This window comes from Melitaea cinxia, chromosome 19 (genome assembly GCF_905220565.1).
Source record: "Melitaea cinxia chromosome 19, ilMelCinx1.1, whole genome shotgun sequence".
Taxonomy (NCBI): domain Eukaryota; kingdom Metazoa; phylum Arthropoda; class Insecta; order Lepidoptera; family Nymphalidae; genus Melitaea; species Melitaea cinxia.
In genome coordinates, this window is record NC_059412.1 from 10881342 (window position 1) to 10953430 (window position 72089).

The following is a 72089-nucleotide window of genomic DNA, read 5'->3' on the forward strand; positions in this document are numbered from 1 at the left end:
ATGCTACTGCGACGCTCCGATGGTTGGCCCGCCATGTGTGCATGCCGATACACCGATATATCGACATCGACAATGACACACCAACACCGACACAACTACACCGACATAATGGCACACCAACACAACTATACCGACATAATGACACAACGATACCGACACCGACACAACTAAATAATGACCCACGTCGATATGCCGACACCGACAACAACTACACCAACACCGACACAACTACACCGACATAATGACACACCGACACAAATACACCGACACTGACACACCGATACATCGACACCGACACAACTACACCGACACAACTACACCGACACTGACACACCGATACATCGACACCGACACAACTACACCGACATAATGACACACCGATATACCAACACCGACACAACGATACTGACACCGACACAACTACATTATAACACACACCGACACAACTACACCGACACAACTACACCGACATAATGACCCACCGACACAACTACACCGACATAATGACACACCGATATACCGACACCGACACAACTACACCGACATAATGGCACACCAAGATAACTACACCGATATAATGACACAACGATACCGACACCGACACAACTTAATAATGATACACACCGATATACCGACACCGACACAACTACACCGACATAATGACACACTGATATACTGACACCTACACTGACACACCAACACCGACACAACTACACTGACATAATGACACAGACCGATATACTGACACCGACAACAACTACACCAACAACTACACCGACACTGACACAATTACACCGATATAATGACACACGGACATAATGACACACCGACACAACTACACCGACATAATGAAACACCGATATACCGACACCGACACTGACACACCGCCACAACTATACCGATACCGACACAACTACACCGACATAATGACACACCGACACAACTACACCGACATAATGACACACCGTTATACCGACACTGACACAACTACACCGACATAATGACACACCGACACAACTACACCGACATAATGACACACCGTTATACCGACACTGACACAACGATACCGACACCGACACAACTACACCGACACAACGACACACCGATACATCGATACCGACACGACTATACCGACATAATGACACACCGACACAACGATACCGACACCGACACAACTACATAATGACACACACCGATATACCGACACCGACACTGACACACCGACACAGACACAACTACACCGACATAATGGCACACCAACACAACTACACCGACATAATGACACAACGATACCGACAACGACACAACTAAATAATGAAACACGCCGATATACCGGCACCGACAACAACTACACCGACATAATGACACACCGACACAACTACACCGACATAATGAAACACCGATATACCGACACCGACACTGACGCACCGACACAACTACACCGACACCGACACAACTACAACGACATAATGTCACACCGACACAACTACACCGACATAATGACACAACGACACAACTAAATAATGACACACACCGATATGCCGACACCGACAACAACTACACCGTCATAATGACATACCGACACAACTTTACTGACACTGATACACCGATACATCGACACCGACGCAACATAATACATACTGATACATACCGATATACCAACACCGACATAATGAAACACCGATATACCGACACCGACACTGACACACCGCCACAACTACACCGACACCGACACAGCTACACCGACATAATGACACACCGACATAACTACACCGACATAATGACACACCGATATACCGACACTGACACAACGATACCGACACCGACACAACTACACCGACACAATGACACACCGATACATCGATACCGACACAACTATACTGACATAATGACACACCGACACAACAACACCGACATAATGACACACCGATATACCGACACTGACACAACGATACCGACAACGACACAACTACATAATGACACACACCGATATACCGACACCGACACTGACACACCGACACCGACACAACTACACCGACATAATGGCACACCGACACAACTACACCGACATAATGAAACACCGATATACCGACACCGACACTGACGCACCGACACAACTACACCGACACCGACACAACTACACCGACATAATGACACACCGACACAACTACACCGACATAATGACACAACGATACCGACACTGACACAATGATACCGACACCGACGCAACTACATAATGACACACACCGATATACCGACACCGACACAACTACACCGACACAATGACACACCGATATACCGACACCGACACAACTACACCGACACAATGACACACCGATATACCGACACCGACACTGAAACGCCGACACAGACACAACTACACCGACATAATGGCACACCGATATACCGACACCGACACAACTACACCGACATAATGACACACCGACACAACTACACCGACATAACTACACCGACATAATGACACCGTGTCGGTGTAGTTGTTGTCGGTGCCGGTATATCGGCGTGTTTCATTATTTAGTTGTGTCGTTGTCGGTATCGTTGTGTCATTATGTCGGTGTAGTTGTGTTGGTGTGCCATTATGTCGGTGTAGTTGTGTCGGTGTCGGTGTGTCAGTGTCGGTGTCGGTATATCGGTGTGTGTCATTATGTAGTTGTGTCGGTGTCGGTATCGTTGTGTCAGTGTCGGTATATCGGTGTGTCATTATGTCGGTGTAGTTGTGTCGGTGTAGTTGTGTCGGTGTGTCATTATGTCGGTATAGTCGTGTCGGTATCGATGTATCGGTGTGTCGTTGTGTCGGTGTAGTTGTGTCGGTGTCGGTATAACGGTGTGTCATTATGTCGGTGTAGTTGTGTCGGTGTGTCATTATGTCGGTGTAGTTGTGTCAGTGTCGGTATAACGGTGTGTCATTATGTCGGTGTAGTTGTGTCGGTGTGTCATTATGTCGGTGTAGTTGTGTCGGTATCGGTGTAGTTGTGGCGGTGTTGCAGTGTCGGTGTCGGTATATCGGTGTTTCATTATGTCGGTGTAGTTGTGTCGGTGTGTCATTATGTCCGTGTGTCATTATATCGGTGTAATTGTGTCAGTGTCGGTGTAGTTGTTGGTGTAGTTGTTGTCGGTGTCAGTATATCGGTCTGTGTCATTATGTCGGTGTAGTTGTGTCGGTATCGGTGTAGTTGTGGCGGTGTTGCAGTGTCGGTGTCGGTATATCGGTGTTTCATTGTGTCGATGTAGTCGTGTCGGTATCGATGTATCGGTGTGTCGTTGTGTCGGTGTAGTTGCGTCGGTGTCGGTATCGTTGTGTCAGTGTCGGTATATCGGTGTGTCATTATGTCGGTGTAGTTTTGTCGGTGTGTCATTATGTCGGTGTAGTTGTGTCGGTGTCGGCATATCGGTGTGTCATTATGTAGTTGTGTCGGTGTCGGTGTCGTTGTGTCAGTGTCGGTATATCGGTGTGTCATTATGTCGGTGTAGTTGTGTCGGTGTCGATGTATCGGTGTGTCAGTGTCGGTGTAATTGTGTCGGTGTCGATGTATCGGTGTATCAGTGTCAGTGTAGTTGTGTCGGTATGTCATTATGTCGGTGTAGTTGTTGTCGGTGTCGGTGTGTCAGTGTCGGTGTCGGTATATCGGTGTGTCATTGTGTCGGTGTAGTTGTGTCGGTGTCGGTATATCGGTGTGTGTCATTATGTAGTTGTGTCGGTGTCGATATCGTTGTGTCAGTGTCGGTATATCGGTGTGTCATTGTGTCGGTGTATTTGTGTCGGTGTGTCATTATGTCGGTGTAGTTGTATCGGTGTCGGTATATCGGTGTGCCATTATGTCGGTGTAGTTGTGTCTGTGTCGGCGTTTCAGTGTCGGTGTCGGTATATCGGTGTGTCATTGTGTCGGTGTAGTTGTGTCTGTGTCGGCGTTTCAGTGTCGGTGTCGGTATATCGGTGTGTCATTATGTCGGGGTAGTTGTGTCGGTGTGTCATTATGTCGGTGTAGTTGTGTCGGTGTCGATGTATCGGTGTGTCAGTGTCGGAGTAGTTGTGTCGGTGTCGATGTATCGGTGTATCAGTGTCAGTGTAGTTGTGTCGGTATGTCATTATGTCGGTGTAGTTGTTGTCTGTGTCGGCGTTTCAGTGTCGGTGTCGGTATATCGGTGTGTCATTGTGTCGGTGTAGTTGTGTCTGTGTCGGCGTTTCAGTGTCGGTGTCGGTATATCGGTGTGTCATTATGTCGGGGTAGTTGTGTCGGTGTGTCATTATGTCGGTGTAGTTGTGTCGGTGTCGATGTATCGGTGTGTCAGTGTCGGCGTAGTTGTGTCGGTGTCGATGTATCGGTGTATCAGTGTCGGTGTAGTTGTGTCGGTGTAATTGTGTCGGTGTCGATGTATCGGTGTATCAGTGTCAGTGTAGTTGTGTCGGTATGTCATTATGTCGGTGTAGTTGTGTCGGTGTCGGTGTAGTTGTGTCATTATGTCGGTGTAGTTGTGTTGGTGTGTCATTATGTCGGTGTAGTTGTGTCGGTGTCGGTGTGTCAGTGTCGGTTTCGGTATATCGGTGTGTCATTATGTCGGTGTAGTTGTTTCGGTGTCGGTATATCGGTGTGTGTCATTATGTAGTTGTGTCGGTGTCGGTATCGTTGTGTCAGTGTCGGTATATCGGTGTGTCATTGTGTCGGTGTAGTTGTGTCGGTGTGTCAATATGTCGGTGTAGTTGTGTCGGTGTCGGTATATTGGTGTGCCATTATGTCGGTGTAGTTGTGTCTGTGTCGGCGTTTCAGTGTCGGTGTCGGTATATCGGTGTGTCATTGTGTCGGTGTAGTTGTGTCTGTGTCGGCGTTTCAGTGTCGGTGTCGGTATATCGGTGTGTGTCATTATGTAGTTGCGTCGGTGTCGGTATCGTTGTGTCCGTGTCGGTATATCGGTGTGTCATTATGTCGGTGTAGTTTTGTCGGTGTGTCATTATGTTGGTGTAGTTGTGTCGGTGTCGGTGTAGTTGTGGCGGTGTGTCAGTTTCGGTGTCGGTATATCGGTGTTTCATTATGTCGTTGTCGATGTATCGGTGTGTCAGTGTCGGTGTAGTTGTGTCGGTGTAGTTGTAACGGTGTATCATTATGTCGGGGTAGTTGTGTCGGTGTGTCATTATGTCGGTGTAGTTGTGTCGGTGTCGATGTATCGGTGTGTCAGTGTCGGTGTAGTTGTGTCGGTGTAGTTGTGTCGGTGTCGATGTATCGGTTTATCAGTGTCAGTGTAGTTGTGTCGGTATGTCATTATGTCGGTGTAGTTGTTGTCGGTGTCGGCATATCGGTGTGTGTCATTATTTAGTTGTGTCGGTGTCGGTATCGTTGTGTCATTATGTCGGTGTAGTTGTGTCAGTGTCATTATGTCGGTGTAGTTGTGTCGGTGTCGGTGTAGTTGTGTCGGTGTGTCAGTGTCGGTGTCGGTATATCGGTGTTTCATTATGTCGGTGTAGTTGTGTCGGTGTGTCATTATGTCGGTGTAGTTGTTGTCGGTGCCGGTATATCGGTGTGTTTCATTATTTAGTTGTGTCGTTGTCGGTATCGTTGTGTCATTATGTCGGTGTAGTTGTGTTGGTGTGCCATTATGTCGGTGTAGTTGTGTCGGTGTCGGTATATCGGTGTATCATTATGTCGGTGTAGTTGTGTCGGTGTCGGTATATCGGTGTGTGTCATTATGTAGTTGTGTCGGTGTCGGTATCGTTGTGTCAGTGTCGGTATATCGGTGTGTCATTGTGTCGGTGTAGTTGTGTCGGTGTCGATGTATCGGAGTGTCATTGTGTCGGTATGTCAGTGTCGGTGTAGTTGTGTCGCTATCGTTGTGTCGGTGTCGGTATATCGGTGTGTCATTATGTCGGTGTCGATGTATCGGTTTGTCATTTTTTTTATAAAAATGTATATCTACGGGCTTATAGTGCCCGTGCTTTTGTTTATCCATTTATTTATGTTTGTTACTAATCGATACATTGGTACTTACAGCTGCAACTTTACATTAAGACAATTAATTAATTGGCTTACTAAACTAAGCTTAGTATGTCTAAATCAGACGTGAGTCCACCGACCAAAAATTAAGAGTTACGCTAACTAAATTTACTTATATACACTATTAATTTACTTATATATTTACCTTATGATCAAGGGTAGAAACTGTATACATATCTTTAGATTTTGAACATACTGTGACTATTATTATCTAAGTTTATATTTACACTTATATGCTAGTTATCATATATGTACACTTATTTCATGAGTGATTCTAGAGAAAGGTATGTATAATAATATAGTAGAGAAAAACTGATAGTTTTAGAGGTTTCTAATGTGATGCCGTAAATAAACACATTTTTGCTGAATTTTTTATTGAAGTTGCGTCATCAGTGATTAACGTAGGTTATATTTTAAAGGGAGAAAATAAGTACACAGGCGAAGCCACGAGTAGAAAGCTAGTATACACTTATAGAGTATGTTTTACCGTTGATTATGGTTATAGATCATTTAAATACGTGCGCGTGCGCAATACTCTCCTAATTAATTCAGGACACCAGGTGGCGTGGCAGATGGACGCTCCTCAGATAATGTAAATGTTAACATACCACGATGACATGCGGTTAGGTATATTAGGGGCAGTTTTTAAATTTATATAGATTAAGGTGATTTACTTGAAATGTAAAAAAAAAGTTTTTGCAAATCGTAATGGACGTATATTTAATTTTGCACTTTTAACCAGATAGGAATTACATAAGGATTGTCTTTAACATATTTAATTTTTATATACCCGAATTATGTTATGTTCTGTTATGTAATTATTTTAATATTTAATACCCGACTATGGAGTGCTACAGGCTGAATCGTGAGGTAACAGCCAACTGATATAGCAACATATTTTTTATAGATATCTTACCTGTATAACCTATATGTACACATTGAATAGTATATCACTACACAGTATAAAACAAAGTCGCTTCCCGCTGTCTGTATGCTTAGATCTTTAAAACTACGCAACGGATTTTGATGCAATTTCCTTAGATAAATAGAGTGATTCCAGAGGAAGGTTTATATGTACAATACATCCATAATATAGTAGTGAAACACTGATAGTTTTAGAGGTTTCTAATGTGATGCCGTAAATAAACACATTTTTTTGCACGTACATTAAAATATTTATTTTATATTTAGCATCAGCATTGCACCCGTGCGAAACCGGGACGGGTAGTTAGTAATGTATAAATAAATAAGTATATTACAACCAGACTCGTGGTGCGAATCGAACCCACAATCCCCGGAATAGAAGGCAGGGTCACTGTAAACTACGTCAATGGGCTAGTCAAATAGATTTATCCAAGCTTACTTTTTAAAAAAAAAACTTATTTTCCGAGCATAATTCTGGCAGTAATATTACGGTTTATAAGTTTGGTTAATTGTGCAATAAATAAACAATAAAAGTTCTATCCACATATATACGTACAGGGTAATTAATAAAATGATCCGGTAAAACGTATCTACTACACTGTGCATAAAATTGACCATAATATCACCGTCTTAGATCTAAGACAATGGGGTCGCAACCCGCCCAGGTGCATGCTTTACTGGTAGTTAGGTTACTGGTACCATCTGGTAGATAACTATGAAGAATAAGAACTGACAAAAATGTTTATGAAAGAGTCAAAAAAAAAAAAAAATTGCATGGAACTTTTTATTTAAATAAATCAAAGTCCATTTTAATTAGTGTTTTCATTGTCACGAATATGACATATTTTAGAATTATTTGTCATGTACCTATGATGTAAGTACGTAACGTTAGCACTAATTAAAATTAATTATTTTAACGAATAATTTATAGTGCAAAGTTATAGGATATTCATACATACAGAAGTCATTTAATTTATATGTACCTAAATAACTAACAATTTCCAAAATATAGCACGATTTTTTATTAAAAAGGTAAATTTTTAATATCTTCTGTACGAATTTTTTCTGCTTTTTTTTTCGGATAAGTATCAATTTTATAAAGTTTTCCTTAATACAAACATTATCCTGAAAATAACAAATATAAAAAAAGAATTATTCAATCCGTGAAGTCGTTTGGAAGTTATTCTCGTATATACATTTCGACGGTTTTATTTTTATTAATAAAGAAAATTCAAATTTTCTTAACTCTATGGCAATATCTTTATGCGGAAGACGCAAGGGTTGTCTAAAATTACTTTTTATCCAATTACATATCCACCTGGATCGTGCCTTACCAAGGCGTTTGGGGTTAAAATTTATTGCCTAACGAACCTCCTCGCACCTTGAGGAATAAAGTTCGAAAAAAAAAAATCATTCAAGCATTATAATTATACTAATAACTAATTTTCCACGCAAAATAGGCGCACTGAGACGTCGAGTTGCAGAGAATAGCCCGTGAAAAATCAATCAATCAAACTAACTTCAAATAATAAATAATACTTGACTGTGCTTCACATTGATATCATTTCCAAACTCATTGAAAAATCGATAAAATTTTTATATGTACTAAGCATAAAGTCTGATTTGTTAATAAAACTGTTATTGGGGATGACATTTTTACCTGTAACAAAGCTTTTTAACCTAGCATAGGCTGCAGGGTTTCTTGACAGTAATATAAATTTTTTTATTTTACTGTATTTAAACTAGATAATCATTATCATTATAATAGTAAATTGGGCCTGTAATGCCTAGGCCTTTTTACCATGTTCCTACATGGAAGCGATTAACTTAATCCACCGCGCTGTTCCACTGCGGGTTAGCGGATTATATTTCCCAATATGGGTAATTGCTATCAGGTGTATTTATATGATAATAATCAGGACTGACTGCTTAAAATGTTAGACCCACAAGGACAAACATCCAAACCAAACAGAAATATTTGTACAAATCAAATATTAATCCCGAGCGAGAATCGAACTGACAAACCGCCTGTTGTTAGGCGCGTACATGAACATGGCACACGCGTCTCTACACCAGAGCGATTGTTGTTCTTATACTAGATATATAGCAAAATACGAAGAAGATTAATCAGTGCGCTCGAGATAACAACTTCGATAGAATTTTGAAGACCGAGTGAATAGTAACTTTTTTATAAAATTTAACCCTTGAATTAAAACAATGCCAAACAAGTTTTGCAAGCACCTTTATTATATCATTTTTTTTTATTACTAGCTTTGAAACAAATAAAGTCTACAATATTACTAACCAACTTTTATTTGATGCACAAATATTAACATACGATTTGAATAAAAACATATTTTAAAAATTTAAATGCATAAATGTCATCACTCGGCTAGCCATGCGAATAATTTATACGCGAGGCTGCAAATTAGTAGTTTTTTTTTTATTTAGTAAAAGATGCCCGGACATCCGTTTGTAATGAGGTGAAATAGTATCCTTTTATTGCTTAGATGTTGTAATTTGAAATATCTATGACTGTCTAATTGCATATGGTTGTTATGACGTTGTTAGAGCTAATTAATTAATTGTTTACTCCATTCATAGTCTGTTCTGTTTCTTTGTTCCTTAGAAATTATATATCCTTAGTTATTTTATACTTAAAGTTTAAGTAGTTTATCAATATTATAACTAGTAATAAGTAGTTTTATAAGTGAAAGGAAACTTTCATCCATTCATTCATTTAAATAAATCTATTTCTATATTATTAAAATAGCACAGATTATTACGCTAATGTCATGTAAGATGTAGATATGTCCCAAAGGAAATTGATCTGAGCAGTCGAGGTTGCAACCTCCATAGAGTTTTGAAGACAGAAGTTACTTAACCTAAGAATGAACTAAAAACATTTTAAATAATATAAATAAGAAAAAATAAAATTGCCAGTTGGTATGTAGGTACGTTTTTTTATGTCTATCATATACAAACTCCTTCAAACACTCTTTAAAATAACAGTAAACGTTTTTTTTTCTATATTGTTCGCAAATATTAGGCTTTTAAAATAAGATGCAGACCATGTACCAGATGGCAACAAGCTGCAACAGACAATAGCCAATCAAAGCGATCTGCCGCGCATTCGCTCATCACTCATGCATCGTACACCTAACCCCACATTTGATAATACTTAATTAAACGTTTTTGTGAAGATGAGAAGGCTAAATTTAATTTCCAGTTTAAAATACACATATTTTTTGACGCCGTTTTGCCTGTTTTATTTAGAGTTCGGTGAAATATATTTAAACAATACAAAATATTCTTATAAAATGTATTTTACATATGTCTTTAGACAGAAATTAATAAGTGCGTTAAACGTAGTTTTTGGTCGTTCATGAATTGTTCTAAATTTTAACGTACGTTACTTTTACAATTTTTCATATACAAAATTAAACAATCAAACATCTACGTATCACTAAAGCTATAGAGCGCTATAGTGAACTATGACATACTTATAGTTAGTAAAATTTGTAAACTTAAATTAAATAATTGTGTTTAGCTAGCAAACGAAAAAAACCGACTTCAATTACATCGACAAGTAATACAACGTAAGTAGACGAAAAAATTTACAAACGCACTAGTCGTCACTACGATTTTCGAGGATTCCCCTCGATTTCTCTGGGATCCCATCATCAGATCCTGGCTTCCTTATCATGGTACCACCCTTGGGATATCTACTTTCCAACAAAAAAATAATTATCAAAATCGGTACATAAACGACGAAATTATCCCCGTACATACAATAATTGTATTTACTCGCAAACGAAAAAAAAACCGACTTTAATTACATCGACAGTTAATACAACGTAGATCGACGAAAAAATAGTCAAGTAACTACGCGTTATCAAAGATTACTCAAAAAGTAGTAAGTTATTAGATCTCGATAAAATTTAAATGTAAATTACGACTAATATTTAGGTAGTATAGATTAAAACTATTATGCACGTATTGTATGTACTAGTTTGTGCTGTTCTATATCCATATTTTCGACACCTACAAACTTTTTGCTAAGGGTAATAATAAAAGAATACATATAAACAAATATTTTATTCCAAGAATATTTCCATAACAAACACAAAACACTCGAAACTTAAAAAAAAAAAAACTCCAGCATACGGGTTTGCGTAAATCACCAACAATAGAACCTTTGTGTGTCACGGTTCTTAAGTGTCAATTTTATACATTTTGCATATAAATGCGTAAAAAATAACTCCTAATTGGACAATTGTTCCTTTTTTTGCTAAACATGGCACGTGAACCTTTGTGGTTTAAAAACTTGATTTAACGTGCCTTTGTATACAGCAATATTTTATTGAAATTACTTTGAAAGGACTCGATTATTATTGTTATATTTATATTTATTAGGAGATTTTCGCATTTAATTTATTTTACTGCTTGTATACGTGCATCAAATAAGACAATTTTAAAAAGTATTTTAAAAACAAAATTTATTTTTTTATTATTATATCAATCGATAAAATTATAATGTATTTTAATAAATCACATTGTAAATAATATATACATATAATAAAATACTTTTAAAAACATAAAATACGCATAAGAAAACATGGCGGCCATTTTGAAAAAAACTTGATTATTATTTTTATAATTATATTTAAGTGGCTGTGTCCCGCGGTTTCATTCGCGTTAATTGGAAGGCAAAAGTACTGAAATATTACACCTTCACCAGCCTTCCTTGATAAATGGACTATCAAAACCAATAATAATAATAATAATAATAATAATTCGAACTATTAGATCCTGAGATTAGCACGAAAGAAACATATACTCATCATAGATTTTCCTAGTTTGATTTAAAATTTTATATACACATTAATGCATCTAAGAAGATAATTTTACAAATAATATAAAAACCCTCACACAAAATATGCATATGAAGACGTAACAGCCATTTTGTTTAGATACAACTCAAACTGACTGGGGTTGCAGTTAAAGTTCCAGATACAACTTACCTTTATGAGCATATCACTTGTTGCTATTCGAATATTGGTTCCAATGTTGGTCTAACTGTTGCTAATAGCTACGCCACCCACATAGTAATCAATAACGAACTCTCCCCTCCTCTGGAACCAAGTTATTTGTCCAAGTTATTTATCGTTTTTATTAACTTTTAAACTTGTAATTGAAATTTCGGTTACTAATGTTTCTTTTTTGATGCTTTTGTAACCGTAAAATAATTATATTTATGAGAAATTTTTGTAACAAAGCCTTAGGACTTTAAATTAGATATCAGATTATCTCAAATTTAAATGGGGCATGATAAGCGCCAGCTTTCGATTAATAAAGAAACATTAAAATCGTTACACCCAGCAAATAAGTTATGAGGTAACATTACGTAAATTACAACCACCATACATACATAATACCAACCTCTCAGGTGTAGTGGTGCGAGTGGTCGCCTAAAATACCAACAGTTTACGGGTTCGATTCCCGCTCGCGATGTATATTTGTATTTGTATAAATATATGTTTTCGGTTAGGATGTCCTGGGTTCTTCCCGTCGTGCCTCGGAAAGCACGTTACGCCGTCGGTCCCGGTTGTTTTCATAAACCTGATTAGCGATCGTTACTCATAGTAGGGAACATATCCGCCAACCCGCAGTGGAGCAGCTTAGAGGATTAAGCTCTAATCCTTCTCCTACGTGGAGAAAGAGGCCTTTGCATTCAGCCTGTAACATACCACTGGTGGTATGTTACAGGCTGAATGCGCATACATAAATAAAAAAATATACAGTCGAAATATGGACTTTATTTAAATCGATTTAAAAATAGTACTATATTATTGCTACATATTTTTAACATTAGACTACTGAAGAGATGTGTTTTGAATATTTTATTTTTGATGAAACTCGCATTGGAGCAGCTTAGTCGATTAAGCTCTGATCCTTCTCCTACATGGAGAGAGGCCTATGCCCAGCAGTGGGTTGTTACAGGCTGAATCGTATTTTTTTTCCTTTATACGTATGATTCACATTTTTCAAACAGTAACATTTTTATTTAGATACTAGCGACCCGCCCCGGCTTCGCACGGGTGCAATGCTGATAATAAATATACTACAGAATGTCTTTATTTATAGTGTAAAGCTAGCTTATAGCATGGTTATTACCATATAACAACAACATTCAAATATGCGTCGATAGATTACACGTTGTTACAGAATGCGTTGAAGAAATAAAGTTTCACTGCTCGTTCCCCGTAGGTGATAGCGTGATAATTTGTAGCCTATATGTTGACCCGACTTCTTAATAATATTCGTGTCAAATTTGAAGTAAATCCATGTAGTACTTTTTAAGTTTATCCCGGACATACATACAGAGAAACAGATAAAAATTCTAAAAACTATATTTTTGGCTTCGGTATTGATTGATGTAGATCACACCCCAAGTATTCTTTAATAAAAATATTCAATGTACAGTTTTGACTTTCCTACCATTTAATATATGTATAGATAAATAAAATTAAACTTTGGTCATTTGCTATCGAAGTAACTTTAACAAACTTTTGAAAACTTTTTTTCGCTCGCTCGACTTGGGGAGTATGCTGGTGTATGCGTGACGAGAGTGTTACGAAAAGTATGATCGGTCGAGGCGAGCGGAAGTTGAGAGGGAGATAAATTAGTCAGCTCCGGCTAACGAAGTTTTACTGCAGTCGTGTGGTCTAAAGGACACTCGTTTTTTTTCAATTACTAAGATTCAAAGCTATTTGTTTCGTTACCTAGTCGTGTCATACTAAAATATTTCTACTATTGACAGAGGCTGTCTGTAACAGTATTGAGTAAGTGTATTTTAGGCTTTCGGCATTATCACTATTAGTGACAAGCCTAAAATAATCATCTTAATCGGTACATCCAGTAAATGGGTAACACACGTAAAAAATTAATCTAATTGAGAACCACTTCATTTTTACAAGCTTTTATTTAACTTTCAATGTATGTATGTATGTATATGTATGTAAGTTCGAGTGAAATCTTGCAACTCAATTTTGAAGCAGATATCTTCAACCTATTGAGCTTAAATTTTGATTACAGGGTCAATTTGGATAACAAATCATGGTTAACTTTATGACGTCATCCAACATGGCGGATTCAAGATGGCGGACTTGTTATTTTTAATGCACTTCTACAATATGGTTATCAAATCAGAGGGCTTGCTAAGAGTAATTCGAATAAAATGACGTCAGTCTAAATCCAATATGGCGGACTAACTATTTCCTGCCTAACTATTTTGGTTTAGCTATAATAACAGTTTTTGTTTAAATAATAGACTGAGAAACTTTCCAGCGATAACTAAGGAAATACAAATACTCAAACCTCGCGACAAGCTTTTCTATCATATAAATTATGTAATGACTATAAGTAGATAGTAAAATTTTTAAAGTTTAGGTTAGGTTAGGTTTAAAATCAAGGTTATTTTTTCGTTTTAGCGCATTAAAATAATAGCTTGTTTTTTAAAAGGTTTTTTTATTTATTTATTTAAGTTGTTTAAAAATATATATGTTGTGGTGATGTCCGCATGTAACTGCAGTTCCTTGGTATTTAGGACGCAACGGGTACATGGAAACAGGAAAAGTCAAACAGTAACTTACACTCACTACGACCTAGTCATGATAGCGACAATTTAGATTAATTATTTCACTATTTTTATTTTTTATAGTTGAAGTGGCAGTGGGCTGGTCATCTGTGTCGTAAGACCGATGCCCGTTGGAGCAGACGTATCCTGGAGTGGAGACCGCATCGTGGCAAATGCAGTGTAGAACGTCCTTCGGCCCGTTGGACCGACGATCTACGTAAGATTGCCAGTGTAGGCTGGATGAGGATTGCGGAAAACCGGGATGTCTGGCGCGAACTTGGGGAGGCCTATGGCCAGAAGTAGACTTCCATAGGTTGAACTGCCTGACTGACTGACTATTTTTGTAACTAATTAACGATAATGTATTAATTAGGGTAGTGTAAGAAATATCTTGTAACTTAGAACAGTCCGACTAGGGAAATACCTCGACCTTACAGAAGATCACAGTTAAACAGCATTGTTTTCAGGATGTATTGTGTTCCTGTGGTAGCCGAAAATCCTAATCTTATGGAAGGTCGGGGATATGGTCAGCAACCCGCTGGAATTGGCCCTGGTGTAGCTGGCTCCTATAAGATAAGGGATCTGCTTACCAACAGGCAGGCTGTAAGCTTATTTACCACCTTTGTAAAAAAAATATAACCTTGATGATCTAATCAAACGTGATTATTCCTTGTCACAAATATAATAAAATAATTAGCTTTAAATTGTTTCAAATACAATTACTCATAGTCATATTAACAAAAATACAAAACTTTTAGGGTAAAATACATTTACCTTATTGAAACCAATCGTTTCACCATTTTGTTTGAATCGTAACCATGGTTACGGCTCCAGTTCCAGACCAGTGCAACAAACTTTGCTAAACAAGTCCAACGTTTGGTCCAATTTTGTCTGGATATATTGATTAATGCGCAGAAAAGTTGCGCCGTAGATGAACCTATAAAAAGGTGGCAGAGTTCTGCATTTTAGCCATTAAGTCTGGGAGAGTCGTGCTAGTAGGATTATATCCTTGGTGTAATTAATACGTCAAATTATCCTTAATAGAGTAATAATTAAATAAAATTCAGTGAAAATTTAAAGTAAGTAGTATTATTATTATAAATTTTTTATTATTTATTTACTATCATTCTTTATTATCGTGTTCACAGTTATGATTCAACTTTATTAGTGTCTTAAAGAATTATTTAATTTACTTTAAAAGTGTATTTGTTACCAACTTTTATTTATCTAATTTAAGAATATATGTACTTATTTGTATTTTTATTTGTTAAGTTGGTATAAATATCTTTTTTTTTTATCTTAGCATCAATGTGATTTATGAAAAACATTACGTACTATTAATATATATTTTTTAATAATGTCTTACCACTGTATTTTTAAATCAATCTTATACAAATTCAATTTTGTTTTAGGTATCTACTACACATTTTGAACTTGAAAATAACTATGCTGAAGAAGAGATTCTGTTTACGACTGATGTTTGAAGGAAGAGCGTAACGAAAATGAAGAAGATTTATTGTAAATCGAATTCTTTTATTCACTTTTATTTATTGAGATATTCAACGGTTTTGTTTTAAGTTCTGAAATAATAAAAGAGCCCAACGAACACTTAATAGTTGTTTTATTATAACCTTGGTAATTATAATAATTAATTAGCGAACTTTAAAAATAAATTAAAAGTTATTTAACATTTAATTCAGATTTTCTATTATTTTAAACATTATTCTTATAAAATTTACAGCAAATTATATTTAATTGTATTTATGATTTATATAACAGTAGTATATTGATATTTAAATTAAGATTTAATGGCCTCATTATACAAAATCGACTTACGTTTATTAACTTCGGTTAATGGTTTTTAAATAGTGCAAAAAGTATATAATATTTTCTTAATTACTCGCAAAACGCTCGAGACTCGTAAAACCTCCACCTTACCTTCCTTCTCAACCTCATCCGTCTAGGTAGAAGGTCTTTTAATGACAACCAATAGGTATTTTAATAATCTCAGTTATAAAGTAAACCTTTATGTAGGATTTGATATCTGTGCTATCAAATATGTAATGATATGACATAGTCTGTGCTTTCTCTTTTTCGGCATCAATATTTATATAAGCATCATTTATATCTTTTTTTAAATATATATTTATATACGAACAATATTTCATGTCCGTTACTGAAATGGTCAAAAAGATAAAAGAAATTATAATATATAATATTATGTTATATCGCAGTCACCAACCCGCCTACCCAGCCTGGTGACTATGGGCAAAACACACTAGTTCACGCCATTTTTGGTACGAACTTGTGGAGGCCTATGTCCAGCAGTGGACTGCAATAGGCTGAAGTGATGTGATGTTCTATAGAAGCTATGTACAAAGAAATTCAATAACAATTTGAGTTAAGTGTAACACTGCAATTTGACAAAAGCATATGTGACTGTACAAAACCTTAATTCAAATTTGATGGCAGGTTATTCGATTTGATCTGAAACCGTCTTTAAGTTACAATTAATTGCTCAGCTAAGCCTTTTAACATTTTATTATTTTTTATAGGAGAAGAATTGCAGTATAATTTGTACTTTACTGGAAGATGGCTTTTTAATCTCCGCTTGTTTGCGTCTAATTTTCACTAGATTAGAATAGACATACAAACAAGCATATTTAATAAAAGCCATTTATAAACATCTAACTAAATATCTTTCACGCTGCCAATGTGCAGTCTTGCTAGTTAAATGTTTGTTGAACGATGCTTTAAGAGTTCTTACAAGCGCCTCACAGTTTACTACAACTTAAAAATATAGTCTTTTCTTTGCTTTAGAAGAAGAGGTAGGCGTTTCTTTAAAATTTTTAAGGCGCTGCTCATTTCTTAACAATGCTGAATGCATTTCTTACTTTTCTGTATTTTTTAACGTTAAAAAAGATATTTAATTATATATTAGTAAATATTATAATACTTTTTATAATACACTGTTTCTTACTTTCAAAGAATTAGTTCTTAAGACGATATCCATAATTGCTAAGAATCATTGTATAGGCGTTTTAAGAAAATGTTAAAACTAAAGATGATCTTTTTTCCTTTCAAATTTCAGCTTTCTTTCAAAGAAATACTTCTTAAGGCGATGTTTATCATTGCTAAGAATCATTGTATAGGCGTTTTAAAAAAATGTAAAAACTAAAGATGATCTTTCTTCCTTTCAAATTTCAGCTTTCTTTCAAAGAAATAGTTTCTAAGACGATATCCATAATTGCTAAGAATTATCATATAGGCGTTTTAAGAAAATGTAAAAACTAAAGATAATTTTTCTCCCTTTCAAATTTCAGCTTTCTTTCAAAGAAATACTTCTTAAGGCGATGTTCATCATTGCTAAGAATCTTTGTGTAGGCGTTTCAAAAATGTAGAATCTATACAAATAAATAAAATTGGAAAGTCAGTTTGTAATATTAAAATAACCGCTTTTTATTAAATGTATACTAAGTACATATACCAAAATAACATTTTTTAGAATTTTTGTCTGTCTTTCTGTTTGTTCCGGCTAATCTCTGAAACGGTTGGACTGATTTTGACGGAATTTTCACTGGCAGATAGCTGATGTAATAAGGAGTAACTTGGGCTAAATTATATTTTAGTAATTTATTTATTTTATAGCCCCGCGAACTGAACAATAAATAACATTTTTTGTTAAATTCCACGCGAACGAAGTGACGGGCACAGCTAGTCCTAAATATTTTTAACTGATATTTGTAATAAAAATCACAACGTAAGAAATGTGATTTTTAAAGAAAATTTGGTAGGGGTCTGAGGTGAGGAGTCAGTACATTTTGGAAAAGAAATTCATTGCTAAAATAGAATAGTTTGAAATCCCTGCATTAGACCCTTGAGAAAAAAATATACAAGAGTATGGAGTCTATAATCCATTAATCTACTACAGACTCAGGTTTACTGATAATATCAAGGTATTACGATCTATTTATATTTTAAATTCTGTGATAATCCTGTTACAGCATCAGTAGTCACGTAGCAGCTCACAGAGAGATAACATCTCGAAAACTGTTTATCAGTGACCATGCGTTCGGCCCAAGTATAACAGATCATTACCTGACTTTGATAAAAGAATGAGGTTCTCACTTTTGCTGATTTTTTTTAAAATTTGTGTTAGGTTTCCTCAACCCGCAACGGGGCGTGGTGGATAAAGTACCAATCCTTCTCTTACATGCCCAGCAGTGAAATGTTACAGGCTGAAAATAATACAAATACACAATTATGCTGTAATTATGTTCCTACATCGATGAGTAATAATTATTAGTTAAGTAGACCCAAAACATAGTATATGTTTTTTTTTTATAATAAATAAATAAATATCTACACAATACACACACGGTCGTCTGTTCCTAAAGTAAGCAACTTAATGCTTGTGTTATAGGTAACAGCAGACTGGTATAGCTGCATTTTTTTTTCAATAAACATACTTATAAATAATACATATATAAATATATAAATAAATATTTATATTACACCCAGACTCGGGGTGGGAATCGAACCCACAACCCTCGGAGCAGAAAGCAGGGTCACTACAAACTGCGCCAACAGGCTAAATGTCTAAAAATGTATTGTACTTGTCATATCTCGATATCCATCCAAATGCTGGCTTTGAAATACATAGGCTGAAGACGGGCAGCAGCATCTTCGGTGCGACAAAAGCCAGCCCTACGGTCACTAACCCGCGTGCCCAGCGTGGCGACTATGGTCAACACGCATGAGTTCCCGCAATTTTTGGCGCGAGCTTGTGGAGGCCTATGTCCAGCAGTGGACTGCGATAGGCTGAAGTGATGATGATGATATCTCGATAAAATTGAACACACGACAACTTTTTGTCAAATTTACGAGTTATACATTAAATTTTAATAATCACCTATGTTTATAGTTTACTAGTTGTCCTGCTTAAATTCGCAGCACGATATTTCGTAAGAATTTTTTTTTAAATTTTCTTTCATACAAACCTTGTCTTGACAGTAACAGACCAAAAATATTTAATTTTGTACAGCCATTCGGAAGTTATGAGCATACATCGACGGTTCATTTTTATTTATATAGATTAGACTGTTTGAAGGAACTCCCGCCCTCATTCTTTTATGAGTCACTGGGAACGGAATCCCTCTTGACGCGACTCCGTGACTCATTCATTCCCTATACAAATTGTTTTCTTTTTTTAAATCTAATCTTTGATTAATAGCGAACGGTATTTTGATACGTATTTTAATGAAAACTTTTTAAGTCTTTATTATATGTTATTTCAATTTGAACGAGCTAATATGTTCTACAAAAGCCTTTTCTTCATCACCCTCATAATATTTTTTACTTTTTTTTAAACTAAACTTATCTTCTCATTTAATACTAGTCACGTGTCTTTGACTATTTCCTATTTACCTTGACATTTCATTTGGATAGGTTACAAAAAAAAACTGTTTCATCTAAATATAGGCGAGAGTAAAACAAATAAAAACTATTCCAAAAAAAAGATTTATTATTTTTTAAAAAGCGTATTACAACATTCAGTTATTTTATAAGAAATATTATTTGTTAGGTATACTTAATTCGATAAACATTTGGTAGACATTTTGCCTTATACAATGACATTCAGATATTATTATTACATGATATAAAACCTTCATAGACCATAGATTAAAAATATCATTATAAAAATTTTGCCATTATTTGACAACATTAAAAATGTTTTTAATCTATGGCAGCCCGAGAAATAGACAATATATGCAAATATCCACTTTTATATTTATAACAAAAATATTCGGTGGTTTATTGCCTAAGGCACGTATGGTTAATTACACTAAAATATATTAAATGATAATTTTTATTATAACAATAAAAAAAACAAATGAAATATTTCAATTACATTAATTCACAGATAATGTATTTTTTATCTGTGTATTATTTAAAAAAAAAAACTTAAAACTAAACATTAGGAAGCTTTAATATGTGTTCACAGGCTTTTGGACTTACGCCTATTTTATATGAGAAGTTAAAAAAAATTATTGCAGAGATCACAGACTAGATTCTACATAAAGAAAACTTAATTATTGTTTTAAATCTAATGGACAATTTTTTTTATTTCATATTTATTTCTGTGTTATTCAAATACATAGAAATTCAACTAAAAAATCATATATTTATAATTTTCCACATTCCAAATTAGTACATTAGCCTCTAAACTACGTATTTTAGTTTAATTTTTTTTTAATTTTATGCCTAATATTTAAGAATGCGTTATTTTTTTTAAATACAATTCATCATTTTTTTAATTGTTAAAAACTTTTTACTCATAACCACATAGTGCATGTGGTTTGAAATCGCCTAAAATCTATACTAAACTAATTATATTAAATATTTAATAAATTGGTTCTCTCTATTAATTTAGAACTTGATATGTCTTACAATCTAAATATTTTAGGATATTATTTATTCTTTTAATTTAATTTTCTTTGTCACTCGACGCTAACTCAGCATGCTTTCTTAACGTCCAGTAATCTGAAAAGAATGAAAAAGAACATTAACACATATGAATATATAGTATTATTTCTTACAAAATATGGAAGTTTACGAAAATAAATTTTATAATTTATCGTATAAATATGAATTTGTAAAACTAGTATATTTTTTCTGGCGAATTGAATTTGTCAATGAAACAAATGTTGGGTTAAATTACTTGAGATTTAATTTTTCGCACAAAAAGTCTCTGTAATAATTTGCAGTTACCTTATATGTATAAGAAAATTCTCACAGACTTTTGTTTTTACATGAGTAATAATGTGTAAATAATATCATATATAATCATAGATGATAAATAGCGATAATCATAGATAAATAACGGATCTTTTTGAGAACACTAGAAGCTAAAACAATTATATTTATAATTTTCTGTCAGTCTGTCCATGTATTTCTTTTCTTCTTGTATTTCACAAAATCAGGTACCTACACAAAATACCATAGTTGTAATGAAGTCAATTTCACGTTCACTAAAAAAATGGCATTAGCCATTTCGAAAAAAACAAGATGAGAGATCACATATCAACAATTTGAAATTTTAGGCCGTATTTCATTACTTTATTTTAATTTATTTTTCAACTCAAAACAAAATGCAAGCAGTATGGCCATTCGACACTAGATGGCGAAACTAGATGTCAAAAAAATATTTATTATTTGTTATTTTTTTATTTAATACTTTATTGGACTTTAAAAATATGTTTTTTTTTATGTCACTAGGTCGGCAAACAAGCGTACGGCTCACCTGATGGTAAGCGATTACCGTAGCTTATAGACGCCTGCAACACCAGAAGCATCGCAAGCGCGTTGCCGACCCAATCCCCAATCCCCCCCAGGAGCTCTGGTCACCTTACTCACCAACAGGATCACAATACTGCTTGAAAACAGTATTATTTTGCTGTGATCTTCTGTAAGGTCGAGGTACTACCCCAGTCGGGCTGTTCCATATTTTGAGCAGGAAATTCCTGCTGTGCCCTACCTCAGTTAAAATAAAAAATACTCTTAATTAATTTCTCAGTCAGTCTGCATAAACTTAAAAACCTAATTACGATCTCGAATACGAAAATTATTATTTAAAAAAACTTCACAACTGCATAAATAATAATAAATGTCAATAAAGTTTACATCGTAAAATTTTACAACTGCGATCGCAATCTGTCGATTAATTGCATAAAACATAAACATCTGACATTTTGTTTTTGGGTTTCTGGTAACTTTATTTAAATATTCTTCAAAAGCACGTCTTCAGATCGTCATCTTATAAATTAAAATTTTAATTATCGATAAAAGTGAAGCTACCCCCGATTCTGAAATTAAAAATAATTATAAATAGTCCACGATTTAAAAACAACATTCTAAATTTTATGTATATCACCTAGTGTAGGTACAGTACCAAAGAATCATGTTAAAAAAGTGATTGTTCTCACAGTTTGAGCGTGTGTTATGAAAGCATTACGCTCCGATACCCACGCAGGATCACATATCAACAATACGTGCGAATCAAACGTAGATCTCTGATAAGATACATAAGACCGTCGGCGTCTCAAAGCGAATACGAACCCCACGCATGCTTATTGCATTTCAAATACTATGTTGTGCTTCGATTTTACTCCTCTATGGAAAAAAGCTTATAAACCTCATAAATGCATGGACAAATGCAGACAAAATTCTCATACTTAGTTATGATCTATGAAAATAGGGTACAGCAAAAAATATCGAGCTTAAAATCTGGAGAAGTCCGACCGGGAAAATACCTCGACCTTACAAAAGATCACAGCTAAATAATACTGCTTTAAAGCAGTGTCCTGTTTCTGTGGTAAGGTGGCCAGAGCTCCTGGGGGGAATGGGGGTAGGATCGGCAACGCCCTTGCGATGCTTGTAGTGTTGCAGGCGTCTATAGGCCACGGTAATCGCTTACAACCAAATGAGCCGTACGCTTGTTTGCCAACCATATTTTATAAAAAAGGGGTTTATTATTTAAAAAAAATGTATAGGGCCGTCTCGTCTACTTTCTCGCCTAGTCCACGTTGACGCAGTTTGGAGTATTTTCTGTTCCGACGGGTATGGGATCTCTGGCTCTAGTCTGGGTGTCATATATATATTATTTATGTGTACAATCATAAAAAATACCTATATCAGCAGGTCAGTCGGTTCATGTTCGAGTATGTTTTTTCGTGTTAAGTATACTTGCTGCTTTTGTTTTTTTTTTAATTTGTAAATTGTAATGCTGCTTCAATTACGTTAATAATAGAATATAGGGTAAATACTATATAAGACAGGGATAATAATAGTCCACAAGTAAGAAAAAATTGTTACGTTTTAGCATTATACAGTGATATTTAAAAAAAGTAATGAAATAATTTTGTAGTTAGATCATTTATCGTCGTTAAATATAACTCAAAATATTTAAAAAAAAAATCAAAAGTGTAAATATAAAGATTACCCATAGTATTCACTTAAAACAAAAGAAAACAATTAAAAAACCTATTTGATTAAACGAACAAATAATCTAACTCCTTAGAGCGAGACAGAATAAAACCTGCTTCGAGGCCCGGTGTCTGACAGGCCGTAAAAAAGTTAAGAAAAAAAAATATTAAGATACATGAGCGTATTTTATTGAGCCCCGCTACCTGAGTTACGCAGTAACATTGTTGGTAGAAATAAGGTTTTTTTCGAAGGCACAATGTGGTTTACCGAGTTTTTTATTTGTATTTCGAAATCTTTCGTTCTACATATTCGTTATCTGCTCAATGTATTTTAATGCTGTATTATATTAATTGTATTTGTCCACGAACTAAAAAAACCGATTTCAATTACATCGACAAGTAATTCGTCGCAGGTAGCTGAAAAAATAGTCTAGTAACTACGCACTATTAGATATAACTCAAAAAGTAGTCATCAGATCACGATTAAATTTAAATGGGACCATATGACATGCAACAACTTTCGATTTAAGAAAATTAAAAAAACGGTCTACCCAGTCAAAAGTTCTGAGGTAACATACATTTAAAAAAAATACAGTCGAATTGAGAACCTCCTCATTTTTTGGAAGTCGGTTAAAAAGGATCAACTATATCAGTCTGAATAAAAAGTTATGAGGTTACAAACATTAAAAAAAAATATAGATTGAACCCGAGAAATACAGATTGAATACGAAAATTGAAGTCGTTTAAAAAACCCTTTTTGTGTTTAATTTAATTTTAGAAAATGGAATCGATTTATTGGAAGATAATATCCTGTTGAGTTTTTTTTTTAATTCACATTTTTCTTTTTGTGGCAGTTTCAAGTGGTTTTGTTAGTTTCCTTAATTTAAAAAAAACATTTCCTTATTGAAAAAGGTTAAAAATGTTAATTAAATTCTAGCATTAATTACTTTTAATCTGTAATAGAATAAAAGAGATAAAGAGTCACGTTTCTATGATAACATATCCATAGACAAATTCAAGTAAGTTTTTGTAGTGAACAAGGCTGTATGACTTTTACCTTTTACTTTTTCATTTTGATATAAAATTAAAACAAAAGTTTGTAGGTAAGTACAAATCGTGACTACATATCGTAATAAATTAAATATCGAATTAAATTCGGATACATTACATTAAATTTAGAGTAAGTTAGATTCTGAGAAGGGTTAACTCGCCTTCCGAGAAGCGTTGAGCGATGTTAAACCACAAATCATTTTATAAATTACGATTGTGATTTAATGAGAGCCTTAAGCTGTTGCATGCTATATTAACGTGTGAATGTGTGTGTACTTTACGTATGTGTGTGAGTGTGTGTATTTAAAATAAAACCAAAGGCTAATGCTACCAAAAACTATTTTTAACAAGAATTATTTTTACGCAGCATGCTATATTAGCATGCATGTATATATATATATAGTGATAAGTATGTTTTTATGTTCGTGTATAATAGGTGCTATTTAAAAATGAAACCGAAAACTTATGCTACCACTAAAAAAAAAAACCGTTTTAGACGCTGGTTATTGACATATTTACAGGGTATAAAACATCTAGTTATAACTTATAACGCGGAGCATTATTCATAAATGTCATTTTAAGTGATAAGTATAGAAAGAAATACGACGTTAGTGATACTCGTATGATACCTAGGTCCTTTAATGAAAATCTAGTCTTAATATGTATATTGATTATCTTTAGCGTCTTTAAACATTAAATTCAATTTTTAAAATAGATACTCTCATAATTAATTACAATTAATATATGATAATTATGAGATTATCACTCTAAAAAAGTTTTAAATTTCCTTAAATACCTATTCCTTTTAATAATAATTTAGATTTTTCGTTTATTTGTTTACTGAAAAAGCAACAGCTATATAAATGAATGTTGCTAAGCGCATATATAGAGAATGGCTCGGCCAATTCGGCTAATTTATTTTTTCTATGTTCCTTAAGGCCCACGGAAGATCTTAATACAAAAAAAAAAAAAAAAAAAAAAAAACTATAAAAAGTGTCAAAATATTTAATTTTTACGATTAACTTTTGACAGAACGAAGTTTGTCCGGGCAGCTAGTTTGAAATAAAATAAAATAGGCATGTTACATGTTTTGCAATATTAAATACAATTTAAAAAACAGCCATAACCAGAATTACAGAATTTAGTTTTGCCTCTAATAAGAAAAATGAAATTAAAAAGTATGATGAAAAAACATGCCTATATTATTATTTGTCAAAGAGCTATTCTATGTTTATCGAATAAAAAGATGTGGCTAAGTCCGCTGTTAGTAACACAAGCGTTAAGTTGACAGACGACCGTGTACACACACGTGTCACATGTTATAGATATTTATTTATTTTAATTATTCTATAAATTGTAAAAATCCCCATTTCATTGAAAAGTTAGGTTTTATTCCGGGTTTATCTATAGCACATTATAATATGAACAAAATATCATTGCAACCGCTTCAATACTTTTTGCATGACAACTTTGAACAAAAATCCCTCCAAACTTATAACTTGTATGTGTATGAAGGCTGCGTTCAGGTTATAACAAGGGTTTTATATTTAAACAGAAACCATAAAATATTTATACTCTCGCCTTTAAATCTTCCTTTTTCAATATTAAAAGCCAAGTGTGAAACCTTAACGAGATTAAACCTTTTTTGTCCTTTTTTCGATAAGTCATTCCTAAGTTTATTGTTTCTGATAATAAAAGATGGTTTATGTTTTTAAAAAGTAATAAGTAGTAAAGTAATATATAGTAAAAAGTCAATTAAAAAAAATTGGACAGTGAAAAAAAATGGCAAATTATATAAGTATTAAATATTTTTTGTATATATATCAATATATATGTAATATTTTGTATATAATATCATAAAAATTATTGATTGTTCTTTTTTTTATATCACTAGGTCGGCAAACAAGCGTACAGCTTACCTGATGGTAAGAGATTACCTTAGCTTATAGACGCCTGCAACACCAGAAGCATCACAAGCGCGTTGCCGACCCAATCCCCAATCCCCCCCAGGAGCTTTTTGGAACGAAGTTCCTTATGGGGTGTTGTTGTAGCCAGCTAAAGACGTCCGTAACGTTAAATAAAAGCTTAAGATTTTTATGTATAGTCTTGTATGATAACTTTATAGTGTCTAATGTAGTATGTCTAGTGATTACTGTTAATATTATTGCAGTTTACTATTATTATTATATCATTCGATAATTATTATATATTTTTATAAATCACTGTAAATAAAATAAAGGTGTTAATATAATTTTGTAAAGTAGTGTTTTTTTTATCAATAAAAAATCATAATAAAAATGTATACCCGTATAATTATTTTCTGTAGATCTCGAATAGAACTTGAGATTAATATGAATTTTATAATAAGGAACTTCGTTCCGTCTCTTGTCCTACGAAACCAAGCAGCTTTTTTCTTTTTTGATCGACTTCAGAAAACCTCCTCCTTTTTTGAAGTCGGTTAAAAAAAACTAAGTGGAGTTTCAGAATTGAGGATAGAGTCGGCAACGCACGTCATGCTTCAGGTGTTGCAGGCGTCTATAAGCTACGGTGGTCGCTTACCATCATGTGAGCCGTGCGCTTGTTTGCCGACCTAGTTAAATAAATAAAATGTTAATTGAATTCGGTTTTCTTTTGGTATTAAATTTTCTAATATTATTTATTTACAAGTGTCACATAAACGTAACTTTAAATAAAGTTGTATTGTTGCAGTAGTAATGTTTCCTATGTTCGTATATTTTTTTACATTTTAATAATACGTTAAAGCTAATAAAAATTCCAATATTGTCTATAACATTGCTATGAAATGTATGTATTTAGTTCGATTGACATTTGTAATATCTTCACGTACAGACACGGTTCAACTTTGGTATGTACATATATCATGCCTTTATAAAAAAATATTTTTTTTAAATTTTAAATACATTTCTATATGCAGTTTCTTTCAACGCGTTGTTGTTTCAACTTTATATTTTAAAAATAGGATTTCAAATATTATTTTGTAAACTATTATAACGAAATAATTAGGGTAAAACCGGGATAGATGCCTCACTTTTTGAAATAGCCACCTAATTTTAAAAATATCATTTTTATACGAATAATTTTTATTAATGTAACTAGCTCAATCCTTTATGTTGAATTATGACTATTTTTTTTCAACCTAGCCAATGCGGATTAAGCAGAAATTAGCTTTTCGTGAACCCTTTTTTTTGAGGATAGATGCCTACCCTTATGGATAGTTGCCTCACCATGACAATAGTGAGTAGGATAGATGCCCTTTAAACCGTGTAAACGAAAAACCAAAACCAAATGTTAGGTTAGGCTACTCCTAAAACATCGATTGTCTACAAGAAACATGGGCAACAATCGCTATCAGGTGTACATGATAACAACCGGGACCGACGGCTTAACGTGCTTTCCGAGGCACGGTGGGGAGACCGACAAGGACTGCACAAACACCCAGACCACGGCAAACACCTGTATGGCCAATATAAATGTTTGTCATGTGCGGGGATCGAACCCGCAACCGCCAGCGCAACAGTCACAATTCATAACTGTGACCGTTGCACCAACGCAGCGTCCTATAAGCCTAGGTAATATGCTTACGCCCATTAAGCTGACGTGCCAATACGTTCTAAATTCAATACAATTGCGAATGTAGGTACCTCTGTATGTCTGTTACGTTTTCATGTTTCAGCGACGCAAGTATCGCTTTTGACAATTTGTTGAAGAATGGAAATTCAATCTTGGATTTCGCTGTATTTCATGCAAGATATTACAAAATTTATATTAAACATAGTTTATTTAAAAGAGTAACAGCGGAGTTTCTTTCCGAGACTTATATACTTATGCACAATCTACATTCCGAATTGGTGGTAGTTTCACCTTTAACGCTAATTAGAATTTTGATTTATAAAGTGATGATTTAAATCCTATTCGAATAATTTTATTTTTATTTTAACCGACATTTTATGAGCTCTCCGATGCACGGTGAGCAAAAACACTTGGACAGAAACCCGGGCCGGAAACAAATATTAGTGCAAATACAAATATCAATCCCGAACGGGGATGGAACCCGCGTACGCCGATGCTTAGGCACTTACACGCCCACTACACCGAAATGGTTATCGTAGTCCCAGATCGTGTCATAATACTCTACGTTTTACTTTCATTGTAACTAAACAAAACTATTTTTCTTTAATTTAATTAAGTATATTTTAATTTAAACATATTCTTTTATTTTTAAATTAAAATATAAAATCTCAAATACAAAATGAAAGAATGTTACGTAACTAGCGATGTACTACGTATGTAACCAAGCGTTAGATCCTCGTCGGTTACTAACGTACCTACGTTCTACGTTCGGCTAAGTTCGGACTATTCTTCGATGAGTTACAAGTTTATTAGAATATTTTATTGAGTGACTAGCTGACCCCGCAAACGTTGTTTTGCCATATTTCTTATTAACCCCCTTAATCCCCCCCTACAACTTAGGGGTATGACCCAACTTATGGGCCATAGCAATGAACATTTTTTGTGTTTTTTTATATCTTTTAATTGTTATAATTAGAATATAATTTTTATATCACACAGATTACTATATATATATATATAAATTTAATTAAATTTTGCAAGCATTTATTCAACAAAAGTATAAATTCTTAATTGGTGGTCTAAAATATTCATATCAAGTGTCAACATGCACATTGCACAATCATACTTTCTCATCGAAAGCTGACTGTAGGTTTTCTATAGTCCAAGAACATACTCGAGCTCGCATTTCTTCCTTTCTTTTATATTTTCGTGGCATAGTTCTGCTAGAATCAGTAAAACATTCAAACATAAATATACGTAATAAATATAACAGACACAAAAAAAATATACATATAAACTTACTCTGTATATGGTGAATGAAGGGCAACGTGAACTAAGGGCACCTATACCTCAAAAAATCAGGGCAACTATCCTTTGTGATTGGGATAGATGCCCACGTATTTTTTAAATAAATTATAAACAAAATAGCATCTATTTACAACTATATGCAGACTCAATGACCCAGTATATAGACGTGATAAAAAATATAACGGAATTTATTACTATTTATAAAATTATACAACCTTAAATACTAACCTTTAAAACTTTGACGTGTTTGTAAATTTCGCCACGGAGAAAATTACACACACGATCCAAACGCGTCCTTGCCACACGAATATCTGTGGACATCTGAGGTACGGGGTGACTTCGACTCCTACTTATGTGATTAATTTTTATTTGTGAGTTCGGGATGTTAGGTTTTTAGAACATGAGGCATCTATCCCACTGCAGCATCTCTCCCGGTTTTACCATACATCAAAATCGGTGCATACGTTTTGAAATTACGGTATAATGATAAGGTATACAAGTATATAAAATTATAATGAGCTTTTGAGTCGTCATGTTACCAATAAAATTATATTTGTTGTGATTCATAAGTTATACTTAGTTAAAATTTAAGCTATCACCGATTTGGAATGTAGATTCTATATCTATATATAGAAGAATCAGCAAAAGACTCCATAGTTACCCATTAAAAAAAGAATGGTTATTACATAATTGTGTTTGCTCGCAAACGAAAAAAAACCGACTTCAATTACATCGACGAGTAATACAACGTAGATCGACGAAAAAATACTCAAGTAACTGCGCGTTATCAAAGATTACTCAAAAAGTAGTTATCAGATCTCAATGAAATTTATATGTGACCACATAACAAACATCAGCTTTCGATTAAATTAAAAATTATTAAAATCGGTACACCTAATAAAAAGTTATTGCAGATTTTCAAGAAGTTCCCTCGATTTCTCTAGGATCTCATCATCCGATCCTGGTTTTCTTATCATGGTACTAAATTAGGGATATTTTCTTTTCAACAAAAAAAGAATTATCAAAATCGGTACACCTAGTAAAAAGTTATTGCGGATTTTCAAGAGTTTCCCTCGATTTCTCTAGGATCCCATCATCAGATCCTGGTTTCCTTATCATGGTACTAAACTTGGGATATCTCCTTTCCAACAGAAAAAGAATTATCAAAACCGGTACATCCAGTAGAAAGTTATGCGGTATAATACAACGTAGGTCGACGAAAAAAGCGTCAAGTAAAAACGCATTATTAGATATAGCTCGAAAAGTAGTTGTTAGATCTCAAATAAATTTAAATGGGACCAATTGGCACACGCCACCTTTCGATTAAAAGAAAATTTGTCGAAATCGCTCCACCCAGTCAAAAGTTCTGATGTAACATACATAAAAAAAAAAAAAAAAATACAGTCGAATTGAGAACCTCCTCCTTTTTTGGAAGTCGGTTAAAAATTAGGAAGATCACACGAAAGACACACACACGAAGAAACACAGCAGTCACTAAATCCACATATCTTTATTATTAATATACTCTTAATATAAAAAAAGTATAATTTTTTTATCCGCCAACCTGCATCGGAGCAGTGAGGTGGATTAAGCTCTGATCCTTCTCCTACATGGGAAAAGAGGCCTATGCCCAGCAGTGGGATATTAAGCGCGTATATTGAAAAAACTAAATATGTGCATGTATAGATTAAAAAACGTAGATGTATTTTTTAAAAGAAAGCAAAATATCGAAGTTTGTTTACCAACATTCTCGCTTTGGTACCGTTATGGGTTAAAGAACTCTCGGATATAAAGAATTTAAATAGATTTATACGTGTCCACACATACAAGTGATCGTGTAATAAGATGTAAATGTAGTTTGGTATTTTAGATTTAACCTATTAAATCAAAGTCAATAATCTAGTGTAGGTTGGATGAGGATTGCGGAAAACCGGGATGTCTGGCGCGAACTTGGGGAGGCCTATGTCCAGCAGTGGACTGCAATAGGCTGAGCTGACTGACTGATTTCGGTACGCCAAACGTCGCTTCACAAAACGTTAATCATCAAATATATAGGCTGAATAATTTTACTTATCGATTTTCAACGAGCCTTAATACACAAATTTGCAATGCAGTTACAAAATGTCATAAAAAGTATTTACTTCTTAAGCATTAAAAAAAAAACAATTAACAAAAAGTAATAATAATAAAGTCTCTTAATGAACAGTCAAAAAGTATTTACATATTTAGTTCTGAAGCTTGTATCAAACCTTATTTACAGTATACTATGATCTCCTATAAATAATGGAGTAGGTATATTAGTTATATTAGATATTATGTTTCGTAGTTTTTTGTTGCATTTTATATGACATACGTTTAAATGAAAATTTTACATACAATAAACATTCCAAAAAAATAAATTATATATATATATTATATAGAGTATCGACGTACTTTGCATTTAACTACAAATTTGATACTTAAACAAAAAATTATTAAGAATATATATCTATGGGTATTTTTTCTCACATCAGTGTTTCATAGTAACCCACATAGAAAATACGCATAGTTTTGTTTGTTATCGGATAAGTCTAATCGTTATCAGGGCACAGGCGGTCGTTCAACCAATGCATAGCTGTATAATAAATATTGCAACTTCGCTGAAAATATGTCAATGTATTATTTAGTTAATTAATTTTTCATGCTAAATTAATTAAGTATTATATTCATTGTGCATTTGATACAATATGTGTATAAAATTATGGTAATATTTAATGGTGTAAAATAAAGAGATTACTATTATTATTATATTACTAGTGAAAATTTGGTAATAATATTTATGTCTCCAAAGCTTATTTTAAACATAAGGTAGATAATGAAATCCTGTATTTAAAATAAAGTATCGAAATTCGTAATTAGACAGTAAATTAATAAGTGTTATATAAACAAAAAATAAAATACCTACTAAACCTTTAGCAAAATTCTGGCAATCTGAGATTCTTATTACAATGGTGAAACCACACGTAAGGCTATTGCAATACTTCAATTCAGCCAAATATATTTATTCAATTTATAATCAGCTTTTCATTGCTTACTTTAAAAGGCATGACATGTAACTTATCAGTCAACAGACGGTAATGGATGGCAAACTGTCAGATGAAACAAAATGGCCGATAATGCTACTACATTATTCCGCATATCATATTATATCCTTTTATATCATTTTAATCCGTGCTGTTTTCGACTTTATGAATATTAGTTTAAAGTACATATTTGTAGCATACATTTTTATTAAAGGCTTAGCGTGAAAATATTTTTAAAATTGGAATATTTCAAAAATTTATTCAATTTCGTGATAGATTAATAAAAATTTCTGAGAATGTTCTCAATTTAAAAAATAATAATTCGGTGTTATGCTAATCTGTTCGAAAATCTTAAACGTCCACATCCGATGTCGAAATTTAAATTTAGAATACTTACATTACAATTCTATACGCTGTGTGCAACAGAGTAACGAAAACGTGTTTAAAAAAAAATAAAGTCGAAATGAAAGGTCAATCCTCTTTAACCCAGGACGGAGGTTCGCCATTAAAGAGGTGTCAAATGATCAGTTAGTGCATGCATCCTTCTTGCTGTGTTGTTGACAATTAAATTTAAATTAAATTATTTACAAAGAAGGAATTGCTTTAAAAGTTTTTATACACATAATATTACAATTGCTTACATACTCGTACTATACCTATATAAACGTAACAAATATATAGTACAAAAAGGAAAACAGTAATTCTTCTTTATTCTAGATTTGATAGTGCTATTTATATTCCCATAGACCACGGCCCTACCGTCACGGCCCTTGATCGTTGCGGATGACATCACAACGAATTTTAATTATTTTTATTCTTACTCGGTTCCATACCGTTGCATTCGTTATGAACAGAGTAAGTAAAACTGGTGTTTTATGCTTTTATTTACATAAATATTGTAACAAGTATATATTTTTGTACATCTGTCTTATAAGGAGGGTAATATTTTTCCAGTATATTGCATATATTACAACTAATAATAATTTGAAAAAATACGCCTTGACCATATATAAACTTTGCCTAAATTGTATTTCTGAATGTTCGTTAAAGTTTGTTAAAAATACTTTTCTGAGCGTCCGTAAAAATTTGTTAAAATAAATTTCTGACAGTACATAAAAGTTTGCTAAAAGTATGTTTCTGAACTATCGTAAAAGTGTCTATCTTCTTGGACATTCGTAAAATACCATCGAAAGTACGATTCCAAACATTTAGAAAAGTTTGTTAAGTGATCGCTTCTGAACTTGACTAAAAATCTGTTAAAAGTACATTTTTGAACGTACTTAAAATATTATACGTTTCTGAACGTTCATAAAACTTTTATAAAGCCAATTTTTTCACGTTCGTAAAATATTGTTAAAAGTACATTTTTATAAATACTTAATATACTTAATACCTTTGTTTTTTGGCGCAATGTTATATTGAATATATCTTATACCGAAACTTTTCAATAATAATAGACCAAGGAGTCGATGTCAAGGAAACAATAGAACAATACGAGGAAGCGACCTGTCTGTCTACGTCTATATTATTGGGTGCAGACATTGAGCTTATAAAAAAAGTACACAATTAAATTATTTGTGGAAATATATGTTTTTAAAATAAAATCGTATCTAGAAGACAAAAAAATGTGTGTATTTTATTTAATGACTAGCTGTGTCACGCGGTTTCACATGCATTAATTTGAGGAAAAAATACCCTATAGCCTTTCTCGGTAAATTTTTAAGCCTAACCAACATAACCATAATTTTTCAATTCGAACCAGTAGTATTCTTGGGAGTTCTCTCGTTTAAACAAACAAACTTTTCAGTTTTATAATATTAGCATAGATTATAATAAATAAAATACTCATATATTATTTCATACGTATATATATACATACAACAGATACATACTAACGCAAAACTTAAAAAATAATTAATATTTATAAATAATTGCAGTATAAAATCATGTCCGCGTGGAATGGTGCCAAGAATGCTGACAGCATTTTCCCGTTGATTTGAAATACCGATTCTTTGGATAAAACATGAACAAGTTTTAATATCACAAGTAAAAGTAATGATCACCTATGGGTAGGTTCTAAGATCTTGAATCTTATTACAAAATTTGACGACGCGTTGACGCAACGGTCACAGCACTCTTTTTTTAAAGTTTAAAAAAAACTAATCATATAGGCCATTATTAGACCTACTAATGTCAGAATTATTTAAACATTTTTTTGAAGTAAAAACTTCTTTAGTCGTATTGGGTACTTTTTGGTAGGGGAAAATCTCATGGGTTCACGTCACCGACATGCTTATGACTGGCGCACGCGCAGCGGCCGCTTCGCGCGTTATACGCTTTTTAGAATTTGGTCACCAATATTCTTCATGAAATTTCAAATTTTAATACTAAAAGTTCAAAGTTTTCACTTCTATTATATTATACTTCTATTCAGTTATATATAACTGCCAATTTTTCTTTTGTTACCAGACGAAATTTTCATTTTAAAATTTAATGCAGTTTTTAAAAATTTTATCTTGGCGATGCAAATTAAAATGTGTTGTTTAAAGTTATCTGCACTAATACTTACAAAAGTGACTCTGTCTTGGTGTAAAGTTATCTGTACTAATACTTACAAAAGTGACTCTGTCTGTCTACTACGCTTTCACGGCTAGACCAATGGATAGTCATGAATTTTGGTACATTTGCTTTGCTCTTTAATAGGCTATCTTTTATCGCAAAAAACAGGCCTAAAATGAGGTTACTAACTACTAATGAAATGCAGACAACTTCGTAGGTTTGTTTTGTAAACAAAACTAAGGCGGGTGAAGCCACCGAAGACAACTAGTAAATATATATTTTGAAAAAAAAAAAATACATTATTCTATATATTTATTGAATAATAATTACGTCATTAGCTCGTTATGACCAATGACCACACCTGACCGTCATGACTCATGCACACAGGATTGAACCTGTGCCTAAATGAGTCATAACAGTTTTTGTTGGCCCTATACATACTATAATTATTGAACGCAAAAAATATTTATATTTCGAGCTTACCATTTTTAAAACAACGTATGACTGTTTAGAAGATATCGATATTTTTCTATTTTAGATAAGGACGTGTAATTTACATATCAAAATTAAAAAAAAATATATTAATAAAAAAAACCAAATGCGCATTATTAAGTATAACTCAAAAATTACTCCTCAAATGTCACTCTAATTTGAATGACGTCACACGACAGGCACTTGCCGTAAGACACAAAAAAAAAATTATCAAAAACTTCTGGACCGATTTTGATAACTCTTTTACGACGAGAATATACCGTTATCACTGAGTGACATAGGCTATATTTTTTACAATATAAAACGTAATAGCCAAAATCGAAGAAGCTACATCGGGCAAAGCCAAGGGCGGAAAGCTAAAGACATTAGCATACTCTTTACATAATTATGTCTGTCACAGTCTGAGCGATTGTGTTTTTATTGTGCTATATTTCATGCAATATGTTTGACTAAATTTTTTTTAACTAGTGGTCGAAATTCGACTAATTATAATTAATTTAAATTATAATTTTGAGCATTATCAAGGTTCTGTTGTCAAAACTATCTTATATAAATAAAAATTTCATGTCACGATGTATATTAGCGATAAACTCTGAAACTACTAAACCAATTTTTATCCAATGTTGTAAGCATCTGTAATTTAGTCCAACCTGGGAGATAGGGTAGTTTTTATCTCAATTATTGATCTAAAAATTTGTTTTTGCAAATTAAATGTGTATTAATACATCGGTTAGTTCTATAAAATCCTGATAGATGGCGGTTTAGCATCATATAGCATCATTAGCATATATATATATATATATATATATATATATATATATATATATATATATATATATATATATATATATATTTAAATATATACACACACGACTGACTAAAGATTAAACACTTATAATACTACAAGAAAAAATATATTTATATTGACATGTACCATTTCAGCAAGGTGATCGGTGTCAAGTGGCCCTGCCTTTATTTGTATCCATCGGAATCCGACCCACTATCCTTATCAATCAAATATTGGTTTAGCACCACGATCAATATTATCCAATTGGCAGTTATGGTGACCATGGTATAATTTTTAATCGAGGATATATTTACATATATATAAATTATTAAGCTTTATAACAATTCCAGCTGCACCCACAAATATTATTTTTAATTCGAACCAGCAGTTCTTGAGATTAGCACGTTCAGACAAACAAATAAACAAACTTTTTAGCTTGATAATATTAGTATAGATAATGAGATAATATAAATAATATTACATTAGTTTTTAATAAAACGGTAAATTTATTAAATTTACCCCAAAATCAAGACTTATGATAAGCACAATCAAAAACTACACTAGTGCATTTATCTGAATAATGACACGACGGGGACAGTCTTAGTTTGCCTGGATATTTAAGCTATTTTTGTGTTAAGTTCCATAACTTTCGATTGAGATTTGCATATTTATATAAACGTTAAATTATAAGAATTATATTAGTTTTGATCGGATTTATTATAATAAATATAATTTTATTATATACTAACAGATACTTTGAAAAGTAAAAAACAAAAGTGACAATTCGAAAGCGCCGTTGAAGCCTATTTTAACAAATCTTTTATTTGACCGTTAATAATAAATAATTAAAAATATTTTATATGGTCTTTAATGGTGACTCTACCGCCTGTCGTCTTTTTGTCTACATTTTATCAAAATGTAGGTTATAAATGTAAGTGATAACAATAATTGTATAAACGTCCCAATTTTAAAATGATATACAAATATTATCGTATAAAATACAAGCTGTCACGTGATTTCACCCGCAGCTCTCTGAAATTCTCAGAAATCGAGTAGGTATATAAATAATTTTGTACTATCTGTACGTCCATTTTTGTTGTAGCTTAGCATAGCTTAAAGTACCTAGGGTGTCAATAGTATATTTCATTATAAGTGTGGAAAGGCTGTCATTGCAAAGAGTTCCGATAAATGTCTACCCGAGCCGAGGCGCAACCGAAGGCGAGGGTTGACAGTCGGAACAAGTTGCAATGACGGTTCCGCACGTGTACTGAACGACTATTTTTAATACAGTTGCGAAAAAATGGCGCCAACCGTAGAATATAAGCAGAGTTTTTTTTCTTCACCCATTCTGGTAGGCAAAGGGAACTATGCCCATACAGCCAAGTCTTCAGTAGAAGTTTTTTATTGATATGAAATGAAAATGAAATTTAATGAGATGAAATGAAATGAAACCTAACCAAACTCATTCAATCAAATAATTAAATCTGATATTGAAACAAATTAGTAGCCTTTTTTTAGAAATATACGTATTTGCATGAATCATAAAAACTTCTATTAATGTTTTTAGTAAAAACTTTATGGTTGGTTTTTCTTTTTAATAGACATTATTTTGACAGTTAGAAAGAGAACGCACGAGTTCGGGAAAGGTAAAAAAAAAGCACGAGTATGTAATAGCCCACACTCCGAACGCTATACGTCCCTGCAATGCGCCACTTTTTGAGCAACTGTATTAAAAATATATTTCCAATAAAATAACCACTCTGGTGTAGAGGTGCTAGTAGCCGCCTAAAACACTGACGGTTTGCGGGTTCGATTCCCGCTCGGGATTGATATTTGATTTGTACAATTATTTCATACCTGATAGCGATCTTTACTCATAGTAGGAAAAATATCCGCGACGCATTGGAGCAGCGTGGTGGATTAAGCTCTGATCCTTCTCCTACATGGGGAGAGGTCGAAGTCCAGCAGTGGGATATTACAGGCTGAATCGATATGAATCGATATATATATAGATATTTATAGTGGTCTGGGCGTTTGTGCTTGTGTATTGTGTGTGTTTCCAGACCCACCAACACAGGAGAAAATCCAACTGGGGCCAGTTGAGTGTAAAACGTTTAAGCGTTTATAAAATAAAATTGTCAAAACAGTTAACTTCACCCGTACGAAGCCGCGGCGCAAAATTAGTTTGTAGTATAATATAAACAAAACACGAAAAAAGTAAAGCCCTTATAAAAATAACTTATATGTTATAAACTCACTAAGTGAAGTAAAACAGTAATAATATCACACGGTCTTGCCCGTTTCAGTCACGTAGTAAATTGAGCTGTATTACGATCTCGTTACTACTAGATGAAGATGAAGATAAATAAAAAAAAGTACGCTTTAATATAAAAGAAGGAGGTAGTTTAAGGCTTCTTTACTAGTTTCTGATAATGTTTATCCGGCACGTTAGTTGCTGAGACTCAAAGAGACTTTTTTGTGATGATAATATGGAGAAACTTATTGTGCAACTTTAAGAAACGGGTTCAATGTACAAAAGACAATTTAGAATACTGACTAATAAAAATTCGGCTAAAAATAATTATTGTAACAAATATTAGCGCGCGATTCGGTAGCAAAATTATTATTATATTATAACAGGATTTTGTTTAATAGTTTGGAATATAATGAGGCTTGTTTTTGTTATTACTAAGCATGATACTTTTCAAACTTTTTTACCTGAATTAACTATTAATACTTTTAATATTTCACTTACAATTTTTAGACACAAAGCTGTCATTATGACAGCTAAAATTTAATTTTGTACACCATATATCTTAAAATGAAAACCAATATATAATTAGGCAAGTAATACTTCCTAAAAATTCACCGATGCGTTAAGAGCAACAACAACGCCAAGATATCCTATATATACAAATGCACAATGTATATATGTATTACATACTATATATATACACATATTTAGTTCGAACAGCATATAAACTTGAACAAGTATAAAAAACAACAAATATTTAAGTATTAAATCTGTAACTTAGTAAAGCTCAAGCTAGACCCAAGACACGAGAGCGGGGATGCCTCATTCGTCTCGCTGCGGTCCATCGACCTCGCTGCACGCTCTCGAATCACCGAATAGACCATTATATAACATTATTTACGCTGCACTGGAAATAGGAAACCAGCATGAAGATATTTTAAACAATCCTTGAAATTTTCTGACAGGAATGTGAAATCAAGAACAGGCATGAGACATTCAGGTATTACTGGAGTAGCTAAGATAGATCAAAAATAAATCCTAGTGTATTAGGCGTAGGATTTTAAGCTGATGTTGCTTCTGTTACAAAGTTACCTAGTATGTTGACTGTATGATATCACAATATCACAAAAATTGCTTCAACCAAATGTCATAGAAAATGCCGCGTTAAACTCACACAGGAGTTCACTAACCGAGGCCATAACTTGTGAGGAATCTATCATTAGACTCGAGTAATGATACCCTCCTGATCTATGGGACTTTTTTGTCACAGCCATCACCACACTTATAACAAACTTTAAAATGCAGTCCATCAACTAGAAAGTAAGTAATTAAAGCGATAAGCGAGGGAAAAAGTTTTTACCAGACGCAAGAAAGGTTTGGGAGTTAGAAGGTCGAACAAAAAACGTAATGGTGTGGAGTAACATGACGTAACGGAGCGATGACCTGACCATGATGATGAACCATGAGTCGGATTTGGACGTTCATGGCTCGCATATATAATACGATACTGTATTTAAATAAGCCTAAAGAAATTAAGGAAGAGCTACTTCCTTCCTGATAAGGTTAAATAATCATTTATTTTTACCAACTGCCACGTAGCTATTTATGGATCTGTTTACTAAATTTGATTTAGATCAGATATTTTTATTGATTACTAGCGACCCGCCCTGGCTTCGTACGGGTGCAAAAACTATCAGTGTTCTTCTACTATGTTATGCACGTATTATACTTATAAACCTTCCTCTGGAATCACTCTATTTAATAAAGATAACTGCATCAAAATCCGTTGCGTAGTTTACAAGATCTAAGCATACAGACAGCAGGAAGCGACTTTGTTTTATACTATGTAGTGATTACAAACGTTCTAAAAATACAAAAAGAAATTTAAAACAATTATCTTTATATTAATATAGAAAAACAAGACGATATAAAAAACGTTGTCTACATGAATAGCTTTAAAATCTTGATTCCCTTTAGATAAATGGATTACAATAGACTTTTTGGAAGTGTCATGGTGTAGATTATAATCCGTTCGCGAAGAAAAGCGTCCGTGAACGTAAAGTAAAATGATTATTATCATTATTTACGCAAGTTCACTCGTCTTCGGTGCACTTGCGCAAACAGCAGGTAACCAAGTCCTTAGATTTATTTAAATGCTATCCACAGATGCATATCTGCCTGAGATCATTGAACTTGGCTCTTGATATCCGTATTATGAGCTGGATTTAGACTAGACCTGACGTTATTCTTATACTAAGTTTGGCTAATAAATCAATAGCTGTGATTTTGTTTTTGGCGTACCATATAGTCTGTGGAATATTTTAAAGAAATTCACAAAAAAAAAATGTCAGATGATATATTTTTTCTTTATCTGAGTTATCTTTATTTTACACTTAGAATAAATAACTTTCGCTCTGTTTTTATTAAATTCGTTAAAATTAGTAGACAAGCGAAATCAAAAACACATTTATTATTATTATTAATTTTTATTAACCCATTATGTAGTCAAATGAAGCATTATGTATTTAAATGAGTAGGCCTTCAGAAATTTATGGATTTCATTAAGAGGAATTTCGTTAGATTTATGGTAATTTGAATAATAAACATTATTTTAAAATAAATATTTAATTTTGATGTAGGTACTTTACTACTAATAAACTACTTACTACTTTAAAATTGGTATTTAAATGTTTTTACTAAGTATATACTTGATGCAGGTGTAGAATATTTTTTTTTTTGTCTAAAAACATCAGGTTTCACATCAAACACCATTTTGTTTTTCTCATGCAGCTGAGCGTAAACTTTCGTCTGTTTCTTTACGCTCAGTTGACTGGGGGAACCGAACCTTTGACCCTGACAATTTGTTCAATTATTACTTTAAAGATTATTACATTTATTCCGAATACTACTGATAAGGTGTGGAATGTCACTGATAAAGTATTTTTAATTTCATATCTGTTAACTAAAACCGATATTACTTTTGTGTTACACATGGGATGAAAATCTCATTTCATAAGTAGGTACAAACGATTGATAATTATATATCAAATAATACACACGGCAGCCATGTTTAACCTAATGTGACCTCATAAACTGACAATAGGCCGATCAGCTTCGAGATATACGAAGACGCCAATATGAATACTAATGAAGCGGAGTTAACCGCGGGAACAATCCATCTGGGTTTTATTTGTCTGAGTATTTACTGGTTGCACTTTATCACATACATTGTATGTAAAAAATTAAAATTATACAGGTATAATAATGGCATAAAGCCGTAACTATAAAGTACGATAACAATAATAGCATGTGATTAATGCGTAAGTTATAATATTCAGTGAAAGGAACAGAGCTGAAAACTTTTTAAATACTAGCTAGGTACGTACTGATTCTATAAATAATACCTATAAAATTATTTTAGTATCGGTACTGACCTGTCATTTGTAACTGTCTCCTAGACGCCGGTGTGCGTGGGGTTCTCGGTGTCCGTGCTGCACGAGGTGTCTTTGGAGTCCGAGGGGTTCTTGTAGGGGTTCTTGGTGAACTGCCGGCGCTTCGTTTCGAAGGCGATCCCAGCATCCTCAGATCAGTGTTCTCAACGCACGCTAACGCCTCAGCTCCCGTTCTAGGACTTCCGTTTTCCTTATCCTCCTCACAAAACTTTACAGGTGATTCTAACTTGTTACCTTTGTAAGCACATTCTGTTTCGACATCAAAGTTGAATCGTCTGATGAACCGCTTTCGATCTCTCGCGTATTGTTCCGCCATCAGACGCATCGTCTCATCTCTATCCGGAGCTCCGAATAAACACTTGCAGCTTCCTCGTCTCCTTCTAGGAGTATTAGCTGTTCTCAGAGCCATACTCGAAGACATGTCGAACCTCCTTTGCTTGGGTGTACGTCCGCCCGCTGCCATCGTATCGCGTCAGGTGAGCACCGACTGGTTCACAGAAACATCTGACTAATAATCTCCCGAGAGAAAACAGCTGTCAGGTAGCGAGAGAGGGACGGAGCGCGGCGTGCGAGCGGGGGCGGCGAATGCACCTGGCCAGCGAAACCGCGCCAATTCTAACCTATAACACGGCGGCGTGCGCGCGCGCTTGCCGACTCCGTACGACTGACGCTTCGTTTCCCGCGCATCGCCGCGTGCGCCGATTTTGGCAGCCACTTGGCGCGCAAACCCTCGAATCAACAATAGTCCCAAGGACGCTTTTTATATGTCTCGGGATACAGGTGTACCTACTTCTTACAAGGGACGAAATAAAATTTCTTGTATCAATAGCGTTCTAAGATCTTTGTAGCAATGATTTACTTACAAGTCATCTATCTGTGGCGTCGTTATCATTCGAGCGATAAATAAGCCATTAGTATCTACATGTTAAATAATGGTATAAAAAATTTTCGTTTCAAATATCTTAAATTTATATCAAGTTTGTATTTAAGTTCAATAATGCGGTTGACATTCCGAAGTATTTATCCAATTATTACAATGTCTCATATTGGAGTGCAACTTAGCGAGTTTCTTTGGATCAGTCCTACTGAAGAGGGTAGCCCACGAAGAGCTCTGAGAACCCTTGGAATATTTCCTTTAAAGTTTTCATCATTTCAATTCTATAAATTTACTTTCTACTAAGCACATTATTAAATATTAATTCGAAGTTTAAAATTAAATTAAAGATGGCTTTGAAATTATTGTTCAATAATTTTTTACACTTACTATATGTAACTATTATGTATATTTATAGAAAAACTCTCTTACACGTAATTAAATAAATGGGTAAGCTATGAATAAATAAGTTTAGATGATCACATCATTAACTGAATGAGTCATTTATGTATGTATTACGTTTCGCTGTCTTTATACCTACAAATCCTTCACCTTCATTAAGCTTTGTCTAGGTACCTATAACAAATGTTTAATTCCTAAATAATTGTTAAAACGTTGAAATGACATTGATTTTGATGATCATTAATTTTTTAATATTTAATAATCATCAAAACTATAAATATTTGATAAAGTTAAACTTAGGGAGTCATTTATGCAATTTAAAAATCTTTTATTGTATAAATTTTTGTTTTTACGCTATGGGAATGGAACATTTCTTTTAGATTATAAAAAGTAAGACACTAGGAACCCACAGGCCGAAGACGGGCAGCAGAGACAAAGTAAGCCCTGCGGTCACCACCCCACTTGCCCAGCGTGGTGATTATAAGCAAAACACATGAGTTCACGCTATTTTTAGCGTGAACTTGTGGAGGCTTATGTCCAGCAGTGGGCTGTGATAGGCTGAAATGATGAACACACTAATATTAAAAATTTACCAATGGAACAAATATTTTCATTGGAAAAGTAAAGCATTAAAAAAATATGAAAAGCCAGCCTGTAGCATCCCACGGCTGGGCCTAGCTATATAGATAGGCCTCCTTCCCCATGTAGGATAAGGATCAGAGCTTAATCCACCACGCTGCTCCGATGCGGGTTGGCGGATATATTCCCTACTATGAGTAACGATCGTTATCAGGTGTACATGATACAACCGGGACTGACGGCTTAACGTGCTCTCCGAGGCTCGATGGGGAGATCCTCAAGGACTGCACAAACACCCAGATCACGGCAAACATCTGTATGGCCAATACAAATGATATATAATATAATATAAAACATTAAAATGCACAAAATATCAATTATAAAAAATAAAATAAAAATCACGATTTTTACGATCCTGTTTAGCGAAGTCAGCGATATATTTAATTACATTTCGATCACGTAGTTCAATAACAATTTTGTCTTAAAATCACGAATATATGGCGCTAAGCTTCAACTTTTGTTATTTATATTTTTCGATACAATATTTTATTACAATCAATTTTACGACGACATTAAGTTGCATTCGTATATGTTAAATTAAAATTTACTGTCCATCATTTTATTTTTCTGACATCATCTAAAAATAAAAACATGAATACCAATATACCAAACAAAAAAAGGTAACAAATATTATATCAGAAACATTTTGATTTTTAACTGACTTGATAAAAGAGGGGGTAGGAGGTTCGTAATTCTTCGTTATATTTTTGTGTGTAACCTCTGAAGTGATTTCTTGATAGGAAGGAAGGGAGTTTACTTGTTATCTAACCCACTGTTTATAAATATAAGTACACTTAGCATTTTTTTTTTATATAACTATGTCGCCAAACAAGCGTTCGACGTAACTGGTGGTAAACGATTACCGTAGGCTATATGATGTATTGATGAGATTTGAGTTATCAATTAATTAGCTTATATTATTGCAAAAATACAAAATATTTGACCATAGTACTTTAGGTATAGGTAAAGCAGTATTATTTACTGGCTGCTCCAGATTTGATCAGGATATATCCGGCTGTGCCCTACCGCAGTAAAATTTTTGTATTTGAAAGCTAGTACTTGTCATTGAGATCTGATGACTAGTTTTGTGAATTTTCCCTTATAATGCATATTTATTTGTCTTCGACTACATTGATAATTTTATCGTTTTATTTCTTGTTGATGGATATTGAAGTCGGTTATTTTTTTCTTTTAAGAACACACACTATTATTATTTTACCTTCCTCCCGTAGCGGACGTAAGTATAGATACATACTGTATTAGTCTCAGGATACATACCTATAGTTCCTGATTAAAGAAAGAAAAAGCTTCGTATTGTTCCTTTGATTGTAAATGATAAAAGTTTCACGTTTACTTTATTGCTTTAATCGTATATGAAGTTAAAAAATATTAGTCACAGTTGAAACACATTGAACAGAGAACTTCGTGGTTCACACACGAAATGCGGTCGACACGAAACGACACGACACGAAAATGGAACGTATATCAGCAGTAAGTATCTATACATATAAATAAAACTGAAGTGTATGTCTGTGATTTCAAAGTACCTTTGTTTTACACGATACTAAAAACACCAACAAACCATTTTTAAATTTTTGTCCGTCTGACTGTCTTTCTGTGTGTTTCTGTGTGTCCGGGCTAATCTTCAAAATAGCCGAAGATATTTTTTTGTGTGTTTCACCTCAAGATAAAGGAGATTGTGGAACAACTTACATGTTGTATATATATATATATATAAGTGTGTTTGATATATATATTTACAAATGTTTAATATATGTTGTAGCCTATAGACTATTTATTACCTCGTTAAATACAAAACTTCTTTTTATTTTAGGTAAACGAGCAAAGAGCTCTATTTATTGTTTAATGGTTACTGTCGCACATTCAAATCTGCAATAACGGAGGAGTTACGGGTGAGTTGTCGGTCTTTTGCGATTCTATTGTCACATTATATGTAATTGCAATCAGGTTGCGGATGGGGTACATTATTTTTGCTGTGCAATTGTCGTTGCCGCATTGCCAGCCAGTGGCGTAGCGTGGTTGTCGGCCGCCCGGGGCGGAAGAAAATTTTGCCGCCCCCTTATTTAGGTATTTCAATTTAAAGTATACTAAAACTTACTTAGCTGAGTGGCTACGACATATAGAATTTAGCCACCCCCTTTCATCCCGTGGGTGTCGTAAGAGGTGACTAATGGATAGAAAAGTGCTAATAATAATAATAATAATGATAAAGCTTTATTTAATTCCATGCAAAATTCATCAATCCTTATCTCAATTTACCCAAATCAAAATTTCAATCAATTAAATAACAATACAAAATAATTAATAGTACTTATTAGATTTTATTAGATTAGTGATCATTATTAAGACATACTATTTCATGTAAAATAAATAAATTAATCTAATATATAAAATTCTCGTGTCGCGGTGTTTGTAGTTAAACTCCTCCGAAAGGCTAGACCGATTCTCATGAAGTTTTGTGTGCATATTGGGTAGGTCTGAGAATCGAACAACATCTATTTTTCATCCCCCTAAATGTTAACTGTAGTCCACCCATAATTTTTTTTATTTTTTATTTTTTTATTTTTAGATGAATTATTTATATTTTTATTTTTTTATGATACATCATTAAAAAACACATACAACCCTAAATTTTCAACCTTCTACGATCAACCCCTATATTTTATTTGTTAATTATAAACTTTTTTTTTTGGCAGGATTTTTATATTTATTTTATCATGACTTAGAATAAAAAAAATTATATTACTCTTAATTTTCAACCTTTCTACGATTAAGCCCTATTTTTCCATCGCAATTTTTATTTTTTATTATTTTTAATAATTTCCTTTAATTGTGATTTTTTTCTTAATTCAATTTGATCTTCTGCCTTCGCCGGTCGATAACTATCAATCGATCAGTTATCCCCGCTAGAGGTCTACATTACGTTGTCACCTCTCATCCAGCAAACATCACGGGGATGAGAATAAAGCCGGTCTCCTGTCTTACTCACTATACTGTTTTCGGCCATTGTTTTTTTTTGGTTTTATTTGTGTACCGATCGTAGTAGTGACTGTTATACGTATTATTTTAATTTTTCTGTGCACTAAATAAAGCATACTTTCATTGTCTACAACGCTTTCATTTATAAGTAAATCCCCGCACACTTATATTATAGTAGATAGTTTATTGGCAAAACAACGTTTGCCAGGTCAGCTAGTTAATAATATGAAATAGCAAAGTTCCAATACCACTGTGGAACTAGTGAAGCCGACCGATGGCGGTATAGCCATCCTACAGCTAGCTTTTTAAATACACAACCGAAGACGAGCAGCAGCGTCTTCGGTGCGACAAAGCTAGCCCTGCGGTCACTAACCCGCCTGCCCAGCGTAGTGACTATGGGCAAAAACCCTCATGAGTTCGCGGTAGAATTTTAGGCCCTCAGTTCTCGGTAGCCCTACTATTCCCGGCTACAGCAGCGGCCGCGGTAACGGTGGGGCGGAGGGTGCTGAGGATCACCGGGATAAGGGAGGCTGCCACTCAAAACTACAGGTACTACATACCGGTTACGTATAATGGAGGCATGTTACGGCTGGACCACAACCTTACCGAACTGGAAGTAAAATCGAGTCTTAAACTTAAACTTAAGTGAAGTATACTGGGGTTGTCTGAAGTTTGAAGAGAGGGCGAAGACACGATGATCCTGGACTCCGGGCACTTGTTCTGCTTCCGTGAAGGTGATGGGCTTTCCCAAGGTGGCGTCGATTTTCTGGTCCACAAGACTCTCACTAACAACGTGTCAGCAATGTGTCGAACCGGGTAGCGTACCTTGTACTTAAACTCTCTGACAGGTACTCCCTAGAAGTGATACAGCTCTATGCGCCGACCTCAGCACAATCTGACAATGAAGTCGAAGCCTTGTATGACGATATTACTAGGGCCATGCATGGGACTACTTCGGCCTTCTACAACGTTGTTATGGGAAACTTCAACGCTAAAGTGGGAATACAAGACCGCGACGAATCGAGGATCGGACCACACGGGTAGGGGCACAGGAATCGCAGGAGACAGATGCTCGTCAACTACTACGAGTCAGAGGGGCTCTTCTTGATGAATTCAATTTTTTGAGAAGAAGCCCCAAAGGCGGTGTACATGGCAAAGCCCCAACACTATGATGAGGAACGAGATAGATTCATCATAGCGGATAAAAGGCATATATTCAGAGATGTCTTCTTGGTTAATTGGTTTAACACTGGCAGTAACCACCGGCTATTGCGGAGCACTTTAAATATATACCTCCGAAAAGAGCGGGCCCGCTTAGTGAAATCTACTCTCCGACGTACGCTGCCCCAATTACTATGTGGCTCCGAGCAGTTTCAATGGGAACTTCAAAACCGATTCGATTCGCTGGAAACTACTGGCAACGTGGAAGAGATGACCGACAACGTGGTGAAGACGGTGTGGTCACTAGGTCGTAGGCACTTTCCGCCGACGAAGTCAACAAAGCAGTCCAACTCTCTTCCGAAGCCTTGGATCTAATGTGGCGGAGGCGCGAGTTACTCACTGCTCAAGCAGCTTCGCCAGAACAGAGGGCACTTTCCAAGAAGATACGAAAACTTGTACGCCAAGACCTCCACTGCTCAAATACGAGAGAGATTGCTACTCTGATTGAGCAGAATAGGGATAACGTAGTTACGACTGAGCTACTTAAAGCCACAGGGCGACCTGCCCTAAAAGTCTTGGCGAGACTCTTTCACGCCGTCACCCACCGAGGTACCACGCCAGAGGTGTGGTCCAGTAGTGTGTTTGGTGCTGTTCTTTAAGAGGGGTGACAAGTCTCTGTCAAAGAATTACACATCGATCTCACTTCTGAGCCATATCTATAAGCTGTTTTCGAGTATTGTTACGGATCGTCTCGCCAGAAGACTCGACGAATTCCAACTACCGGAGCAGCGGGGTTTCGAAATGACTACAGCACTGTAGACCACATCCATACTGTTCGGTAGATTATACAAAAGGCAGAAGAATATAATCAGCTGCTGTGTATGGCATTTGTGGACTACGAAAAAGTCTTCGACTATTGCTTCTCAAAATGGAAAAACAAAAAATACTGTTTATCCAAATGTTTTGGATTAAGTTTTAAAATAGCCTAGCAATTAATTTTTTTTTTTTGTATTAATAAATGAATTTGATGTAATTTTTTTTTATTATTTCACTTTATACGTAGCGAAGCACGTACCGGGCCGCTAGTATTTACTAATTGTTTTTATTATTTCAGTGTTGTTCAATTTTGCCGCCCCCTAAAAAGTGCCGCCCGGGGCGGGCCGCCCCCCCCGCCCCCACTACGCTACGCCACTGTTGCCAGCCGAATCGCAATCAGTGTGTAGACACTACGCATCTTACACTAAGACATCATCAACACAACGTCGAGTAACTTTAATTATCTTTTGCAGAGTAATTAGCCTCAGTCTTAAAGTCGTAAAACTGAGGTTACCTCTCAAATAATTGTTGTTCAATGAAATGTCATTAATTGTTTAAAACAAAGAAATAAAGAATTTGTGTTTGTTCGAAGTTTACGTCTCTTATCAAATGATGATGTTTGTATTATTTAAGCGTGTACATTTTATATGCAATTAAATTTTTTTAAAACGTTTAAGTACTTTTTATGTGTTATAAGTTTTTGATTACTTACATTTTAATTAACGAGATTTTTATATTCTAAGTAAGTTTTTAATAGACTCACAGTCAAAAGTTCTCGTTTAAAAAATCAAATTCATTATTAATTTAGTTCTTTTTCATTGGTCAAAAATTTAATCAAGATTCAATAGCGATCGTCAAATATGAAATTCTGAACTCTTCAATGAACATTACATATCACATTATGTTCGAATCGAGTGAGTTTTGTATATAACTGTTGAGTACTCCCCGATCAAAGTTTTATATACCACAGGTAATTTGAGATATCCTATGATTTTAATTTATTATTTTCTCGAATTGCGAATTGTAAACATGTATAGTATTGTAAAATTTCGATATAAATTTAATATATACTTTTGACCACGTAAAATTATATACTTACCATTAATTGTGGTATAAATCATGTCCGCGTGGAATGAGGCCAAGAATGCCGTCACCATTTCCCCGTCAAATTGCAATACCGATTTGCTGGTCAAAACCAGCCCTCTTGTTACTGGTGTGGCTGTGAGTCACAGGGTTAATTATTTGTTGATGATTCATACCGCGATTGTTTCTAAATAAAAAATTACTTCTTAAGTTGTGAACTGTAAATAATTGTGTACAATATTATAAAATTTCGAAATAAAGTTGATTTTATATAATGTATATATAATGTAGGTACCAACCCGCCTACCCAGCGTGACTATGGGCAAAACATATGAGTTCGCGCCCTAATGTCGGGCGCGAACTTGTGTCCAGCAGTGGACTTCGATAGGCTGAAGTGTGTGTGTAAATGTGTGTATATAATGTAAAAAATCTACTAACGTTTTATATCTAACGAGTTCAGTAGATACAATAATTTTGTTTTGATTCTTAAATAAAAAAGTTTAATAATCGTGTTTTTTCAATCCAAGTTCTATCGAAAAGTAATGAAATGAGCACATCGTCAACTTAGACGATGTCAATTAAAAACACATAATTATAGATAAGGCCCTTACAATTACGTGTAGCTACTTTTAATTCTTTTGACTAAAAATAATTAGTCTACTGAAATGTCTAAAAAAGGACACCAAAAATAACTACCTACATATTACAAATATGTGTTACTTTTTGAGTCATACAGAACATACGTTAAAATTTTTATTTTTGTTAAAAAATTATACGAGTGAAAGTCTATTGCTGCTGTATTTCTAAATTATAAGATTCGAACTTTTACTACCTATTGTGGTTGAAAGCTCAATAACAGGGGACTTGTGCTTAATTTACCAAGAATTACTCCTTACGCTTCTTTTTAAACATAAAATATTTTAACACTTTTATGGTTCAACAACAAAATACGAGTGGTAATTTTCATTCAACTATGTAGAAATGATTTAGAAGAGAAAATCTCACCTGCATCTGTTTTAGTATTAACATACTTTTAAAGTTTATCATGGTATTATTTATAAATAGATGTTAGAAATACTTCAAAAAAATTTATTGTGTCAGTTTTCGTGTGTGTCTTTTTGTTTAAATAACTGTGGAGTTTCCCCTTTTTTTTACGCAGAAGGAACGTTCCGAATCGGCGATAGACTCATATTTTAACTATAATTGATAATTTATATTTATTTTTTAAAATAATTTTAGATTTTGCTAAGTAACTTGTTAGTTGTTCTAAAATTTTCTCTTGAGGAAAATGACTGTAGGATATTCTTCTAGGCTATCCCAGTGGATATTAATAGTTCATGTGTCCACAGAAACTAAATAATTTCACGACGATGTTCTTCTCTACCGGCGACCACGAGACACACTTTTTCGTAAATAACTTATTTGGCAAATCAATGCATGCCATTTGAAACACATATCTACTTCATGAATAGAAAAAAGTATAATTTGAAACGGCCAACATAAATATATTATTAGGAAATAAAAGCATCAAATGCCACAGCTTCCAGTAGAGTGAGAGTCCTGTGCTAGAGGTCCGAAAACACCACAAAACTCTGACCCCAATGAATCAATCAAATCATCAAGGTTACAATTATAAGTTAAGTATAATCTTCGTTAGTTTAATCAAAATTTAAAGAATATTTTTTATCAATAATATGATTGAAGAACGTTTTTGACCAGTAAAAAACATACAGCAGTCTATAATTGCTTAGACAAAGCTGACGTAATGCGCTACCCTCTGTATGCTGACCGAGTACACTCTCGTACAAATATTAACTCAGGCGTATTTTAGGACATTTTATCTTTTACTTTTTAAATAATGAACCTGATGAAAATGTTTGAAATATGCGATTAGATTTCATTGGGGTAGGACACAGGAGGGTATATTATTATTATTTGTAAAGATATATCAGGCAATTGATTATTTGCAGGATATATAATTATTATCAAGCAATTGGTTCTCAGGAGACCAAAGAATTCGTGTGATCTTTAAAGGGATAAAAAAAAACAACCATACCTGACGTATTTTCGTCAGTTCCCATTCCTAAAACAGCATCTTTGTGAGATCACCGTGAATGACTGCGGATGTTACGAAAAGTGTCGCTATCTCAAATATTCGCGGCATACGTATTCTGCGTTACTTCATTTAATTACGTAAGTGGTTAAATTTTTGTTTTAATATCGAGATACCCTATTGGATAATATGGGCTCGTTATTATGGATGCATGAGATGCGAACTTTTAAATAAATAAATGTAAGGGTTAATTCATTATTGCGAGAGTGAAGTGCTCTTGTTAAAAATGCACACAATATTAAGCGGTTATAAAAAATATTTTGGGTCTTTTAAGTAGTTTTGAGCACAATTTCTCACACATCGACAATAGTTCTTCTAAAAAAAGAAAAAGTCATATCTCAGCAAAAGCCGTTTCGAAGGTGCTACAGCTTTTAAGTAAGGTACACGATTTTCTATTACTCTTTGTTCTGATTAATTAATTTATTAAAATTTATGGAATATTTATAACAAAAAATAATAATTTATTTAAAAAGAAAATACAGCACATATTTAAAGTACACAACCCTAAGAACTTAAAATAATATTATTTACTAAAATATGTTTTTCTATCAAAATATAAAAATTAACTTTTAACAAGTATGAAAAGGTAGGTAAGGGTACTTCCTTTAAAACATAAGTATATTTTAAACAATTCCCAAGGCTGTTAAGTACGTGTCAATCGCTCTGAGCTAGGTTCCCAGCACGAAAAACGCATCTATATGCGTTGATCCAAGTGTTTCATTGAATACAATATGCTAATTTTAACTGTATCGTTAAAATAATTCCCGAGACGGATTACTGTAGTTTTATTTAAGTAGCAACACATATTTTAACAGAACACAGTAATGTAATAAATATTTTTTTAACAATGTATTATTTATTAGCCGTGTACCTTTAAATTAAGTACATATACAACATTAAAAAATCCATACATGGTACGTATTTATCATTACTGCCATTAAATTCTTTAACATTAATGTTGTTAATGTATTTCATCATCATCGTTTCAGCCTAATACAGTCCACTGCTGGACATAGGTCTCCACAAGCTGGCGCTAAAAATGGCATGAACTCATGTATTTTGCCCATAGTCATCACAATGTATTTACCTATTTCTAAATGGTACGGTAATACCTAAAGTACTATGTACAAATATTTTGTCATTTTACTACAATATAAGCTAATGAGTACATATTGATAACTCAAATAGGGATCATCAGGTAATATCCTGCTCATCAAATCTAGAGCAGCCCGACTGGGGTAGTACCTCGACCGTACAGAATCACAGCTAAATAATACTGCTTTCAAGCAGTGTTGTGTTCGTGCGGTGAGTAAGGTAAGGTGACGAGAGCTCCTGGAGGATGCTACTGGTATTGCAGGCGTCTGTAGTCTACGGTAATCGTTTACCACCAGGTAAGCCGTACGCTTGTTTGCCGACATAGTTATATTAAAAAAAAATGCTAAGTGTACTTATTTATTATTTATTTATTTATTAAGTGTACATATATAATACACAGTGGATTAGATAACAAGTAAACTATATACTTCTTTACCTTGGCAATCATTGGCTCTTCTTTTGGTGATGCAAATGTTTATGTCCGACGGAGATCAGTTTTAATGAATCTTTTATTTACTGATTCTGTAAAAGGTTTTTAGAAAAAAAAGAATATATTTTCACAGATCACTTTATTACCTGACTATACAAGTATACACAATGTACATAGATAACAAATTAAACGAGTATATTTGTCCAAACAATGACTTAAGTCAACGTCATACAGACACGCAAAACAAAACTAGACCATATGATTTACTCCTAAACACATATTCCCACATATCTGTGAATCTTGCTCCTGGGGGGATTGGGGATTGGGTCGGTAACGCGCTTGCGATGCTTCTGGTATTGCAGGCGTCTATAAGCTACGGTGATCGCTTACCATCAGGTGAGCCGTACGCTTGTTTGCCGACCTAGTGACATAAAAAAAAAAAAAAAAAAAATCTGTGTAACTCCGACAAACAAATTGAGAAGGATGTTTATTGAGCTCATTTTAACCTGTAGATGGTAGGTATTTACATGTTAAAATTGTAAAAAAACTGTGTACGTTCGCTTAGAATTCATTTTTGACCCTTATTTTCATTATCTATATATATAAAAATGAATGTTTGTCTGTATGTCCTTTATAGAATCGTAAACTACGCATTTGATCATGTCAAAGTCTTGTGCATGAGCCCACAAAAAATGCGTAGCAACGCGCGCAGGTAAAGCTAGTTATCAATATAAGAAGCTACGACATAATTGTTTTTGCTCGCAAACAAAAAAAAGCGACTTCAACTACATCGACAAGTAATACAACGAAGGTAGACGAAGTAATAGTTAAGTAAATACGCGTTATCAAAGATTACTCAAAAAGTTGTTATCAAATCTCGATGAAATTTAAATGTGACCACATGCCAAACATCAGCTTTCGTTTAAATTAAAAATCAATTTTTACACCCAGTAAAAAGTTATGGTATAATACAACGTAGGTCGAAGAAAAATAGTCAAGTAAAAACGCATTATTAGATATAACTCGAAAAGTAGTTGTTAGATCTAAAATAAATTTAAGTGGGAGCAATAGACATAAACCACCTTTCGATTGAAAAAAAAAACTTTGTTGTAATCGGTCCACCCAGTCAAAAGTTCTAAAGTAACATACATAAAAAAATACAGTCGAACCTCCTCCTTTTTTGGAAGTCAGTTAAAACATGATACAGATAAAAAAGTTGTAAGACGGTCATGTTGACAGCTCCATCTATGATTAGCTTGTTGCAACAATGGCCACGTGTATAATTTATTTTCTACCTCGAGGTCTGTTGTCAAAGCCGGGCAAGCCCGACGTAGGCATTGATGGTGACTTAATTTTTATATGTAGTCATCATCATTACAGCCTATACAGTCCACTGCTGGACATAGGCCTCCACAAGTTGACGCCAAAAATAACGTGAACTCATGTGTTTTGCCCATAGTCACCACGCTGGGCAGGCGGGTTGGTGACCGCAGTACTGGCTTTATCGCACCGAAGACGCTGCTGCCCGTCTTCGGCCTGTGTATTTCAAAGCCAGCAGTTGGATGGTTATCCCGCCATCGGTCGGCTTCTTAAGTTCCAAGGTGGTTGTGGAACCTTGTTATCCCTTAGTCGCCTCTTACGACACCCACGGGAAGAGAGGGGGTGGCTAAATTCTTTAGTGCCGTAGCCACACAGCTTTTATATGTAGGTAGGTACAAAAATGACTCGCCAAAATGTATGCAGGTTTGCGCACAACTTCCGTACGACTATACTAAATTGGATAATAGCATAATACATCAAACAGGTGTCAGACGCTTCTGTCATAAAACTATCTATTCTATTAGGATTTTTTTCTGGATTTTTCGGGACCCAACAAATGTACACGCAAAATCTTCTCTTTCATGTTAGATTGTTAACACAAATGAATAAATAAATGTATGTGTATGTATGAGATATTTATATTTATTTATTTTAATTTATTTATTTTATTTTAATATTTAATAACAACACACACTGTCATCTGTTCTTAAGATAGGCAACTTTATCCTTGTGTTTTTAGTAACAGCAGATAGAAATATTAATACTTTAAAGTAAAACCTAAACATTCATAATGCCAATTACACCGGAGTCGAAAATACCAGGTATTTACCAAGAGTCGGCCAAATAAGATTACTATTTTATTCCCTAGAAAGTGCAAAATCACTTGTAACGATATTTAGGCAATTTAGAATAATCTAGTCGTTTTTTAAAGGTGATAAAATAAAGATAAGCAAGGAACGGGTCATCATCTCATGAGTCTCAACTACGCTTACGTAATCTTTGATTACGTGAGATGTTAAAATAGTGTTTGTTGGACAAATTCGAAATATGCCGTTAAAAGTCGTTAATAATTTACGAATCCATGTCGAATAATAATTATGAAGCCTATAATAGAAATATATATTTACAAAATCAATTTATTTTGTAAATATAAACCTTTTTTAATTTTAATATAATAAATAATTTAAGATTTCTTGCTGACTCACAATAGAATGTTCATTTCACTTTAAGTAGCACTTCTTTGAACACTATATATTATTAGTATTCTTCAAAAATGTATTTTTTAAATGTAATCTTCTTGCTTCTTATTCTTCTCTGCATAATGTAGGTGCGATATGTAGAATATAAGTGCGTTTTTTTCTTCGCAAACAATTTATTTAAAAAAATGATATAAGAAAAAAAGTTGACCAATACACCCATACTAATTGATTGAATTGTTCGGACTAATACCTACAGCAGAATTCCACCACCGGACACCGCGTCGAAATTCAAAATTACACCCACATCATCTCGATGTCTGGAAGTCTACGACAGCTCGATTTTTGCGCCATTTTCTGCCACGCATGGACCCTTCTATGGAACCAGCTGCCACCTACGGTATTTCCGAAACAATACAACCTAGGGACCTTCAAAAGAAGAGCATATTCCTTTTTGAAAGGCCGGCAACGCGCCTGCTAATCCTTTGATGTAGCGGGTGTCTGTGGATGTTGTTTTTCACTTACCATCAGGTGAGACAACTGTCCGTTTGCTCCTCTTCTATTAAAAAAAAAAAAAACTAAAATTTATTTATAATTTTCAATTTTTTGAATGTAAAAAAAAAACAATATTTCTTTATTTCAAAACAATTCCCAAAAGTGACATGTGTCACGTTAATTTAGCACGTGGTCGTCATTACTAGCCAATTGTTGCGTCCGCCAGTAAATTACCTACAATCAATAGCTATACCGGTAAAGCATAAAACACGCATATTGCCTTTATTTATTTTTAATATTCGGAACCTTTCTATACATTGCTGTTATTATACGATGCATGAATGAAATTTTAGTTTCATTATAACATATCGTGTATGATTGTTTTATAAAAATAACTAGCTGCCCCCGCAAACGTTCTTTTGCCATTTATGTTACTAACCCACTTAATAACCCCCCGCCCCCTCCCCCCCCAACCCCCCATTACAATTTAGAAGCATGAAAATTAGATGTTGGCCGATTCTCAGACCTACCCGATATGCACACGAAATTTCATAAAAATCGGTCCAGCCGTTTCAGAGGAATATCGTAACTAACATTGTGAGACTAGAATTTTATATATAAGAGACACAGATTAATAAACAAAAGGCAGATGGAGCGTGTGCAACAAAAAGTATGAAGCCACTTTTTATTCATGTGTGCGTGGCGACTAGAAATGGCACTGTAGGAACACGTGCATCTATGTGTGTATAATGATACCATAAAAAGAAAAAACTCCCTGTATTTTTTAAAATGTCCTTTTACGACAATAGGTTCTAAAGTTTTATTTGGATACATGAATTTATAACTAAATAAATACTTTAATAATAATAATAATATTAATAAAGGTTTCGTTAAAAATAACGAAAGAAATAGGTAATATGTTAAGATTTTTATAACTAGCGGTCCGTCCACACTTTGCTTCGGGTATTAATTTTGTTTTTGTTTAATAAGGTTTAAATGGACTTTACAATGTTTACAACTCTAGATAATAAAACTTTAGTGTTTTTCAGTAGTATCATATTTATTTCATTAGACAAATTAAAAAAAAACATACATAATTTAAAATATTTATTAATAATAATAATAATAATCATCATCATCATTTATTCACACACACACGTACATCGATATACAGACAACTTAAAGACTAGACCAAAAGATTAGATAGTATTACAAATAATTACATTGGATTTTTTTTTATCAACCTACGACATTTTTCGGTAAAGCATAAGTCATCCTCTTTAAAATGTAATGAACACACAACGCAAAATGTTGAAGCCTGCCATTTATTGTCTTGCCTGCTTTGGCGAATAATAGAAACCCATTCCTCGCGTAGAACAACATCTGTCGGCAATCTGCAAAAATCATTAAATAATAAAACTTGACACTGATTACAATATGTATTCTTTAAATATATCTAGCATCTTCCATTAATTCCACTAATATTATAATCTGGCTATTGCCCACAACTTAACAAAATATACCATATATGTAAATAGCTTCATCATTATCATATATATATATATATATATTAGAGATGCCACGAATAGTAATTTTGCCGAATACCGAATACCGAATGTTCGGCGAGGCTCTTGGCCGAAGCGCCGAACATTCGGCAGCCGAATATTCGGCCACACTTAGTACTTTTCGCGGGCGACAAGACATAACTCGTCACCGTACGAGTTTAAACTTGCATCGCTGAAGTACCTAATAGTTTGGTAGGCGCGGGCGGTTTTGTTTCATATTTTCATGTGTGTACTAAAATATAACATTTAACGTGATTGATTACCATAACAAATATCATCGTTTGTTCGAAAAAAGCAAAATGAATCAATTTAATCAGAAATCGCCTATTTGGAACTATTATAAAATTTATAGTGAAGACAATAAACTGGCAGTTTGTTTGTTGTGTTTGTTTCTTACCACTGGTAGATTTTAAATATTAATTTGTTAGTTTTTTTTTGGTTAAATAAATATCTTTGTGAGTAATATTTTGAGTTTTTTCATAATTTATTAGGTAATCCTTTCTGTATTTTATCATAAATAAGGAAGTAAATCTGTTTATCATGATTTCACGCCCAAACTGCTGAACCGATTTAAATTAAATTTGGTACACAGATACTCTAGAGCCTTAGAAAGAACATGGGCTATAATTTACGCGAAGTCGCGGAAAAACAGTTAGTAAGTAATAAAAAAATTGCTATTCGGTATTCGGCCAAATGGTTGACCATATTCGGCCGAATACCGAATAGCGAAAAAAAGAGGCCGAATAGCCGAATACCGAATAATTGCCGAATATTCGTGGCATCTCTAAATTATATATATATATATATATATATATATATATATATATATATATATATATATATACTTTATATATATACTTAAGGTTTTCTTTTTTTTTTTTTAGTTTAATGTAATTTATCTGTTAAATATAGCTTAACTATTTATTTTTATAATTTATAATATTATATTTATTAGAATTGTAAGTGACATTTATATAAAATGTGTATCTATATATATATATATATATATATATATATATATATATATATATATATATATATATATATATATATATATATAGGAACTAAATTGATAACCATATACATTTTTATTTAAGCTCCTGCATTAGATATTAATGACCGAATCACAGTAAATGGTAATAACAGATAAAAATACATCTAAATTCGGAATAACTATTTAGGCGTGATATTACGTGTGGAAATCGAATACATATCCGTACATTTAAAAGTCAGTCTCACTAACGCCTAGACCATCAGGTGGTTTCCCCAATTGAAGGGAAAAACATTTCGCCTAACACTGGCAACACAGTTGAATTAATGTAATTATAAATAAAATTTAAAATAATAAATTTTGTAAATATAATTTATTGAGTGAATAAATAATAAAATCAATTAAATAATTTATAATTACCTGTGAAATGAAATTCCATCCTCTTTTTTTTATTTTTGGGAATAACTTTCACAATGTTTAATAACACAAGACGGCATTTTTTGATACAAAATAATGAATCACTCGAGACGTTTAAACAATACGACGCTATCTTTAGCACTGCTGCGACTTTGTATTCGCTTTTGATTTTGTATTCGCTTTGGTGGCTTCACTCGCATGTTCGGCGCGCTCCATCTGCCTTTGTTTATTAATCTGAGATAAGAGATTATAACGTTTTAGTTATTTCGCGATTTCTGATTGATTAGTGATCTACTAATTCGCGAATTTGTTAAAAATCAGTTTTGTTACCACACTTATACGGATCGTTAATTGATATAATTATTATGATATAGTAGAACAGTAGAAGTAAGGAGTACCATCTCATATGAGGATTCAGCTGAAAAAGTTATTTCTAATAAATGATAAATTATAGTTCGAAATTCGACCGAAATTGTAAAGAATTATAAAGAGCGCTGTAAGTACGCTGATTTCGAATAATTAAAATTTTTAACGTCTTAAAACCTGACATACTGTATTATTTGGTAAAATAGCTTTCGTTGACTCCATCCTATTGACGAATTCATCTGTGTTATTTCTGCGCTATTGAAAGTAGTAGAATTAATGAATGATGTTCTGATTCATTAATTTTTTTTTATTTATTCATCATTACACAGTATAAAACAAAGTCGCTTCCCGCTGTCTGTATGCTTAGATCATTAAAACTATGCAGCCGATTTTGTGCGGTTTTCTTTAGTATATAGAGTGATTCCAGAGGATGGTTTATATATAATACATGCATAATATAGTAGAGGAAAACTGAAAGTTTTACAACCGTGTGAAGCCAGGGCGGGTCGCTAGTGAGAAAATAAATACCATTTTGTTATAATATTTTTGGATAAGGCTTATGAAGCTTTTTACCTAAAGTTATATAATAACGACTACAATAAATAATTGTGTTTGCTCGCAAACGAAAAAAAACCGACTTCAATTATATTGACGAGTAATACAAAGTAGATCGACGAAAAAAAGTCAAGTAACTACGCGTTATCAAAGATTACTTAAAAAGTAGTTATCAGATCTCGATAAAATTTATATGTGACCACATGATAAATATCAGCTTTCGATTAAATTAAAAATTATCAAAATCGGTACACCCAGTAAAAAGTTATTGCGGATTTTCGAGAGTTTCCCTCGATTTTTCTGGGATCCCATCATCAGATCCTGGTTTCCTTATCATGGTACCAAACTAGGGATATCCCCTTTCCAACAAAAAAGAATTATCAAAATCGGTATACCCAGTAAAAAGTTATTGCAGATTTTCGAGAGTTTCCCTCGATTTCTCTGGGATCCCGTCATCAGATCCCGGTTTTCTTGTCATGGTACCAAACTAGGGATATCCCTTTTCCAACAAAATAAGAATTATCAAAATCGGTACATCCAGTAGAAAGTTATGCGGTATAATACAACGTAGGTCGACGAAAAAAGCGTCAAGTAAAAACGCATTATTAGATATAACTCGAAAAGTAGTTGTTAGATCTCAAATAAATTTAAATGGGACCAATTGACACACACTACCTTTTAATCAAAAGAAAATTTGTCGAAATCGCTCCACCCAGTCAAAAGTTCTGATGTAACATACATAAAAAAAAATACAGTCGAATTGAGAACCTCCTCCTTTTTTGGAAGTCGGTTAAAAAATAGTTTTCATTAAAAAGTAAAACAGCAATGAACTACGCGATTGCAACTTCCGATAAAGGGGACAAAATACTTATTAATTTAGAAAACCGTTCGACTGTCAAAATAATTACATCGGAAATCATTACAAGAGAAAATTAATAATTGAAAAATATAAACCAATGTTTGGGGTCACTGAGCGTGAAATTAGGGGCTTACAATTTTAACTTAAATTATGAAAAAAAAACTTAATTTTAAACCTTATTCTTATATACTTAAGGTTTATATAGAAATATTTTGATATTTATCGATATTTGTTCGGTTATTAACAGGTAATTACGTTTTGTAATAATATGTAGTCGTTAATCAAAATACTTATTGTGATTTTTGACGAACACACAACATAAGGTAGTAAATTTTATTTGGGTTTTAATGTGTTTGGGCCTACCGCTAGAAAGTAGGACGTTTATCTATCCTAGTAATATTATAAAGAGAGAAGATTTGATTGTTTGTTTGCATTGAATAGGCTCCGAAACTACTGAACCGATTTGAAAAATTCTTTCACTGCTGGGAAGCTACAAAATCCGCGGGGGACATAGGCTATATTATAATGAAAAAAAATTGAAAATTTTGTTAAATACCCATGCGAAGCCAAGGCGGAATGCCAGTTATTTATAAAGTATCAAAATAGTCGTAAAGAAATTACAATAGAACTTCTCATTGATGACCTCTCTCATTGATAGTAGTCTACACCTAGTAACACTGTTTCAGAATGATTAGATTATATGAACCATAAATTTTATTATCAACAATATTTTGCAACATGAAGTGCAGTAGGATACCGAATTCCCATTCATCTGCGCCGTAAAAATGGCGGAAACGGCCACAATGAGCGCTTACTCCGTGCCGGCTTCCGGTACTATTGGGTACAGAACATATTGAGAATACACCTGTCACGGTAAATATTGTGTAGAATTTTACTTTTATATCTATACTTATAATAAAACTATCCAATCCAATTTTGAAAAAAAAAAAAATACTAAGGGAAGAAACTCTATAATCGAAACAGAAACGAATTTTTTTCTCATTTTTTGTCTGTCTGGATCTCGGCTGTGCATTACGGCTAAACTGGAAACCAAGAATAGAGAGATCATTGAACTTACGACTTACCTTTAGCTGGATTTTATATTTCTCCTAACAAAGTGGATTATTGCTTATTCGATTATAATTTTTACTGTAGTTTATACTACTGCATTTTCGTGTGTTATTTACTATCAATAAGCTACTCCATCACAAATTGACATTTGTATACTCGTAGTACCAGCATATAAAAGGATATATAGACAAGTTTGTAAAGTCAAATTCGAGAGTCAACCAACCTACCTCTATCATTTACTTGACAATTTTTTTTGACATATTTGTCTGAAAATAAAATTAAAAATTAAAATTATTACTTTATTCAAATAGGCGATAAAAGCACATCTCATCAACCGTCGATTGTACTTAAAAGTGAAGGTACCACTAATTCGGAATGTAAATTTTGCAGAGGAGAATCAACAAGTAACTCCGCAATTACTCTTAAAAAAATATGTTCGATTTACACATCATGCTGAGATGAAAAATTTGAACTTTCATATAAATATTACAATTTTCTATGAAACACTTGTCTACCCGATTCTCCACGACTCTACTTGTAGCTCTCGGAAGTGGACGAGTATTGTCTCACGCCCCTGTGACTCGAACACTAATGCGATTTTTTTTGTTTTTTGCGATTTATTGCTAAGGGTATATCCCATACCTTAGTGCTCGTTTAGTGATTTTTGCACGAAGACAAATAATAATTGCGTACCAAGACAAATTAAGATTTCACTTGATTTCGGTTCGTCTTAAAAATACTATTTTTATTGTAATCTTTGAAATGTCTCAAAGCTCGATTACTGAACTAAGGGTCCTTCGCCGTGGTTACCGTATGAAATCTATTGAGTTGCAGTGTGATGTTTTAAAGCCTAAGCCAAAATGGGCAGCAGTTAGCGAATATGACCATTTCAAAACAAATTTCAATGAGGTGTGAGGTGTGGTGAGGTTTGAGGAGGAGGTGTGTATTATCTGCTCTATGTTGGTATGAAGATTATTAGTTTTATAGTTTGGTTTTATATTAAAACTATTCTTTACTTTGACAGGATCATATTTTTATGAAGTGAGATCGGTCTGTATAATTACAGAGAGATGAAGATAGAAAGAGAGAGAGAGAGAGAGAAATCAAGAGAGAATTATCATAATTATATGATAATGTCGATATGGATAATGTCCATAGTCACCACGCTGGGCCAGCGGGTTGGCGACCAAAGGGCTAGCTTTATCGTACCGAAGACGCAGCGGCGGTCTTCAGTCTATATATCTATATATTTACAAGCCAGCCGTTGAATTGTTTTCCCGCCATCCGTCGGCTTCAACAATTTCAACTTGGAATTGGAACTTTGTAATCCCTTATAAGTGTACATATATTTTAGCTAGAAAATAAGTGTACATATATTGTAGTTAGCAAATAAGTGTAAATATAATAAAAATAATAACTATATAAAAAAAGCAATACGTAGAATAGCTTTGATCAGTGGACTCGCGTCGACTTTTAGAAATTTTAAGACTAGTTATTAAGGTTTCTAGGATTCTAAAGTTACAGTGAAGTACCGATGCATGTTTAAACAAAAAAAAAAATGGAATAACAAAGGTACGGGCATAATAAGCCTGTGGATATATCACTTAAATAAATAAAAAAATCCCTTAGCCGTCTCTTACGACACCCACGCAAAAGACGGGGTGGCTATATTCTATTCTGCCGTAGCCACAAATCCGAAATTATATTACATTTTATAATGAAACCAAAACTTGAATTTAATTTTTTATAGCTAACTCACATCAACGTGTCAGCATAATATAAAAACCGATCTTCGTAAACTTGAAAGAGACATGAGAATTTGAACTTTTTGCGCCTCGTTAAAACCCAATAAGTTTTTACTGTAGGGCTATGAACACATCGTCGTTACAAAGATTACTCTTTGACACTTTCATTTAATAGAGGTTTTTCTCTAGGTTTCCTCAATTTAGTTATTTTGGAAAAAAATACATAAATAATTTTTTTTTTAAATTATGAAACACAAAATACAACATGGCAGTGTTTTCAATAACAATAATTATATTGACTTTTGTTTTACCTAGTAAAGTAGTGATAGATTTTCGACACATGCATTTCATTTGTATGGCGTTTAAGTCGATATTTTTATCTCTAAGAAAATCAGAGATAGACAAAACATTGAAATGGGCCAAAATTAAAACAGGCTGTGTAACAGTATACTATGATTGACATTAGATTCACGATTTTAAATGTGATCAAAGTTGAACCTGTAAAATCTATTCAAACAACATATAATCAGTACCACATGTCTAGACACCGCCTATGGTCGGGCGACAGATGTCCGGATACGGAGTTCCGTTCTCAGTTCGCACCGTGTCTAGCTCACCTTAATTAGGATATATGCTGACTTTTTTTATAATACGCTATAAAAATAAATTTACCTTAACATCTTCATTTATACGATTAATGTAAAGATTTTTCTTTTGTATTTTTTACGTTTACTTATAATCAATCTTTTAATATTCTCAATCGTTTTTAATAAATCTTACAATATCGGATTGCTAGTTTATTTAGAATAAATGTAAAATAAAATTTGGATCTGTTTATCAGGGATATCAAAAATCAAAGATACACTGGGACAGTTTCAAACAAATTTATTTTGAAATTTTATAAATATAACAAATAATAAAACGATTTAGTACAAAGATTTGTGCTGTGTGGCTACGGCACTAAAGAATTTAGCCACCCCCTCTCTTCCCGTGGGTGTCGTAAGAGGCGACTAAGGGATAACAAGGTTCCACAACCACCATGGAACTTAAGAAGCCGACCGATGGCGGGATAACCATCCAACTGCTGGCTTTGAAATACACAGGCCGAAGACGGGCAGCAGCGTCTTCGGTGCGACAAAGCCAGTACTGCGGTTTCCAACCCGCCTGCCCAGCGTGGTGACTATGGGCAAAACACATGAGTTCACGTTATTTTTGGCGTAAACTTGTGGAGGCCTATGTCCAGCAGTGGACTGTATAGGCTGTAATGATGATGATGATGATGATGATGACAAAGATTTACAACATAATTTTATTAAAAAATTAAGCTAAATAGATTAATTACGTTCGTTAAGAGAAAAAGACGTAAAGACAAGAAAGATGCTGGAATAGTTAAAAGGGATACCAATTAATTACTGAAACAGCACTAATAAATAATGTCGATGTAATTTTTTATCGCAACACTAAAGACTTTGACAAGTAGGTAGGTTACCTGTTAAAAAAATGCGATATCGACGCCGAATGTCTGTACGGAAGTAGACGTAAAAAAAACAACAGTGAAGATTGAAAAAAAAAATCTTAGTTGATTGCAATCAATAATACACTTGTGTAACTAAATTCAAAATATCAACAATCTTCAGTTATTATATAATTTTAAAACATGCCAGATACATGTGAATATTAGAAAAAAAAAAAATCTATCCAATCTGTTAGCAATGAAATTAAAGAAAATATTATTTTAAACCTTCATCTAGGAATATTATAAAAATTCACTACGATTAGGTACTTAAATTTAAAAAAAAATTCTTATGGAAAAACTATAAGTTAGTTTCTTAAATTGTAACTAATTCTATTATGAGACACGTGCTTAAAAAAAAAAAACGAAAAACATTTTTATTTTACATAACCATTCGTTTTATTTTTAAATTTAGAACGTTACAAATATTGTTTACGACAGCTTACAAATCGTTTTGAAATTAACTAATTAAACCATTCATTTTTCATTTTGTCATTGTTCGCTTCTAAACAATGGCCTTGCGCCAGACACGTTAACAAATTTGTTATTATATTGTGTTAAATACATTAAACTATATTCGCTGTTTTTTTAGAATATTTTATTTAATGTGAAGTTAGTTACTTCTCTCGGCTGATGTTATTAGGTAGAGTTTGTTTATTCAAAACCATCACAAGATTTGCCAATGGGATTTCAAAACTATTTACGGTTATTAATTTTATATGAATTGTATACATATATTAGATATTTGTTATATTTATTTAAAATCAGAAAATCAGTATAGCAATTCAACGGGTAAATGCTGCCAGCTTTCTTGGTACCATTTCACGGGGACATGATTACCATAACTATCTGTAAATATTTAGTTCTTAAGTTGTGAATTGTAAATGTAAAAAAAAAAAAAAAAAAAATAATTAATTTTTATTTAGTATTAGCATCTTGTTGTCTTGTTTTCTTTGTTAAATTGTCATGGTCATGCATAAATTCATAGTTTACCTACATGTAATTCTTATTTAACGTTGTTAGTTCTATAGAAAGAAAATATAATTTCTTTTTTTACATAAATTTATCTTCGAAGTGAAGACTTGACTGAGTCACTTAACTTCGAAGATTCCGCAATGCTTGAAGACAAAAGTCTTCGAGCAATGCGTCCTGCCTGTGTTAACATACGGAGCCGAGACGTGGACACTGACGAAGGGACTGGTCCACAAGTTTGGGGTCTTGGGGTCTCAATAGGCTGAGCTGACTGACTGACTGACATAAATTTATATATTTTACCTCGTTACAGGTGTAAAATTTAATTGAAATATATTTTTATCATAATCATTCTTATTTTTACTTTGTGAAAATCACGCGTACCTCCTACCTTAAATTAAATATTTATTGTATTTATTGAAAAGTAGCAGTGTGAAGCTAACGTCCCATTTTGCCCGGAACCATCACGTTTTTCGGATGTTTGTTCCGGTGTCCCGAAAGATAATCTCATTGCATTTGAATAGTGTGTATTCAATAGTATAGTAATACTAGCTGTGCCCGCGGCTTTGCCCGTGTGGAATTTAACAAAATAGTTATTGTTCAGTTCGCAGAGTTGTAAAATAAATGAATTTCTAAAATAAAAGTTTAAAAATAAAAGTTTTTTTCCCTATGGATTTAGTAAAAAGCGGTTATTTTAATATTACAAACAGACACTCCAATTTTATTTATTTGTACACACTACTCGTATTAAGATAACTCAAAAACTACTCATCAGACCTTGTACAAATTTTAATCGGACCACACAATCTAATCTATTTTCACCATACACACATACGAATACAAAATATAGTAAAACAAATTTTTGCACTGTTTGTATAATTTCTAGTTTTTACAATATGTTTATTTACAAATCAATTAAACTTGCCAAATTATATCTCATACTTAATATGTCAAATTAACTAAAAGTTCATTAATTTGCAAATAGTATTTTTTCAGGTACGTGTTATGTACAAAAAAAAAGGTTTCAAAAATCATAAATCTTTTCCGCGCACGCGCCCTCAACCGACAAACAACTTACGTAAAATTGCATTTTACAACCGGAAATATGTCTTAAGTACTCACGTGTTCCTAAAATTTTATTGTTGATATTGTGAGCATTGATAAAAATTATTAAATGTTGTAGGATGTCCATACTATATTATTGGAAATGAAAGATTTGATTTTAATTAAAAGTAATATGTTTGTGTTTTTCTAGGTAAAAGTTAATTATTAACACTTTTGTTTTATCGAGGTTGTCATCTCGACCGTAGCGATCAAACCATTTGGATCAAACCCTCTTCTAATCTAATTATTTTCTTTTCCATTCTACGTGATATTGATGATATCACAATTTATCAAACCAACGAAAAACGAGTTCTATTTTTTTTTTAAATTTCTTTAGCATCAAAACTAAATAATTGATATTGGACACAAGAGAAATTATTATAATAAGAGAATATCTTGCTTAAAATCTTGAGCAGTTCAACTGCTCAGTCGGATTGCTAACAAAAGATCACAGCCAAATAAAAAATAGGATTTAGCAAATAGGTAGATTACCACTGTTCCAGCTAAATAACTAAGGTTCCTGGGTTCCTTTTCCATTGCAAAATCACGTTCACCATTTAAAGCATTAGACACAAAGCACAGATGCGTCCGACACCTTTGCGAAAGGTGTGTTTTGAATAAATCGGTGTCTGTTTTTATTCGTAAAGGGGGACGACCGCCACAGTAGGCGCCTCGGAGAGCTCACGCCTTCGCACACAGCTTACTGGTCGCTAGCGCGATCTCTCCGAAGCGACACTGTCACCACCATACCCCCCTTGCTACGTCCGAACCTCCCTCCAGCCCTCGACGATCTGGATAAGGCCGAGTGTCTTGCTAGTAGCCTGGAGAGCCAATGCTCGCCAAGCACTGAGCCGGTCGATCAAAGTCACCTCTTAAAGGTGGACTTTGAAGTAGAGCGCAAGGCGGCTTCACCGCCTACTGACGAACCACTCCCTCCGACTACCGTCGAGGAGGTTGAATCGATCCTCAAAGGCCTTCACGCGAAAAAGTCTCCGGGGCCCGATAGGATTTCAAACAAGACGCTTAAGCTTCTTCCAAGGCAGTTACTCGCCCTCCTAGTAATGATCTATAACTCCCTCCTGCAGGCCTAGCATGCGCGCCACGACAAAATTTTGTCTACCCCTTTTCTCGTATTATCTCTCTATGTCTACAGTAGCTAACATGCGTGCACGCGATACTCTTCTCGTTACGTCAATAGAAGAGATAATCATTAAATTTTAGTGATCTGTGATATTTATCTCTACGGAAGCTAACATGACATCGTAATTTTGTCGAATTTTGTCGTTTTAGAAAGAGAAACTTCTCGTTTTCAATATTATCGACGAGAAAGACGATAAATAAAAAATAAATAAAACCGGGTGCCTATTTTTTGTATACCATGGCGTTTCCCTATTATAATTATATAATTTCGGTATACGAAGAGCGGGAAATGCGAAAAGTCGAGTGAAGTGTGCCATATAATGACACAAAAAACGTATTTGCGCCCTGTTGCTTCTTATTCTAAATAATAATAATAATAATACTTTATTTCAGACCAAAGTATAAGTCCATATTGGGTTAGTACAACAAGACAAGACAACATTCAGAATAAAAAACAAAACAAAATTATATTAAAAAAATCAATAAGTAAAAATAAAATTAAATAGAATAAAAGTAAAATCAATAATCAAAAAAAAAAAAAAAATCAAAAATTCAAAAAATTTTAAAAATTAAAAAAAAAAAAAAAACAATGCGTGATAGAATTATAATTATCTAATGTGCGACAAGATATAAAGCACAACACGAGCATATTGTTTTACATATATAATTAAATTCATTTACTTACGCCGTTTTATTTTCCATATTAGATTTTTTAAATTAGATATACACTTTTTATCTTAGCCAAAAGGCCGAGAACATTGTTAAATAAAACATGTGTCACTCGTTTGAAATTATACAAACGTTGGCTCATCCCGGTTTGGCACGATTGGTCAATAACCTTGTAAATTCAACTTTACGACATAAGAAATAAGAATGATATTCAGTTGTGATTATGGTTGATAATGTTTCTCTACTCGACAAGGCGAAGTCTTCGGAAGAGAATTTTGTCTTTCGTAGTGCGCATGTTAGGGTAATCGAGAAAATACTCGATGTAGACATTATCTCTCTCTCTCGTCAAGAGATATCTCGTTGTATGCATGCTAGGCCGGCTGGCTGGCTGCTCCTTTCCCGACCAGTGGAAAGAAGCGATAGTTATAGGTATTCACAAACCTGGCAAACCCAGGAACCTCCCTACTAGCTACCGCCCTATAAGTCTTCTCAATACGCTCGGTAAAGTGTACGAGAAAATAATTCTTAATAGATTAAAGAAAGCCATGGAGACCATGGAACCTCCGCTCATTGATGAGCAGTTCGGATTCCGAGCCGGACACTCTCCAGTCTACCAAGTGCACCGCATCACCGAACATATCCTGTCCGGTTTCGCTAAATCGAAAGCCCACTCGACGGGCGCTCTCTTTTTCGACATAGCGAAAGCTTTCGACAAAGTCTGGCATAACGGCTTAATTTACAAGCTGTACAATCTAAAAATACCAGACAGACTCGTGCTCATCATACGAGACTACTTGTCGAATCGCACCTTCCGCTATCGAGTCGAAGGCACGTTATCGTCGCCTCGGCCGATACGCGCCGGCGTCCCACAGGGATCACTACTTTCTCCGCTCCTGTACTCTCTGTACACGAACGACATCCCCATACCCCCCCAAAGCTCAGCAACCAAGCTGGCTCTCTTCGCAGACGACACTGCTATTTTCACGACCTCCGTCTCCGTAGCCATGATGTCCAAACGACTCCAATCTGCAACCACCGCACTAGGCGAGTGGTTCAGGAAGTGGAGAATCGAGGTCAACGCCGAGAAAAGCTCAGCGGTGCACTTCACCCGAAACCCAAAATTCGTATTTTGGAGACAAGGGCGCCCGGAGACAATCAAACTCTTCGGGACACCGATCCCATGGCAAAAAGAAGCCAAATATCTCGGAGTCACTCTAGACAGGAAACTTATTTTCAAGTCCCACATCAATCGCGTTCGTAACCGAGCCGCCTTCGTACTCGGTAGGCTGTATATGATGCTATGCGGAAAGAGTAAAATGTCTCTTAGAAATAAGACGACATTATACAAACTCTGCGTACGTCCTATCATGACCTACGCGAGTCCAGTCTTCGCCCACTGTCACCCCACCTACATCCAACGGCTGCAAGCGTTGCAGAACCGCTTCTTACGCACGGCCACGGCCTCACCGTGGTACGTGCGTAACGTCGACCTCCATAAGGACTTTGGGATCGATTCAATCGCCAAGCATCTCAAAAATCTTTCTTCAAGGTTTTTTGAGAGAGCACTCCGACACCCCAACCCTCTTATAGCAGAGGCCTGCTCCTACGTAGGTAGAGGAAGCGTACAGACGAGACTTAGACGTCCTAAACACGTCTTGACAGACCCCGACGATAGAATAACCGCAGCCAACGCCCCTCTCGTAGGTAACACACCCACACACCGAACACTCACGCACCGCCTTCGCCGGCGAAGACGAGGTCCCCCGCGTTAGGACGGCTCGGATACGCTTAGGCGCATCGACCGTCCACAACTCGCCGCAGCGCTCCGCATAGCGCCTCCTCCATCCCGACGACGTTCTAAGCCGAGGTGCGATCTCGCTAGGAGACACCCTTAGGACGAACGTCACCCCCGTGCCCGCCGAAAAGGGCCCACATCTTCTTTCGCGGCCGGTTGCCTAAGTGCCCGGCCCCCCTCACCGGTGACGCTGTAAAGGCCAGTAGGGCCAACAGCTACTATCATTTCGAAAAAAAAAAAAAAAAAAAAATATTCGTAAAGGATTCATTGAGATTCATTCGTCGAAAGCGGACACGATACCCTAATACGGAAAGAAAGCCGGTAAGGCACAATGAGAATCTGTAAGTAACGACGATCGACAATTTGCAACGAAAGTTTTGCAAGGTTTTTTTTTGGTTTCACACGTGGGTTTCTTTCCGTTTTTTTGTATACAATGAGTTTATATTTATATTTTTACATAACGATTTAAATAAAAGTAACTATATTGTAGTTATGTTACTGTTATGTTTAAAAACATAATATTAATTTTCGAATTTAGTTCAATTTCACTTTCCTACCTTACTAAACTTTTTTCTTGTTTTTACTCTAATTTGTAA

At 34.1% G+C, this 72089-nt stretch overlaps 1 protein-coding gene and 1 long non-coding RNA gene across 2 annotated transcripts; both read right to left on the reverse strand.

The window, feature by feature from the left end:
- Positions 1-20088: 20088 nt before the first annotated feature.
- LOC123662629 lies at positions 20089-42767 on the reverse strand. The gene is made up of 2 exons (XM_045597444.1): positions 42090-42767; positions 20089-21111 (listed from the first exon to the last, which is right to left on the reverse strand). Exons 1-2 carry the CDS (start codon positions 42568-42570, stop codon positions 21056-21058), a joined length of 537 nt encoding a protein of 178 aa, XP_045453400.1. The 5' UTR covers positions 42571-42767; the 3' UTR covers positions 20089-21055.
- A 15095-nt stretch (positions 42768-57862) lies between these two features.
- On the reverse strand, positions 57863-59937 carry LOC123662638. The gene is made up of 2 exons (XR_006744531.1): positions 59708-59937; positions 57863-58125 (listed from the first exon to the last, which is right to left on the reverse strand). It is a non-coding gene; the product is annotated as an uncharacterized LOC123662638 (long non-coding RNA).
- Between the last annotated feature and the right edge of the window lie 12152 nt (positions 59938-72089).

Excerpts from the sequence above, each read along its gene's own strand:
- LOC123662629 (XM_045597444.1), bottom strand. The coding sequence starts at position 42,570 with ATGGCAGCGGGCGGACGTACACCCAAGCAAAGGAGGTTCGACATGTCT. Across the intron at positions 21,112-42,089 it reads GAGACAGTTACAAATGACAG|ATTACTGGACGTTAAGAAAG; the intron begins GTCAGTACCGAT and ends CATTCTTTTCAG.